The 72,089-nt window shown below is 43.1% G+C and overlaps 1 protein-coding gene and 1 non-coding gene across 2 annotated transcripts; one reads left to right on the top strand and one right to left on the bottom strand.

Annotated features, from left to right (window-relative positions):
• The first annotated feature begins 27,195 nt into the window (after positions 1 to 27,195).
• Positions 27,196 to 27,302, top strand: LOC120105659 (small nucleolar RNA R71). Its single transcript, XR_005508004.1, has one exon. It is a non-coding gene; the product is annotated as a small nucleolar RNA R71 (small nucleolar RNA).
• Positions 27,303 to 37,209: 9,907 nt separating this feature from the next.
• On the bottom strand, positions 37,210 to 70,258 carry LOC103697928 (UDP-D-apiose/UDP-D-xylose synthase 2-like). The gene is made up of 9 exons (XM_039118340.2): positions 69,719 to 70,258; positions 69,448 to 69,540; positions 69,248 to 69,355; positions 38,453 to 38,567; positions 38,234 to 38,367; positions 38,060 to 38,161; positions 37,891 to 37,983; positions 37,670 to 37,805; positions 37,210 to 37,540 (listed from the first exon to the last, which is right to left on the bottom strand). Exons 1-9 carry the CDS (start codon positions 70,004 to 70,006, stop codon positions 37,425 to 37,427), a joined length of 1,185 nt encoding a protein of 394 aa, XP_038974268.2. The 5' UTR covers positions 70,007 to 70,258; the 3' UTR covers positions 37,210 to 37,424.
• Between the last annotated feature and the right edge of the window lie 1,831 nt (positions 70,259 to 72,089).

The raw sequence follows: 72,089 nt of genomic DNA, 5'->3' as shown, positions 1-72,089 counted from the left end.
TTAATTTTTTGAACGATTCATGGACACATAATAATATGAATGAAAAGAATGCCCATCCTAATAAATTCATTATTAGGTTAAGTACAAATTTATGTCTCAGAACAAAATAATGCGTCAGCCAAATTGGCTTTTAGGGCATACTTCTAATAATCTCCCACTTACACTAAAGCCAATCAGCCATAAATCTAAGCCCCATCTTCTCAAGATGTGCTTCAATTTTCTGCTGACTTAGCTGCTTAGTGAATGGTTCTACCACGTTGACTGTGGACTCTACTCTCTGTACCTCTACTTATTTTTTTTAAGGTAGCCGCGTATCAGGTTAAACCATCGCTCTGTGTGCTTAGAGTTCTGGTGAGACCTTGGCTAGTGCTATGCTGTCATTGTTATCGCAGTATAGTATTATAGCATCTGATGATATTGCACCTAATTCTGCAATAAACTTCTTGATCCAGAAGGTTTCCACTGCACCCTTAGAGCGGCGATACATTCAGTTTCCAAGGTAGAATCTGTAATGATCGGTTGTTTGGAACTCTTCCAAATTGCCGAACACTATTGCACATATTATGATGTAGACTTTCTATCATCAATATGTGTGTATCCTTCTACTTTTAATTCTGATCTTCTCCTAAAGACCAAGAACATGTCTTCAGTTCTTCTCAAGTACTTAAGACTGTTCTTCACAGCTATTCAGTGCTCGTGGCCTGGATTTGACTGATATATGCTCGTGACACTCATAGCATGTGCTATATCAAGTCGTGTATATAGCATGGTATACATGAGACTCCCTATAGCCGAAGCATAAGAGATCTTGCTCATCCGCTGAATCTCTTCAAATGTGTTGGGGCACATCTTCTTGGAGAGATTTATCCCATGCTAAGGGGTAATAATCCTCTTTTAGAGATTTCCATGTCGAACCTCTTCAGCACTTCCTCTATGTACATATTCTGTGATAGGACAAGCATCCTCTTAGATCTAGCTCTATATACCTTAATTTTCAAAATATAGGATGCTTTTATAAGATCTTTCATGGAGAATTTCTTAGACAACCATACCTTGATCTTAGTTAGCATAGGAATATCATTCCCAACAAGAAGGATATCATCCACGTACAATACGAGAAATACAATAGCCCTCCCACTAACCTTCTTATAAACACATGGTTCCTCTTCATCCTTGATGAAATCAAACGATTTGATTACATCGTTGAAACGAGTTTTCCAACTCTGAGATGCTTGCTTTAGTCCATAGATGGACATTTGCGGTTCACAGACCTTGTGATCACCATCACAATATCATGATATGCTGCAACAGCAAGCAATATTCGAATGGACTTCAGCATGGCTACAGGTGAAAAAGTATCCTGATAGTCAATGCTTTCGCACTGACTACAATCTTTCGCCACTTGCCTTGCCTTATATGTACCTTGCCATCCGAACTTAATTTCTTCTTGTAGATCCATTTACACCTAATAGGTACTATACCTTGAGGTGGATCTACTAAGGTCCAGACTTGGTTAGAATGCATGTAGTCCATCTCTGACTTTATTGCTTCCAGCCATCTCTCGGAATCGATGTCTAACATTGCCTCGTTGTAGGTATTGAGATCCGTACCTTGATTCCTATCTTCCATGAGGAACATTTCCTCTACATCCTCTATAAGCATACCTAAGTACCTTTTAGGAGGACGGAAGATCATACTAGATCTACGAGGTGGAGGAGGTACTGCATGTACTAGCTCGATATGAATAGGTTCTATAGGCACAATGGCTCGTTGCTCTTCAGAGACTTTCTCTTCGAGCTCAATTATGCTCTCACTGCCTCTATCAAGGAAAAAACTATTTTTCATGAAGATAGCATGTCGGCCCACAAACACTTTGTGATTTTGTGGGACAAAAAATCGTATCCTAATGACTCTTAAGGATATCCATTAAAACGAGCACTAATTATCATATCCTCTAACTTGTCCGCCTATTGTCACTTAAGATAACCAAGATTCGAATTCTTACCATACCATATCTTTCATATAGTGTGGTAGGTACGGACTTCAGAGAAACTCTATTCAATAAGTAAATAGCTAAAAATAGGGTATCTCTCTAAAAAAATAAGGGTAAATCAGTGAAGCTTATCATTGACCTGACCATATCCAATAGGGTCCGATTTCTTCTCTCTGACACCCCATTGAGTTAAGATGTACCAGGAGGGGTCCATTATGAAACTATACCATTCTTCTTGAGATAACCACGGAACTCTCCATTAAGGTGTTTACCTCCTCGATCCGATCGAAGAACCTTAATGAGTTTTTCTATTTATTTTTCTACTTCATATCTAAACTTTTTGAACTTTTCAAAAGCTTCAGATTTGTGTCTCATACACATATCCATACCGTGAGTAATCATCGGTAAATGAAGTAAAAATTATGACCCCTAGCTTGCACATCGAATGGGCCACACACATCAGTGTGTACTAGGGTAAGTATTTCAGTGGATCTCTTCCCATGTCCTACAAAGGGTAATTTGGTCATCTTTCCTTGAAGGCAGGATTCACAAATCGGATATGACTCGGAAGTCAATGAGCCAGAAGCCCATGTTTCTCCAATTTGTTTATTCTGTCTTCTCCTATATGGCCAAGCCTGAGGTGCCATAAATACTTTAGATTTATCTCATCTCTAGATCTTTTGGATCCTATGATACTCACTATTTGCTCAAATAATTTTACAGATACATCCAAATGTAAGTGATAGAGACTGTCAACCATAAATCACGTGGAACCAATTTATTTCTCAAATAAATGGAACAGCAGTCTTATAAAAATCTTCTTGTGCTAAATAGGATACAGAAATCAAATTTTTGCTAGCAGTAGGTAACAATTCCTAAGTATCCTGAGCATATCTGACATACCTTCTTAAGGTATGTTACCCTTTCTTGCTTTTTATGCTTTCCATGTATGTAGGATAGTTCCTCTTCCAATGGCAGTCCATAATGCAATGGAAACATTTTCCCTTGTAATCGGCCTTTTTCTTGGAACTTTCTTACTTGGCCTTTTCTTGGTCTTCCACTTCGTCGCAGGCTTCTTCTTCTTCCAGGTAGACTCTCTCTTGGAAGTAGAAGCCAACTCGACAGCGAGGACTATGCTCCTTGAACTCTTCAAGGTCCCTAAGGTAGTTACCAATTTATTTAACAATTTTGTTTTAGTGCATACAGTCTTATTCATATGATAGTTTACTATAAACTGTTCATATGAAGCTGGAAGGGATTGCGGGATTAAATCTGTTACGGGGGAACTTAGCCACCATGCCCCACGTGACCGGCACGCGCGCCCAGGAAGACTACGGCTGCCCCTTGATCCAGCAATCCGACCTCGGGTCGGATATCTTCGGCTCCGCAGCCCGACCCCGAGTCGGCTGCCCCTTGGTCCAGCAATCCGACCCCGGGTCGGATATCTTCGGCTCCGCAGCCCGACCCCGGGTCGGCTGCCCCTTGATCCAGCAATCCGACCTCGGGTCGGATATCTTCGGCTCCGCAGCCCGACCCCGAGTCGGGTGCCCCTTGATCCAGCAATCCGACCTCGGGTCGGATATCTTCAACTCCGCAGCCCGACCCCGAGTCGGGTGCCCCTTGATCCAGCAATCCGACCCCAAGTCGGCAATCTCTTGACAACAACAGACTGTTCCCCTGAGGCACGCCGCGGCCCCCTGCTCCACTACTCCCTGCAACGGCCGTATCCGGCGCTGCCCCACGATCCCCTGTAACAGCCGTACAAAGCGGAGCTCCACTACGCCCTGCCATGGCCGTACCCAGCGCTGCCCCACGATGCCCTGTAACGACCATGTCAGTGGCAACCCCATCGTGCCACATGATGACCAATCCCCAAAAAAACCCCCCAGCCTGATATATATGCGGCTGGAGGGGAAGGGGAGGGTAAGCAAGATTTTTCAGAGTATTATCTTACCTGCTACCTCTTCTTCTCCTTCGATCTCCCCTAACTTGATCGTCGGAGGGCCCCCACTACCCCGGTGGTGGTGCGAGGCTTGCTTGCAGGTCTCCCGGCGGAAGGCGGAGCGCAACCGAAGTAATTCCAAGGGAACCCCATTCACACCGCTGTGCCAATCGTTCTCGGTTTGGACCCCCAGCAACAGTTGGCGCTAGAGGAAGGGCACCGGATCTCAGAGCGATCGTAATGGCACGGCGAGGTGGTCGTGGAGCTTCCAATGCTCCCGGTCGCGGGGCCTCTCGCGCCTCTGGCCGGGAGGCCGCTGCATCTCCAACACACTCTCAGCAACACTCCACCGCCCCACCGCCCATTCAGACGGTCGAAGCCGCCCAGTTCGACCAGCTAACCCAGCAGGTTCGCACCCTCGCGGAGGCGGTGCAGAATCTGCAGGGTGCGATGTCCCGGGCACCGCAGCGGGCTCAGGAGCCGCCGCTGCCTGAGCGTTCGCCTGTCCTCCTCAACCCGCGCTCCTTCCTCTCCCATGGGGAGGAGCGCCGGCGCGAGGAGGATTCTCGAGCACGCTCCATTCTGCCGGGACCTTCCCACCGGAGCTGTGCGGGGTACGAGAGGCGGGCCCGGGCGCGTTCCCAGACCCCCCAGTCCTCGAGGAACCCGCGCTCCAGTCGGTCCCCCTCTTGCCGCTCCTTGTCTCCCACCCACCGGTCGCGCTCCCTGGACCGGCGGGTGGACGATCTCCACCGACAACTCCAGGTCCTGAAGGGCCATTCCAAAGATCCCTTCGCCGACTTAGAGATCTCCTCCCAGCCGGCGCTTGCCTCGAGGATCCTGCGGACCCCGAATCCACCGGGGTTCAAAATGCCGGCGATCGAGCCCTATGACGGGGCGGCGGACCCGCGGGATCACGTCGAGAGTTTCAGGACCCTTATGCTCCTCCACGGAGCATCAGATCCCCTTCTCTGCAAGGCTTTCCCGGCAACCCTCCGTGGCCCGGCGAGGGCGTGGTTCGCCGGGCTGGAGGCTGACTCAATCCGGTCCTTCGACCAGTTCACCCGCCTCTTCATCACTCATTTCGCCGTCAGTAGCCGGCGGCGACTGGTCTCCGACTCCCTCTTTGATGTCCGGCAAAACGAGGGAGAAAGCCTGCGGGATTATCTTACCCGCTTCAACAGGGCTACGCTGGAGGTCCGGAACCTGAGTCAGGAGGTAGCTCTTTCAGCCCTGAAGCGTGGCTTCCGGAAGGGCCGACTCACCTTCTCCCTGGACAAACGCCTGCCGCGGAGCTTCCCAGAGCTGTTATCCCGGGCGAACCAGTATGCGGACGCCGAGGAGGCGGCCGCCCACCGGAGCAAGGAGGCCGTCGAGATCCCTCCAAAGCTTGGGAAGAAAAGGCGGAAAGAGGCACGCCAGAGGAGGAGCCCGACGCCCCAGCGTCGGCACAGAAGCCCGTCGCCGGCGAAGAACCACGGCGCCCCACGCCCTCGTTCTCCGCCCCGACGTTTCAACCGGTACACCCCTCTCCTGACTCTCCGGGCCTAGATCCTTATGGAGATCAAGGGGCGGGAGGACCTCCCGGCCCCGAGACAGATGCGGAGGATACCTGGGAAGAGGCCCTCCCGGGCGTACTGTGAGTACCACCGAGACCACGGCCACGACACAGAGGACTGCTTCCAGCTTCGGGACGAGATCGAGGCTCTCATCCGTCGGGGGCGTCTCGGTCGATATGTGAGCGACCGACGTCCCCCCGCAGACCCGCGTCCGGCCGACCCGGCTCCTCCGGAGCCTCGGGAGCAGAATCGACCCGTTGCGGGCGTGATCCACACTATCACTGGGGGCTGCCCCCGGCCCATGAGGAACGCAGGGGGCTCGACGGAGGCGTCAGGGGCGGCCGTCGCAAAGAGGCAGAGGGTCGGCAATGTAATCACCTTTTGTGATGAGGATGTAAAGGGGGTTCAGACCCCCCACGATGACGCCATGGTGATCTCCCTCACTATGGCAAACTATGATGTAAGGCGTGTTCTTGTGGATAGTGGAAGCTCAGCTGATATCTTGTTTTACGAGGCCTTCCAAAAGATGGGCTTGTCCAGACAATTGTTGCACAAAATATCCACCCCCCTCATAGGATTCACCGGTGACGCTGTCCCGGCGGAAGGTGTCGTTGAGCTGCCTGTGACTGCGGGCGTCGCACCCGCAGAAGCCACGGTGCGACTCGGGTTCTTGGTCGTCCGTGTTCCCTCGGCCTACAACGCTATCCTCGGACGACCCGGACTGAACGCCCTTCGCGCGGTGGTCTCTACGTACCACTTGCTCATGCGGTTCCCCACGGCGGTCGGGATCGGGGAGGTCCGAGGCGACCAACCGACCGCACGGCAATGTTTCCTAGCGACCCTCAAAGGAAAGAAGCCCGCAGAAGCCCTAAGCGTCGAGTCCCTTGATGCCAGAGACGAGGTGGCCTTGCGGCAGGGGGAGCCGGCCGAGGGTGTGGTCGAAGTTCCCCTCGAGGAAGGCCGCCGGGACCGGGTGGTCCGGGTCGGCGCCAATCTCGACCTGGGAGCTCGGGCCCGGTTGGTGGAATTCCTCCGAGCCAATGCCGATGTATTTGCCTGGTCGGCGGCCGATGTACCTGGGATCGACCCGGAGGTCATTTCTCACGCCCTCAACGTCGACCCGACCCACCGGCCAGTGAAGCAGAAGAAGAGACACTGTGCCCCGGATCGGATCCGGGTGGTCGACCAGGAGGTAGACAAACTCTTGGAGGCAGGATTCATAAGGGAGGTGAGTTACCCCGAGTGGCTGGCAAATGTTGTACTTGTCCGAAAGGCGAGCAGGAAGTGGAGGATGTGCGTCGACTATACCGACCTGAACAAGGCGTGCCCTAAGGATAGCTTCCCGCTTCCGCGGATAGACCAACTGGTCGACGCGACTTCCGGATATCAGCTGCTGTCTTTCATGGACGCCTTCTCCGGTTACAACCAGATAATGATGGCCCCACAGGACGAGGAGAAAACTGCCTTTATAACAGACCGGGGGCTGTACTGCTACAAGGTAATGCCCTTCGGTCTGAAGAACGCTGGCGCCACTTACCAGCGCCTTGTCAACAAAATCTTCAAAGAGCAAATCGGCCGGAACATGGAGGTGTACGTGGACGATATGCTGGTGAAGAGCCGCCAGGCAGACCAGCACATCGTGGATCTGGAGGAGACTTTCACCACCTTGCGGAAGTTTCGCATGAAGCTGAACCCAGCGAGGTGCGCCTTTGGCGCTTCGGCCGGGAGGTTCCTCGGTTTCATTGTCAACCAGCGGGGTATCGAAGCCAACCCGGACAAAATCAAGGCTATCCAAGGTATGTCCCCTCCGACCAAAGTGAAGAAGGTTCAGGAGCTCGCTGGAAGGGTCGCCGCGCTCGGACGATTTGTGGCAAAATCGGCCGAACGCTGCCAACCATTCTTCAAGGTGTTAAAACGCCCGAAAGACTTTCTCTGGACGGCCGAATGTCAAGCAGCGTTCGACCAGCTCAAGGAATACCTGGCGTCTCCTCTCCTGCTATCCAAGCCGCAGGAAGGGGAGATGCTCTACCTCTATCTGGCGGTCTCCCCAACCGCGGTCAGTGCGGTGCTGGTTCGGGAAGAGGCAAAGCTCCAGAAGCCTGTGTACTACATCAGCCGGGTCCTACGGGACGCCGAGACGCGGTATACGAAGGCTGAAAAGATCGCCTTCGCGCTGCTGACCGCGACCAGGAGGCTCCGCCCCTATTTCCATTCCCATTCTGTCACCCTCTTAACTGATCAACCGTTACGACAGATCCTCAGCAACCCCGAGAATGCGAGACGGCTGGTGAAGTGGGCAGTAGAACTCGGTGAGTTCGACATCCGCTACCGCCTCGACCCGCCATCAAGGCCCAGGTGCTCGCGGACTTCCTCGCTGAGTGCACGGTGCAGGAGGCGGAACCTAGACCGCCGGAAATGCCCAGCCTCGACCTCCCGACCTGGACGCTTCACATCGATGGGTCGTCGAACCCCGAGGGTGGAGGGGCCGGGCTGGTCCTTACCAGTCCTGATGGAGTGATAGCCGAGTATGCCTTGAGGTTTGGATTTCCAGTTACCAACAACGAGGCGGAGTACGAGGCCCTAGTCGCGGGACTCAAACTCACCGGGGAGCTCGGCATCCGGCATTTGAAGGTCTTCACCGACTCCCAGCTGGTGGTCGGGCAGGTCCGTGGGGAGTTCGAGGCCCGGAGCCCGACCATGCAGAACTACGTCCGGAAGGTGCAAGCACTCATTCCCGACCTCGGCAGTGTCGACATCCAGCAGGTCCCCAGAAGCGAAAATGCCAGGGCCGACAGGTTGTCCCGCTTGGTGGGCGCAGAGGCGCACAACTTGTCGAGGGCAATCTACCTGGAGACCCTGGATGCCCCGAGCATCGGCGAGGCTGGAGCGGTGATGGCGACTGATCCGGAGCCGTCTTGGATGGACCCGCTCGTCGCCTACCTCGCCGAAGGGATCCTCCCTGAAGACGAAGATCAAGCTCGGCGACTTGTCAAGAAGTCCGCCCACTACGTACTCTATGAAGGGAGGCTGTATCGGACCTCGTTTACCGCCCCCCTCTTAAGGTGCCTCCGCCCCTCGGAGGCGGCCTACGTCCTCGGCGAAGTCCACGAGGGCGTCTGCGGATCCCACTCGGGGGCTAGGTCCTTGGCGCACAAGATCATGAGGCAAGGCTATTATTGGCCTACCTTGTTGGAGGACTCAAAGGATTATGTACGGAAATGCGACGCCTGCCAGCGCCACGCCAACGTCCAGAGAGTCCCTTCTGTCCCCTTGGCACCAATCACCGCACCCTGGCCCTTCGCACAGTGGGGAATGGATATCCTCGGACCATTCTCCGTCGCTTCAGCCCAGCGGAAATTTTTGATTGTTGCAATCGACTACTTCACCAAGTGGGTGGAGGCAGAGCCGCTGGCCACTATCACGGAGGCGCAAGTCCGGAAGTTCATGAAGAAAAACATCATTGTCCGATTTGGGGTACCCCGGGTCCTCATCTCGGATAATGGTCGACAGTTCGACAACAAGCATTTCCGTGACTTCTACGAGGAGTTCGGGATCGAGCATCGGTTCACATCTGTGTCGCATCCCCAAACCAACGGTGAGGCCGAGGTGACAAACCGGACAATCCTCCAAGGAATTAAGGCGCGAATCGGTCGGACGGGGCAAGCTTGGGTCGAAGAACTCGAGAACGTCCTTTGGGCGTATCGGACCACGCATCGGACCCCTACCGGGGAGACGCCTTTCAGCCTAACCTATGGCACGGAAGCGGTTGTCCCCGTGGAGCTCGGACTCCCCTCGCCCCGGGTGGCTGCGCACCGACCCGAGGCCAATTCGGAGCAACTCCGAGGGAACCTGGACCTCTTGGAAGAAGCGAGGGAAATGGCGCAGGTCCGGATGGTGATGTATCAGCGGAGGGTGGCCCGATATTATAACTCCAAGGTCCGACCAAAACTTTTCAGAATCGGAGATCTGGTGCTAAGGCGAGCCAAAGCATCTCAACCCGCGGAAGGTGGGAAGCTGGCGCCAAATTGGGAAGGCCCGTATAGGGTTCGCTGGGTAAACCGACCTGGCTCCTACCAGTTGGAGGCCCTAGATGGTCGAGAAATTCCAAGGAGCTGGAATTCTGCTAACCTGCGGGTATATTGCCAGTAGAAAGACAAAGCCAGAAAGACAGTTCAAAAAATGTATAGTCCTTTTCATCTCAATAATTCCTGGTTACAATGGCGTGTTCGTGTGATTACAAAGAATTCCCGGAGGGGAATTGGGGAGTAAAGAAAGTAAGGAAGAGGTGGGGACTCCGTGGAGCTGAAGATCCAGGATCTCGAACCCTCCATCCGAAGCAGCTGCAATCCCACCGGACGTGGGTGCTTCCCCCCGGAGGCGCCATCGACGCCTCACGCAAAAGACGAAGAGCCGGCGCGGACGAAGAAGAAGTTCGCACTGCTTCTAGAGGAACGCCACATCCAAGGGATATTCCGGTCCTCCCCAGGAGAAGGGGAGGAAAGGAATACAAGGGAGAAGAGCGCGAGGAGGCATGATCCCGGATGAAGCGTCTAGCGCAGAGCTCAATCGGGAGGTGGGACTGAAAAGAGGGGGGATGTGATTCCGGATGAAACGCCTAGAGCGGAGTTCCACCGGAGAGAATCTCCCTGTTGATCCCAGATGAAACGACTAGTTGGCGAAAGTTGCGAGGGGCGCGCCTCCCGTTCCTCCGGCGGGGGTTTCCCAGCCACGCGCCGGAGAGGAGGTCCACGATCCATGGCAACCTGAACAGCTCCGGCTTGGCAGGCTTCACCGCACTTGCACTTATATTTATAGCCAAACTGTGGCCCCCTGGTCGTTCCGATGCGGGTGGCTCCAATAAATGCGGGCACATCGAATCAGGAGCCGTTCCGGCTCTCGAGGTTTATCCCCCCACGATCTCCTAAGCGTCGTTCTCCTTAATTGCATTCTTCGTGCAGGACACTCCGGGCGGCGTGTATCCCGCGGCCCACATATCTCCGCACGCGTCTAGGCCGCATCCGCCTCGAAGAACGCGCATATCGCGGCCGCTTAACTGGCACTCCTCGCAAGCAGCAACTAGCCGGTCCGATTTCCCAGGTAACGCCTCAATTAGCATTTAATGGCCTTCTGGTGTTCCCCAGGCAACGCTTCGAGAGGAGGAGAAACACGATCGCAGCTGGCCACGGAGAAACCCCGTCGAGCGGCAAGTGATAGGGGCGCGACCAACGAGCGGAATTCCCCGAGGCTTGGCCCTCGGATGCCAGGCTAACCCGATGATCATCCCAAGAGCAGACTAGCCTGAAGCCCCGACCGGTCGCCTCGGCTTGCGCCAGCCTTGGCCGACCAACGAGCGGAATTCTCCGAGGCTCAGTCCTCGGATGCCAGGCTAACCCGATGACCATCCCGGGAGCAGACTAGCCTGAAGCCCCGACCGGTCGCCTCGGCTTGCGCCAGCCTTGGCCGACCAACGAGCAGAATTCTCCGAGGCTCGGCCCTCGGATGCCAGGCTAACCCGATGACCATCCCGGGAGCAGACTAGCCTGAAGCCCCGACCGGTCGCCTCGGCTTGCGCCAGCCTTGGCCGACCAACGAGCGGAATTCCCCGAGGCTTGGTCCTCGGATGCCAGGCTAACCCGATGACCATCCCGGGAGCAGACTAGCCTGAAGCCCCGACCGGTCGCCTCGGCTTGCGCCAGCCTTGGCCGACCAACGAGCGGAATTCCCCGAGGCTCGGCCCTCGGATGCCAGGCTAACCCGATGATCATCCCGGGAGCAGACTAGCCTGAAGCCCCGACCGGTCGCCTCGGCTTGCGCCAGCCTTGGCCGACCAACGAGCAGAATTCCCCGAGGCTCGGCCCTCGGATGCCAGGCTAACCCGATGATCATCCCGGGAGCAGACTAGCCTGAAGCCCCGACCGGTCGCCTCGGCTTGCGCCAGCCTTGGCCGACCAACGAGCGGAATTCTCCGAGGCTTGGTCCTCGGATGCCAGGCTAACCCGATGACCATCCCGAGAGCAGACTAGCCTGAAGCCCCGACCGGTCGCCTCGGCTTGCGCCAACCTTGGCCGACCAACAAGCGGAATTCTCCGAGGCTCGGCCCTCGGATGCCAGGCTAACCCGATGATCATCCCAGGAGCAGACTAGCCTGAAGCCCCGACCGGTCGCCTCGGCTTGCGCCAGCCTTGGCCGACCAACGAGCGGAATTCCCCGAGGCTCGGTCCTCGGATGCCAGGCTAACCCGATGATCATCCCGGGAGCAGACTAGCCTGAAGCCCCGACCGGTCGCCTCGGCTTGCGCCAGCCTTGGCCGACCAACGAGCGGAATTTCCTGAGGCCTAACCCTCGGACGCCTGGCCTAGTGCCGGAAGAATTTCCTGAGGCCTAACCCTCGGATGCCTGGCCTAGCGCTGGAAGAATTTCCTGAGGCCTAACCCTCGGATGCCTGGCCTAGCGCCGGAAGAATTTTCTGAGGCCTAACCCTCGGATGCCCGGCCTAGCGCCGGAAGAATTTCCTGAGGCCTAACCCTCGGATGCCCGGCCTAGCGCCGGAAGAATTTCCTGAGGCCTAACCCTCGGATGCCTGGCCTAGCGCCGGAAGAATTTCCTGAGGCCTAACCCTCGGATGCCTGGCCTAGCACCGGAAGAATTTCCTGAGGCCTAACCCTCGGATGCCTGGCCTAGCGCCGGAAGAACTTCAAGAGTCAGGAGTCGGCGAGGCGCTACCAGGAGTTAAAAAGAGAAAGGACGAAAGTAAAATGAGGAAACACTTTGTTTGCATTAACTTTCGTTGCATCAGGGTCGAGACCCATACAACGTGGCAAAACGCCAACATACAAAGAAAAGAACAAAGAAAAGTACAGAGAGTCAGCTTGGAGGAACCCCTGGGTCGGAAACGGCGAGCGCATCCGCGAAGGGTAGGGAGACGGTTGGAGAATCGGCAGGCAATGGCATCGGAGGGGAGTCGAGGAGGGAGACCCCACTCAGGTCAATTCCGGGGTATTTAGCGGACACCCTTGCCAGGCCTTCATCGAAGCCTAAGGCAAAGGAGTCGGACCCCGCGTCCGACATGTCACGGATGAACTCGGCGGACTGACGATAGGCCTGTACCGCCTGACGCCCGATTTCCGCGCTCTTCTCGGCCAGCGCCGCCTCCGCTCGCTCCGTAATCTGAGCTTTCGCTTCCATGACCTTCGCCACAATCCGGTCGTCCGCCTCGGAGGAGACCCTCAGCAGATCGGCCCGAGCCTCCATGTGCTTCGCCTCGGCAGCGACGCGAGCAGCCTCAGCCTCCTCCAGGCGCGAATGAAGCTCCTGGTTGCTCGCACGAGTCCCCTCAAAGGCCGACTCCAATTCGGCCAGCTTGGCTTCAAGAGATCGGGTTCGGTTGCGGGCGTTGTCGGCCGACTGCTGGGCCTTCTCCCACCTCTCCCGGAAGTCGGCAGCCTTCCGGGACTGCTTTTTGGCCCGCTCCTCCGCCTTCCTGATCTCGCTTTCGAGACCCGAGGCAACCTTGAGTTGCTCCTGAGCCTCCAACAGTTGCCTCTCGAGGGCGGCGAAGCCGAGTGCCCGCTCTTCGGCCACCTGGAGCCTCGTCTCGAGGTCCCTGGTCGTCCTCCCCGCCGCAGCCCGGCCTCCCTCCTCTGCAGCTTTCAATCGGCTCTCGGCCCTCACCAGAAGCCTCGCCTGTTCCTCGTGGCTCTCCTCCAGGCGGATCATGTATTGGGCGAGCTAAGAGGTAGGAAAAATGAGAGCGTCAGACGGGGATCAATAGAGCCTATAAATGACGAAAGCGACCAAAAGAACACTCACCGACATGAGACAGACGCAGCTGGCAGCTCCAACTTCAGGGATACCCATCTGCCGGACCTGCCTACGGTCCCCCTCCAGCAGCACCGTCTCGACGAGGTTTCGAGCGCCGGCGAAAGTGAAGGCCGACCCCGACTTCGCCCCGGAGCCGGATGGTGGTTCTGCAGCCTTACCCTTACCCATCGCTTGGGGGAGAGTCATGCCGACCGTGCTCGGGGCGGGGGCCGCGCCAGAAATCGACAGGGTCCCGCTCGGCCGGGGCCTCGGCGCGCCCCTCCTTCCCGTATCATCCGAAGCCGACCGAGTCGAAGGCCGGGCTGGGGACCGACCGCGTCCGACCCGGCCGTCTCGGGCGCGCCCGGATGACACCTCCAGAAAAACGGTAGTCTCATCACCGGAGGGCTGATGCGGCGTCAACTGTCGGTCCGAGCCCGCGGCGTCCCCCTGATCGGTGGGCCCGGACCCGTCTGTCGGCGTCGGAGTCGCCTGCTGGCGGGGCTTCTTCGCCGGTGGGACCCCGCTCGGAGGAGTCCGTTTCTTCCTCCAGACCGCTTCCAGTAGGGACGCCCTACTAACAGCCATTGCCTTGTCCGACTGCATGACGTCGTCGATTTCTGCAAAAAGGACGAGATGGTTAGAAACCGAGAAACTGATGGAAAGAAGAAATGAAAGAGGAGAAAAGAGCTAAAAAGAAGAAGTGGTGGCGGGCTCACGGTCGGCGGGGACCGAGCTCAGACCGACGTTCACCAAGGCATCCTCGGAAATAAGGCGAGCCACCGGGGGGAGCCGGCCCTCGGCAACCAACCCCCTCAAGACGGCGACGCCATCGGACTCCTCCCTCGACAACCTCGATAGGCCGATCGGGGACTTCATCGGCGTCTCCCAGGTTGTCCCGATTCCCCAAGAGGGATCTACGTCGATGAAAAAGAAACGCTCCTTCCAGCCATGAATGGAGGAAGGAGCCTCCTTGACGAGGCCGCACCAGCACCACCACCCTCTGTCCCGGGGGTGGCCGTTTAGGCCGTAGCATTCCCAAAAGACGTTCAGGGTGGCGGGAACCTCGTGCATGCGGCAGAGAACCTGGAAGGCCGTCAGGGTACGCCATGAGTTCGGCACCAGTTGCGTCGGCGCCACTCTTAAACATCGAAGCACCTGCACGACTAAGTCTGAGAGGGGAAAGCGGAACCCAGCCCGAAGGATGTCCTCATTGATGGCGACCTTCCCTGGAGGAGGATGGGACATCCTCTCCTCAGGCCCCGGAAGCGTAACATTGCAGGCTTCGGAAAGGTGGTACCGGGCCACGAACCTATCTAGGTCTTCGGGGACCAGCTCCGACTGAATGCGGTCCGCTCTTACTTCGTCCATCCCTAACGGCTAGTGAATCTACGGTCAGGACGGGGTCAAGAGGGGAGAAGGGACCGGAACGACTGGGGTACACTAATACGAAAGGAGAAAGTACGGAGAGCCCTAAATTGAAGAGTGGGGCAACTCACCGGAAGGGAAGGAAGAACGGCTCCAAGAGCGTCAAAGGAGGAGCGAACGAACAGTCCGACGGCAACGGCAGCAGCACAAGGGAGAAACTCGAGGATGCCTGTGAAGAGAAAGGCGGACGGGGGAGGGCCCCCGGTTAAATAGGCAGAAAGGCGGGTGACGCCTCGGTGACGCCAGAGGACGCCTGGCTACCGAAGGATCGTTCGCGCCCCAAAGGCGAATCGACGCCATTAAGGAAGGATGTCCGCCGAAATCCGCAGACCGCCAGATCAGCGACAACCGCCATACGCCATAAAGAAGGCGGGGAGCTCGGAGCACACGCGCCTTTCCGAGGGATGGCGGCAATCTCGAAGCATCACTCCCTTCACCCGTTCCCCTCCTGGTTCCAGGCTCGAAAGTGGGGGGCTACTGTTACGGGGGAACTTAGCCACCATGCCCCACGTGACCGGCACGCGCGCCCAGGAAGACTACGGCTGCCCCTTGATCCAGCAATCCGACCTCGGGTCGGATATCTTCGGCTCCGCAGCCCGACCCCGAGTCGGCTGCCCCTTGGTCCAGCAATCCGACCCCGGGTCGGATATCTTCGGCTCCGCAGCCCGACCTCGGGTCGGCTGCCCCTTGATCCAGCAATCCGACCTCGGGTCGGATATCTTCGGCTCCGCAGCCCGACCCCGAGTCGGGTGCCCCTTGATCCAGCAATCCGACCTCGGGTCGGATATCTTCGGCTCCGCAGCCCGACCCCGAGTCGGGTGCCCCTTGATCCAGCAATCCGACCCCAAGTCGGCAATCTCTTGACAACAACAGACTGTTCCCCTGAGGCACGCCGCGGCCCCCTGCTCCACTACTCCCTGCAACGGCCGTATCCGGCGCTGCCCCACGATCCCCTGTAACAGCCGTACAAAGCGGAGCTCCACTACGCCCTGCCATGGCCGTACCCAGCGCTGCCCCACGACGCCCTGTAACGACCATGTCAGTGGCAACCCCATCGTGCCACACGATGACCAATCCCCAAAAAAACTCCCCAGCCTGATATATATGCGGCTGGGGGGGAAGGAGAGGGTAAGCAAGATTTTCCAGAGTATTATCTTACCTGCTACCTCTTCTTCTCCTTCGATCTCCCCTAACTTGATCGTCGGAGGGCCCCCACTACCCCGGTGGTGGTGCGAGGCTTGCTTGCAGGTCTCCCGGCGGAAGGCGGAGCGCAACCGAAGTAATTCCAAGGGAACCCCATTCACACCGCTGTGCCAATCGTTCTCGGTTTGGACCCGGCCACGCACAGACCTTCCCGTTGGGGGGGCTGTGTTGTGGGATGGGGTTCCCAGTTTAGTCCACATCGGCTAATCAGCGGAAAGGTCTATGCCTTAAATGGGGGGCTCAATAACCTCTCCTTACCGAGGGCCCTTTTGTAGGACAAAACCGTGAGGGTAGGGGTAGTACCTCCGCGGACCCCCGCGCCGTTAGGGCTCGGGACTGTCATTGGGCAAAGACCCTGGGCGACCTCCCGGAGATCCGAAGCGGCAATCCCAGAGCGGACAATACCTCGGGAGGGACGCAGATGCTTTCCCTGCTCGGCTGGTGTGTGGGCTGCTGCCGGGGTGAAACCCCGCAACAGTTGGCGCTAGAGGAAGGGCCCCGGCCACGCACAGACCTTCCCGCTGGGGGGGCTGTGTTGTGGGATGGGGTTCCCAGTTTAGTCCCACATCGGCTAATCAGCGGAAAGGTCTGTGCCTTAAATGGGGGGCTCAATAACCTCTCCTTACCGAGGGCCCTTTTGTAGGACAAAACCATGAGGGTAGGGGTAGTACCTCCGCGGACCCCCGCGCCGTTAGGGCTCGGGACTGTCATTGGGCAAAGACCCTGGGCGACCTCCCGGAGACCCGAAGCGGCAATCCCAGAGCGGACAATACCTCGGGAGGGACGCAGATGCTTTCCCTGCTCGGCTGGTGTGTGAGCTGCTGCCGGGGTGAAACCCCGCAACAAAATCCATTTGCAATTCCTTGCGCATGGTCATGCCGAGCTTCTCAAGCTCCTCTAAGTCCTTTATCATGGTCAAACCATGATCATGGATGGACTGCCCTTCGCGTATCTTGGCCTTGAAAAGCCTTTTGGACACTTCAAACCGTGCTGCGCAACTCTGTTCACCCTACAACTCTTGTAGGTGATTCAATATGTCTCTAGCAGTCTTCATGTTCTCATGCTAGCAATAAAGTTCATTGGACATTGATGCCTTTATGCAGCACCTAACTATATTGTCATCGTTCGTCCACTTAGAATGTGTCTTACGCCGATCAATGATCGAACGGACTGGTAACATGGAGATTTCATGGTCTAGCACATACCCTAATTTCTCACAATTCAAAACTATTTTAAAATTGCTAAGCCAGTCTTTATAATTGAGTTTGGTCAAACGGTTATTCTCTAGAATATGAGTTAAGAGTTTGGAAGCTGACTTTATAATCCTCAAAGAGTAAAGATTCTAATTAAAATTTTGTACTTGAACTTTATTTGTTTTAGGGCCTTTTAGAACAAACACCTTCCACTATTTCCTCGAATCTCTTACACTCCTTCTGTAGAGAAACGAAAATATGCGAATCTAGGTTTTAAGTGGGGTGCTATGGTCCCACCAATTTACATGTCACCTCACCTAACAGTTATTGGTGACAGATAAACAATGAGTGTAAACTCCTTGTACAATGCTTCTCAAACAAGTTGGAGCCAACTTGGTCTCCAAGTCATAAGGACCTCACCTAACAGTTATTAGCCCCATTCCTTGGTTAAGTCAGACCCACCATATATCTCGCAGAAGTAAAGTCGTCATTGGATCCTCACCTAATAGTTATTGGCGCCCAACCCCACCTTTACCCCTACTACATCTCATATTAATAGAGAGATCCAGTCCTCCGATGCAACTTGCCCACTATATCCAGCCGAGACAAATCAACGCCGGAAAAATCTTAGCAGCTTTACTATGATGAAAGACCTATAGACTTAATATTAGATAATCTAGTCTTAGTGATTTCAACTTTGAGCTCTTCATAGGTGGTAATCGATTAATTGGCCAGGTAAGCAGGTGAGAGGCTCTCCTTATGCTACGATTTTAATCTTGCTCTTTTAAAAAGGGAAATTAAACGTAGGATACGCCAAGTATAGGGTGTAGCAAAGTAATATTCTCGGTGAGTCCGAGATCGAATCCACAGGGATTTGACAGTGAACAAAAACTAAAGGCTAAATAATATTCAGATTGACAAAAATATAACTAAGGCATTAGGATTCAGCCTAGCACTTCATCATGCTTTTCTTAAAATCACCTATTAATCATAATAAAATAGATTTAGTCTTATGGGCAGCATTACAGTAATTCTATTTTAAACTACAGGGATTTCTAAGCATCTGTTATACTCGGGGGAAATAACAAATCAAAGAAAATATATAAGTTTGAAATAATTTCTTTAAATTTACTGCACCATAAATCAAATCAATAACATTAAAATCCCATTGATGATTAAATGAAATACATGAAGAAAATGCTAGGCTTTTCCTTAGCCTTAGCTAAAAGATATTTAGCTATCCATATGAGATGCAAGCAATTTTATAAAAGGGATTAGCATAAAATAAATAAAATAAACATAAACCCCTTTTTTTTCGATTAGGAAACAGAGTACTCTGTTTCCTTTCTTCTTCTCCCGTGGGCTCTCCTCTTCTCTTGCCCGGCTGAGAGGATTGATCGGAAGAGGAGATGCTCCACTGGTAGATCCTCCCTTGGCCTCTTCCTCCTTCGTCGCACGGCCGGCTGTCCTCTTCTCCTCTCTCCCGTCGGCTGCTAACCTCTTCTTCTTCCGATGGCTGGTTCTCCTCCACCCGATGGCGCACGGCCGGCTGTCCTCTTCTCCTCTCTCCCTCTCTCGCTCGGACTTGGATGGATCTGGCCTCTCCCCCTTTTCTTCTTCTTCCCGAATGGCCTCCTTTTATAGACACTTCACCGGATTGGAGAAGCTGGAACGCTGCTGGGAGCGGATGAGGCGTGGATTTGAATGCTTGGGACTCTTCGGATGAGAATTTGTTTGCTGGGAAGGAAATTTGAAGATGAAACGATCGGATGTTGAATGCGGCTTGGAATTGAAGAGCCGGTTTGCATGTGCTGGGAGGTCCACTGTCGGTTGGGAAGCTGAGATTGAAGCGTTGCTGTTCGTTGGAAGCCACTGGGAAGCTCCTCACGCGTGCTCTGTTCGTTGGTGAGTTGCTGAGGTGGGATGCAAGAAAGAGCCAGTTTGGGAGCGGATGAGACACGGGGTGGAGGTCGTGAGATGCCATGCGAACGGCTTGGGACGCTTCAAACGGATGGGGAATGAGATGGTTGGATTGATTCAAATGGCCGAAATTGGATGCTGGGATATTGAATGCAGATGATTTGGTAGCTGTTGGGAAATTTGTTGACCTCGAACTGCCGAACATTGGGTTCAAACCCAGCGTTATTGGGTCTTTTGAATTACTTGCACTCAGACACAAATAAAACATTAATTAATCAATTTTATTAATAAAGATTAGCTCTAATATTAATTATGATAGTATGAAAATTATACTTTTGTACTCTCATCACACCCCCCAACTAATTTATTGCTAGTCTCTAGCAATTTAGTGTGAAAATGATAAAATAAGGGTGCAAAAGTATTGTTTATTAATATATGCATGAATTAAAATAAATACTCATTTTCGTATAGCATTACGATTGCACTTAGCACGTGCAACAAGCCGTTAAACCCCTAGGTTACCCTAGTGGACGAGTGTTGTCTCGTGAGGGTTTGCAGTGATGTTACCCACAAACATCATTTTTTTTTTCAAATTAAAATACTTTAAAATATAGCAACCCTTAAGGCAAATGTAAATGTGACGTCTCAGAATACCTATACTTCCACCACAATTAGGTACCCCTTGAGTTCTAGGTGCATTACTCAAATTCACAAGTGTTAACTATCATTTGTTAGCTCCCGACCCACTAAATTTTCCGAATATCACATGTTATTTGTCCAGAATGGTTCGCATATAAAAATGAAGCTATCAATCCCAACTAGACATCCCAGGTACACAGAGTTCTAAAACAATGGAGTCAAACCAGTCATCCACATGTCACTTGGTTTAAGTTTAACTAACTCACTCATGTTTAAAATTTTTTTTTTTTTTTTTTTTTTTAAGATGTACATTGACTACAACAGTCCAACTCCATTAGGCTCTAGTAAGGTCTATATAACGAGCATTGGGTCAATGACTCTTGATCTAGTTGGCTCAAGGCATTAGGTGAAACACCCCTCAGACTTAATTACTCGAACCAGACTACGCCACGAGGCCAGACTAATCACTTATTTCAGTTATTTTCACCTTTTTACGCGAACACTCGCTGCTTTGTAGGCAAGAGACCCGGTTACTCAGTGAAGAAAAACTGTATTATTTCTTTTTTTTTTCTTTTTTTTTAATGTAACGTGACTGTATTGTGACTATAGGTCAACCAAGGTCAGAACATAAGGCACCTAGGTGATCTAGCCGGGAATTTCAAGCTCTATCATTATGTGAAAACCAAAACATAAACTTTAAGACAAGAACACTCGTACTTCTCTTGCGAATAAGGTCAACAAATAAATAGGTAACACAAGTGAACTCCTGAGGCTTTTCTATTGTCATTGAATACTTGTGTGGGGATCTAGTAATAGGTCTCTGATAAGTCATAATGCGCTCCTTGCCTTAATAGCTAGACATGTTTAATTCTTTGAAAAAAATTAAAGTGGTAATTAAATGAAACAAAATATATGTTTGTTATTATTATTACAATAATATATTATATATATATAATATATTATTATTATTATTATTATTATTTTGAAAGATATGACAATTGGTATGATATATAGAAAAATACAGTAATCTCTCCCCCCCAACTTAATTTCAACATTGTCCCCAATGTTGCAACATGAATGCATAAAATATGGCATTAATGATTGTATGAAGGATAATAAGGCTGAAGGTTAGAATTTACCTGATAGAATGACTGCACACTGTTGTTGCTCACCAATTGCCATATGAAAGAAAGAAAAATTATGTACAAACAGAGGATCTCTAGCAGATATAGAGATCAATCCTGATAAACAGGATCTCCCAGATTGGTCGATTCAACCTCCGGGGTAAAGTTGTCCAAAAATAACTTCAAACGTTGGCCATTTACTTTAAAAATATTACCGGTGTTTGGATTCTCTATCTCAACGGTTCCATACGGATAAACAGTTTTAACTATAAAAGGGCCGGTCCACCTAGATCTCAATTTTTCTGGAAATAAATGAAGTCTTGAATTATACAATAGAACTTTCTGGGAAGGCTCAAATGTTTTCCTTATAATATTTCTATCATGAAAGACTTTCATTTTGTTCTTATAAATTCGAGCATTCTCATATGCTTCATTTCTGATTTCTTCTAGTTCATTAAGTTGAAGTTTGCGTAGTGAACTAGCCTTATCCATATCAAAATTAAATCTTTTAATAGCCCAGTAGGCCCTATGCTCCAATTCCACAGGCAAGTGACACGGTTTGCCAAAAATAAGACGGTACGGAGACATACCAATTGGACTTTTAAAAGCAGTACGATAAGCCCAAAGTGCATCAGTTAGACGCAAAGACCAGTCTTTGCGATTTGGGTTAACCATTTTTTCCAAAAAATTCTTAATTGATCGATTGGAGACTTCAACTTGTCCACTTGTTTGTGGATGATAAGGGGTGGCGACTTTATGGGTGATCCCATATTTTCGCATTAAAGCCTCAAAAGGCTTATTACAGAAGTGTGAACCCCCATCACTGATGATGGCTCGAGGCGTTCCAAATCTGGAAAGAATGTTTTTCTTTAAAAATTTTAGAACAGTTTTGTGGTCATTATGTTTGCAAGGAAATGCCTCAATCCATTTGGAGACATAATCTACAGCTACTAAGATGTACAAATTTCCGAATGAAGGAAGAAATGGACCCATAAAATCTATTCCCCAACAATCAAATATTTCGATAATTAAAATTGGGTTGAGGGGCATCATATTCCTACGAGTTATCCCACCTAACTTTTGACAACGCTCACAAGCTTTGCAAAAGTTATGGGAATCTTTGAACAAGGTGGGCCAATAGAAACCGCACTGTAAAATTTTTGCAGCCGTTTTCTTAGCAGAGAAATGACCACCGCAAGCTTCAGAATGACAAAAGGAAATGACACTAATAAATTCGTCATTAGGTACACATCTCCTAATAATTTGGTCTGGGCAGTATTTGAAAAGATAAGGATCATCCCAGAAAAAATTTTTTATTTCAGTCAAAAATTTTCTTTTGTCTTGTTTATTCCAATGACTTGGTAGTTCACCTGTGACTAAAAAATTTGCAATGTCTGCAAACCAGGGTGAAGATGTGATCTCAAATAGTTGCTCATCAGGAAAAGTGTCTTTTATGGGTGAATTGTCTAAGGAATCTGAAAGAGTCAGACGGGACAAGTGATCAGCTACTACATTCTCTACCCCCTTTTTATCTCTTATTTCTAGAAAAAATTCTTGGAGCAGAAGGATCCACCTAAGCAAACGCGCCTTAGCATTCTTTTTTGAAAGAAGGTACTTAAGGGCAGCGTGGTCAGTGTAGATAATGATTTTGGATCCAATCAAGTAAGACCTAAATTTGTCTAGTGCAAATACTACGGCGAGTAGTTCCTTTTCCGTAGTGGTGTAATTCTTTTGTGCACTATTTAAAGTCTTACTTGCATAGTAAATAACATAAGGCTTTCTTTCTTTTCTTTGCCCTAGAACTACCCCAACTGCATATTCACTAGCATCACACATAATTTCAAAAGGAAGCGACCAGTCGGGTGGTTGCATAATGGGAGCAGAGGTCAGTAAGCTTTTAAGTTTATCAAAAGATTTTTGACATTCTTCAGACCACACAAATTGGGTTTCCTTTTGAAGGAGATTACATAAGGGTTTAGATATTGAGCTAAAATCTTTAATGAATCTCCTATAAAATCCTGCATGACCCAAAAATGAGCGTATATCTTTGATAGTTTTTGGGTTGGGTAAGTTAGCAATTAAGGCCCTGTTTGGGGGAGCTTTTGGAGGGCCAGAAAGCACTTTCTGACCCTCCAAAAGTACTTTTAGATGAAAAACTGTGTTTGGTAAATTTTTCAAAAAGCTGTTTCAGCTTTTGCGGGAAGCTGAAAACAGCTTTTGGGAGGAAGCTCCAATTTGGAGCTTTTGGGAGGAAGCTGTTTCAGCTTTTTCGGAAAGCTGTATTTTTGACAAAAATACCCATATTAAAATAACATAATTACATAGTTTGTCCCTTTATAAACCTAAAAATCTGCTGGAGCCAAGAACCCTAGCCGTCAGACTCCCTTCCATAAGAAAAGGTATTTTTCTTTTCAATTTTTGTATGCATCTCTTGAACCATATTTTAGAAGAAAAATATTTTAATCCTTTTCCATACCTTCCAAAATCAATCTATTGTTTTTTTTTTATCATCAACCTCGCGGCCTACACTGAGGTCCTCCTCGACCACGAAGAAGAGCACCTAGACCACGAAAAATTATTTTATGGAAAATTATTTTATACTAATAATTATAATATTTTATACCTTTATTTTTGTGTTATACTATAAATATAATATCATATTATATTATATCATAATACATTAATATGTTATGTTAAATAATTTAATATTATGTTATATTATGGAAAATTAATTTATACTAATAATTATAATATTTTATACCTTTATTTTTGTATTATACTATAAATATAATATCATATTATATTATATCATAATAGATTAATATGTTATGTAAATAATTTAATATTATGTTATATTATGAAAAATTAATTTATAATAATAATTATAATATTTTATACCTTTATTATTGTATTATACTATAAATATTGTATTATATTACATTACATTATAATACATTAATATATTATTTTAAATAATTTAATATTATATTATATTATGAGAAATTAATTTATAATAATAATTATAATATTTTATACCTTTATTATTGTATTATACTATAAATATTGTATTATATTACATTACATTATAATACATTAATATGTTATTTTAAATAATTTAATATTATGTTATATTATGAGAAATTAATTTATATTAATAATTATAATATTTTATACTTTTATTATTGTATTATACTATAAATATAATATATATTACATTATATCATAATACATCAATATGTTATGTTAAATAATTTAATATTATGTTATATTACCAAATATTAATTTACTCTAATAATTATATTACTATTATGCTATATCAACATAATATTATTTTATATTACAATAATATTATACTATATCGTATATTTATGTATTAATTTATGTTATGTTTTATTATGTTCTGTTGTATAATACTATGCAATGTCTTTTATGGTAATTTTGTCATACAAAAGTACCTTCTCAGTTTGTTTACCAAACACAAAACAAAGTAGCACAGCACTTTACGAATGTGGTTACCAAACAGCAAACGGCTTTTTATAACAGCTCTACTTCAGACAGCTCTACTTCCAACAGCTCTACTTCTAACAGCTCTACTGCCAACAGCTCTCCCAAACAGGGCCTAAGTCAATTTTAGCCTTATCTACTTCAATTCCTTCAGATGAAATGACATGCCCGAAAACAATTCCCCTAGTTACCATGAAATGACACTTCTCCCAGTTTAAGATTAGATTCTTCTCCTCACACCGAATTAAGACTAGTCTTAAATGGTCCACACAGTTTTCAAAAGAAGAGCCAAAAACCGAAAAATCATCCATGAAGACTTCCAAAAAGCGCTCAACCATGTCGGAGAAAATATTGAGCATGCATCTTTGGAAGGTTGCAGGAGCATTACATAATCCAAAAGGCATTCTCTTGTAAGCAAATGTGCCAAAAGGACATGTAAAAGTGGTCTTTTCCTGATCTTCAGGATCAATTACAATTTGGTTGTAACCTGAATAGCCATCTAGGAAGCAATAATATTTATGACCTGCCAACCTTTCTAAGATTTGATCAATAAAAGGTAGAGGAAAGTGATCCTTCCTTGTGATAGAATTAAGTTTTCTATAGTCAATGCATACACGCCAACTAGTGGGGACCCTAGTTGGAACTAATTCATTGTTGGTATTTTTGACTACAGTAACACCAGATTTTTTCGGGACCACTTGGGTTGGACTTACCCATTTACTATCTGAAATTGGGTAGATCATACCCGCATCCAGAAGTTTCAGAACTTCTGCTCTAACCACATCCTTCATGTTTGGGTTTAATCGACGTTGAGGTTGACAAGAAGGTTTGGCATCAGCTTCTAAATGAATTCTATGAGTGCAAATTGAGGGACTAATTCCCTTGATATCAGCAATTGTCCACCCTATTGCTCCCTTATGTTCCTTGAGAATTTCTAACAATTTTAATTCCTGATTTTGTTCGAGTTGGGATGATATGATCATAGAAAAAGTCTCTTCTTGACCAAGGTATGCGTACTTGAGCTCAGATGGCAAAGGTTTTAGCTCAAGTTTAGGTGCTTGAACACTAGATGGTAGAGGACTATTGTTGCGTGTGGGCAATTCTTCAAAACGAGATTTCCACCTATCTGTATCCAACAAAGGAGCTGAATCTAATATAGCACTGATTTCTCTAAAGTTTTGGTTGATATCTGTATTTCCGAAATGAGTTAGGCATGTTTCTAAAGGATCAGAAGAAAGAGATGGGACAAAAGCATCCTCTATAATGGAGTCGATCAGATTAACTCCATGAATTTCATCATTTTCGTTATCATTATCGGGTTGTTTACAAATGTTAAATATATTAAAATCTATAGTCATATTCCCGAATGACATTTTCATTATTCCATTTCGATAGTTAATCAAAGCATTGGAAGTAGCTAGAAATGGGCGTCCCAAGATGACAGGTATTGGAGTGGTACAATTCATGACAGGCTGGGTATCTAATACTATGAAGTCGACTGGAAAATAGAATTTATCAATTTGGATAAGTACATCCTTGACTACTCCTCTTGGTATCTTTATAGATCGATCAGCAAGTTAGAGAGTAACCTTGGTGGGTTTTAGTTCACCAAGTCCTAATTGTTCACAAACTGAATAGGGCAGTAAGTTAACACTAGCACCTAAATCCAGGAGGGCTCGTTGTATCCTAAAGTTTCCTATGATGCAAGATATGGTAGGACAACCAGGATCTTTATATTTAGGTGGGGTGTTGTGTTTGAGAATAGCACTCACCTGTTCAGTTAAAAGCTTTCTTTTGTACGTAAAGCTTTCGCTTTATGGTACAAAGATCTTTTAAAAATTTGGCATAAGATGGGATCTGCTTAATGGCATCTAATAGAGGAATGTTAATCTTTACTTGTTTAAAGATATCCAAAATTTCTTGATCAGGTACTCCTTTTTTAGCTGCAAGCAAGCGCTGAGGGAATGGAGCAACTATTTTATGATGAGGTATTGGATCATCTTGTTCAGTATTATTTTCATCCCTTTTCTCAATGGATTTTTTAGGTCTGTCATCCTTCATTGGAATTTCTTTGTTAATTATTTTTCCGCTCCGAAGAGTTGTGACAGACTTAACTTGTTCAAATTTAGGTTGGGATGAACTTGCTTCATGGACTTCATGTTGACCCTTTGGGTTAGATTGAGGTTGGGCTGGAAATGTCCCTTTTTCCCTAACATTGAGTTGAGCCTCAATTCTACCTACAGAATTTTTAAGTTCTTGAAGTAACTGCATGGTATTCTGATTTATCTGGGTCTGCCCTTGCATGAATGCCTGCAAAGTATCCTCAAGAGATCTCTTATGGGGTGGCACATAGGGTATGGAATTCCCTTGAGATTCATTGGCAGTGGGTCCATGTCTCCAACTAAAGTTAGGATGGTTTCGCCAGTTAGGATTATATGTTTCAGGAAATGGTCTCTTATAAGCATTTGTGAAATTCGCTTGATCATGCAACACTTCTTGGAAGGCGGGGATTGTAGGACAATCCTTGGTTAAGTGTGCATTACTCTCACAGATTTCACATATACTTTCATCTATAGTAGGTGCCTTTCCTGTATGGGCTCTGCTTAATTCAATGGCTTCAACCTTCCTAGTTAGATTAGCAATCTTTAAATTTACATCATTTTCTTCTTTAACATGATACATTCCTCCTTTAGTATTAGTCGATTTTTGAGGTTTCTCGTTCTTATCTATTGTATCCCAAGCCTGTGCATTTTCTGCCAACAGATCAAAATAGTCCCAGGCTTCCTCTGGTTCCTTATTCATAAATTCACCATTACACATCATTTCCACGAATTGTCTCATATTGGAGGACAAACCATCATAAAAGAAACTAATGACCCTCCAAATTTCATATCCATGATGTGGGCAAGCAAGCAGAAGGTCCTTAAATCTTTCCCAACACTGAAAAAATGTTTCTTCATCTTTTTGTGCGAAGTTCATGATATTTCTTCTAAGTGTGTTTGTTTTATGTGTTGGAAAGAATTTCCTTAAAAATTCCCTTGTCATCTCTTGCCAGGTAGCTATGGTCCTAGGTCTTAAAGAATGTAACCATGACTTAGCTTTTTCCCTTAAAGAAAAAGAAAATAACTTAAGCTTCACTACCTCTTCATTGATATTATTAAATTGAAGTGTTGAACACACTTCATCAAATTCTTTTAGGTGCAAGTAGGGACTTTCGGAGTCAAGTCCATGAAACTTTGGGAGTAATTGGATTATTCCTGGTTTCATGTCAAAAGCTCCCGCAGCAGTAGGAATGACCATACAGGATGGGGTACTGATCCTAGTGGGTTGTAGATAATCACGAAGCGTTCTAATAGGTAAGTCATCTTGAAATTCATTATCTCCCTGATTACTACCATTATCTTCCATTTGATTATTTGAACTTTTATCCCTTGATTCAACTCGGAATAATCTTTTCGTTTTATCCCTTTGCCACAACCGCATATACTGACCAATTAACCAGCCAACTTTTTTTTTTAATTATTATTATTATTAATTAATTATTTATTTTGTATATATATATTTTTTTAGAGTTTTGGATGAGTATGAATATTACCTAAAGCTATGAATATTGACACCCTGCTACTAAAATTATTCACAATCAAACAGTATCAAAGCATAGCACCCTTATTTCTAATGTTTTTCTAAAAATTTCTAGACAGCTCCTAACTGGTTTGAAGAGTACACTTAAGCCTCCAATCCGGTCTAATAACCTAGTCGACCAGGTAAGCTCCCAGGTAAGTGGAGGGGTCACGATGCATGTAGCAAAGGTCCCACTTAAAACCCACTTTCCTCGAACAGAAACTGTCTCCCTTTAATCACTTAAAGGGACAAAGCTTGCCTAGACATCGACCGGGGTCATAGAGCGAAATTAGTGCAACTTTCAGTGGTCTTCGTCCTATTGAGCTCGAATATCCTTAGGGGCCAACGTCTAGTTGATTTTAATTAGGATTAGGATTTTTATGCACTAAGATGATTTTTGGGCTAAGGACGAGTGATGAAATTCCGACCTTATCTTTTTAATGGGTTCAGCCCTTAGATTATTTTATGCAAATGCTTTATACTATATGCAACAATCAAGAAGATTTTTAACATTTTATGTCATGACATTAAATTGCATTTGAAAAGTTGATCAAGCAAACTAACTAAATTTTTTTTCTTTTTATTTATTTATTTTTTATTATTTCATTATTTTAATTAATAAATTTTTTTTTTAATAATTTTTTTTTAAACAAGAGTAAAATTCTAATCTAGAAAAAATAGGACTAGTATGAACAAAATAAAAAAATTAATTTAAATACTCACGGCCGGAGTTCGTTCACTCCGGGAATCCAAAAATTTGATCTTGATCTTCCTCGTTACTAGTCCTGCTTTGTGTCGTCCTTGAATCTATAAAGATTTGAAATTTCAGCTGTGTTAAAAATAAAGAAAAATTGAAGAAACAGAAATTAAAAATTGAAATGTGCAGCCTTGTTCTCGTTCGCACGTTGCAAATCCCCGGCAACGGCGCCAAAAACTTGCTACGATTTTAATCTTGCTCTTTTAAAAAGGGAAATTAAACGTAGGATACCCCAAGTATAGGGTGTAGCAAAGTAATATTCTCGGTGAGTCCGAGATCGAATCCACAGGGATTTGACAGTGAACAAAAACTAAAGGCTAAATAATATTCAGATTGACAAAAATATAACTAAGGCATTAGGATTCAGCCTAGCACTTCATCATGCTTTTCTTAAAATCACCTATTAATTATAATAAAATAGATTTAGTCTTATGGGCAGCATTACAGTAATTCTATTTTAAACTACAGGGATTTCTAAGCATCTGTTATACCCGGGGGAAATAACAAATCAAAGAAAATATATAAGTTTGAAATAATTTCTTTAAATTTACTGCACCATAAATCAAATCAATAACATTAAAATCCCATTGATGATTAAATGAAATACATGAAGAAAATGCTAGGCTTTTTCTTAGCCTTAGCTAAAAGATATTTAGCTATCCATATGAGATGCAAGCAATTTTATAAAAGGGATTAGCATAAAATAAATAAAATAAACATAAACCCCCTTTTTTTTCGATTAGGAAACAGAGTACTCTGTTTCCTTTCTTCTTCTCCCGTGGGCTCTCCTCTTCTCTTGCCCGGCTGAGAGGATTGATCGGAAGAGGAGATGCTCGCTGGTAGATCCTCCCTTGGCCTCTTCCTCCTTCGTCGCACGGCTGGCTGTCCTCTTCTCCTCTCTCCCGTCGGCTGCTAACCTCTTCTTCTTCCGATGGCTGGTTCTCCTCCACCCGATGGCGCACGGCCGGCTGTCCTCTTCTCCTCTCTCCCTCTCTCGCTCGGACTTGGATGGATCTGGCCTCTCCCCCTTTTCTTCTTCTTCCCGAATGGCCTCCTTTTATAGACACTTCACCGGATTGGAGAAGCTGGAACGCTGCTGGGAGCGGATGAGGCGTGGATTTGAATGCTTGGGACTCTTCGGATGAGAATTTGTTTGCTGGGAAGGAAATTTGAAGATGAAACGATCGGATGTTGAATGCGGCTTGGAATTGAAGAGCCGGTTTGCATGTGCTGGGAGGTCCACTGTCGGTTGGGAAGCTGAGATTGAAGCGTTGCTGTTCGTTGGAAGCTACTGGGAAGCTCCTCACGCGTGCTCTGTTCGTTGGGGAGTTGCTGAGGTGGGATGCAAGAAAGAGCCAGTTTGGGAGCGGATGAGACACGGGGTGGAGGTCGTGAGATGCCATGCGAACGGCTTGGGACGCTTCAAACGGATGGGGAATGAGATGGTTGGATTGATTCAGATGGTCGAAATTGGATGCTGGGATATTGAATGCGGATGATTTGGTAGCTGTTGGGAAATTTGTTGACCTCGAACTGCCGAACATTGGGTTCAAACCCAGCGTTATTGGGTCTTTTGAATTACTTGCACTCAGACACAAATAAAACATTAATTAATCAATTTTATTAATAAAGATTAGCTCTAATATTAATTATGATAGTATGAAAATTATACTTTTGTACTCTCATCACCTTACTCAGAGAGTAAGGTCCTAATTAAGTAACCACCTTTAATGCTTTCCTAGACACCAATTAGATCAATTAATCAAATATGGCTAGCTCAATGTTTCATTCACTCTCGATTGATTGAGGAGGTTTTAATCGATTTAGGTTTCGATTAGGGTTTACATCTTATGTAAATATGAAACTCCTTTCATATGTTATGCATTTGCATCTTATATAAATGACATATTTGTTTAGGTTTACATCCTATGTGAATATGAAACCCTTTCATATGTTATGTGTTTATAACTTATGTAAATGACATATTAGTTTAGGTTTACATCTTATGTAAAATGACCTAACTTATTTGGGTTTTTATTTACATCCCATGTAAAGATTGCTTAACATATATATATATATATATATATATATATATATATATATATATATATATATATATATATATATATATATATATATATATATCATGCATATAGAATTTTCTTTTAAGCATTGGCCTAAATAATATTATCCTTTAATTATCATGAATCCATGATTTGATCATATCTTATTCATCTCATGCATATATAATTTTCCTTTTAAGCATGGGCATAAACAGAAAAATATATTTTTATGATCATGAATCAATGATTGATTCTTATCACATGCATCTCATGCATACAATTTCAGATCCGATAATTTTAATTTTAATCATGCTACCAACTAAATCTCTGATCATACAAGACATGATTTTTAATTGTTTCAATCTCATTGTAATTTAAAAGCAACATGCAAGATCATAAGAATAAAAATCAGCATGCTAAAATTTCTAAAATCTGAAATTTCAGCACGCAGAAAATTTCAGCAAGCATGAATATTAAAATTCAGATCTAATAAAATCCTAATCAAGCCTATTAATGTTAATCTTAATCCCAAAAATGCGGCTCTAATACCACTGTCGGGTTACCTCCGCACGCGTTGCGACGATCGCAACGGAAAGACGCGTGCGGGGTCGTTCATCTCATGAACGTCCCGAGGAACGTAGATTTAAAAAAAAATTCTGAGTTCTCTAACTCAGAAGATCATGAAATCTAAAGGAAAGGATTAAAATTAATTGCTTGATTATTTTTCAGATCTACAAAACTTGTAAAGATCAAATCTTCACCTTGTGCGGGTAGATTAACGCCGCAAACTGATGATCGTGGATTTGTTGGTAGGTTCATTTGAAGCCGCACACGCGTTCAGCTTCTACGGGTATCCACACAAAGATTTTGCTCGATCAAGGTCGTGATCTCACCGGGGTGCTAGCTCCCTTGCAGAGATCCCTCTTTGATGGTTGGAACTCCTCCAAGCAATCAACTCTTGATTGCTTTCAAGAGGAGAAAGAAGGAGAAGGAAGAAACACTTTCTTCCTTTTCTTTTCATGGAAGAAGGAGGGAAGAGAGGAGCACCTTCCTCTCTATGTTTTCTTCCATGCGGCTAATGAAGAGGAGAAAGAAGGAGAACCATGCTTGCTGCCCCCTTTCTTTGGCCCTTGCGGATGGAAGAAGGAAGAAGGAGAGAGGTCGCCATCATGAAAAGAAGAGTCTCAATCCCAAGGGGGGCTGCCCCCCTTTTTATTTCTTTTCATCTAGATGCCCTAGGCGTGGCCTCCTCCTTAAAATTAGGAGGAGCCACGCCCCAACGGGGGGCTCGCGTCCCGGACACCCGGGACGTGGATCCTGGGAGCACGCCCCACTTGATTAAATCAAATGGGGTGTGGGGCCTCCTTTGATTAGATGCTGAAATCCTCCTCTAAGGAGGATTAGGTGAATCCAATCCTTATCCATATTAGTCCTAATTTAATTAGGATCCAATTGGATCATGACTCAATTGAACTCTTCAATCCTAATCTAATTAGAAGTCATCTTCATCTATTAGACCAATAATTAATTAGGACTCTAGGAGTCCTAATCTAATTAGGACTTATATAATTTTAGTCCTAATCCAATTAGAACTTTAGGAATCCTACCCTAAGTAGGACTCTAATAATTTGAAGTCCTAATCCAATTAGAACTCTAAGTGTCCTACTCCAAGTAAGACTCTTGAACCTTATCATATAAAATCGAGCCTAATTAATTAAGTCCAATTGATTCAATCAAATTGCAATTAATTTCTTCTTCAACTTACTAACTCTTAGTGGGTTAAATTAATTATCAATCAAATTGACAATTACAAACTATTATATTCCAAATATCCAACCATTAGATCAATCAGATCCTCTATTGTGTGTGACCCCATAGGTTCTATTTTGTTTGGTGGTGAGATATATTGTGATCCCTATCACAATATCATTGAAACTCCTTTCAACGGGTTGAACCAATTCCAACTCTTCTCATTCGGGTTCACTGATCACCAAGTGAATGTCTTTGAGTCTCACCATCCACCAGTGATACCTAGCAGCATGTAGTGGCAACCCAGCAGAATGGAATGATGAACCTCTAGATGGTACTGTTAGTGGTAGACTAATAGAAACCCATGTAATTTTTAGATTATGGATAATGGATTGAATTCTCAAGGAGGTTTCCATGGGGAGAGGATATAGGAGCTGGATTTGGCTCCGAACATCTATAACTATAATCCTGCGTGTGCTTCCTATGCGACTGATTTCTTTCTCTCTTTCCTTCTGCTTTCATTAGTTTTATTATATTTGATTTGATAATTAGTTAACTTGTTTGTGCTTATTATCAGTTACTCATCACTTTTCTCACAGCACAAAGTCTCACTTTTCTCACAGCACAAACTTTCACTCTTCACCGCCAACTGATCAGCATCGTGGCCTAGGTATTCCCCCTGAACAACCAAAGATTTGGCCTCGATGACAAAGCACATCTCCCCCCTCCCCTCACCACTCCCTTCCTCCTGTTTGGAAAGCTATTTGCTCATTCACCCTTGCCTTACTTTCCAATCTTACATGACCATAGGAGATAGGGAACTCTATCAATGTCTTTGATGATCTATGGATCCCTCTCCCACCACTTAATCACCTTCCTACATGCACCCTGCAAAACTTTCTTCTAAAAAACTTGTTTGTAGGAGAGAGGAGGTGGAATGATAACTTTGTCCATCAAACTATTGGGGTGTGCCCTGATGCTCGAGTAGACACAAAGGACTTCTACAGGATAGTGACATCCTTGACCAGAGAGGTTGCTCGGGTCGATACTTACGCAAGACAAGGCACTTTTCATATGGAAAGTAGTTTCGAATCGCCTGCATTACTGAAGTGTGCTTCATTGATGTGGATTTCATGTTTCTCCTCACTGTGACTATTAACTAGGCATGGAGGAAATCATCATCCGTATTCTGTGGATGCCTGAGGGCTGCAAGCGTGTGGAAGAATGCACCTCTAAGGATCAGAGTACATCCAGACGAAGGCCACCAAGAGATCCACAGAGACCACCAGCAGACCCTTGATAGGTAGGGAATCTGGGGTTCTTTCATCAGCAATCTTTTCAACCTCCCATGTGACTTTTTTTTCACTTAGAAGCCCCACCTCCTGCTAAGGAAACTTTAATGGTAGTGCGACCAACAACAGCTTTTGCCTAGGGGTGCAAACCGTGTCGGGTCGACCCGACTCGGTTTTTTATTCGGGTTCTAGTTTTGGACTTAGATCCGATCCCATTGAAAATCGGATCGGGTAGGATCGGATCCAGAGCTACAATTTTTGACCTAACGGGTCATTCGAATCGGGTCGAGTCTATATCTAACCCGGACTCTCAGGTCTAGTCCGGGTTGGGTTCAGATCATGCATACCAATAATGTAGCATTAAAGTACCAGATCATTCATTACAAACACCAAATCTATTGAGAGTCAAAGCTAAAGTAGACCAAAAGAACAGCAAACAATATAGATCTACGTGGTGGAAGTAGCAAATCTACAGAATCTCTAAGAGACCCAATCCCAGATGTATGCATCCTTCCAAAAGGGACTATATAGCAGATAACTGCAGTGACCTCAAAACAAAAGCTATGCCTATTAGCTGATTTCATTTTGGTATACCATTCTTGCATCTCTATTCTCTGGTACTAGAACACCTAAGCCGAACCCTTGAGGCCTACCAAGGCCAAGACCATGGATTAATCCCCCTTCCAAAAGTTTGGGTCTCTTTTTTTTTTGTCTGTAGCACTCCATGGAGACAGGCAGCATTACGGTCTAGGACCTTGAAGGGCCACAGAGAGCAGAGACGCGGGAGCCCCAGAGAGACTTAGGATTGCATCATTTGGCCATGATTCCTCCACATACAAACCTCACAGCCCTTTCCTTAATCCCAAACAGTGCCAACCCACCCCACCAACATCCCTCATAAAGGGAGCATCCATCCCAAAAGCATCTCCCGCTGTCACTGTAGCTTAGAATGACAACAGGGGCGGGGACAGCTGATAGGACTGGAGGGGCTGACCCATTGAACAAGGAAAAAGTGCTCCAAAAGTGAGCTTAAGGTTTTAGATCTAACCACAAAGAACCACAAAAGACGAATAAGGAGATGTGATTCAAACAACGCTGTGAGAAAAAACCAACCAAAATCTCCAAATAACCACATATACAAAGTATGTAGACCAAGAGAGGCATTGTCCATCACAAAACCCAAACCGGAAAAGCCGCCGAGCTGCAGAGATCTACGGATCTGACCTAGCACCGGCGGAGATTTTAATGCCAGAAAGATCGGAGAAGCGATGGACGAGGCGATGATAGCAATGGCGAGAGAAGCGACAGAACCAGCAGCGGAGGTGGGGCACAGGGCGGGAGCGTCCGCCACAGTCGCTCCACCAGCGAGAAAGACGACAGCGAGCACGGCCATTAGGAGAGCAACGACAATCTTGGATCCGATGACTGCCATTGTCTCTCGGAGTCGAGAATTCGAGAGATATCTGGAGATAGTTTAGGGTTTGGTGAAGGAGAGAGTACAACAGTACTCAGGAGAGGCGACGGATGAGGCGGACCGACGGGGGCGGAGGGGTATTTAAAGCGGCCTATGGGCCTGCAAGTCTAAACGGATAATTCGGATTTGGGTCAAGTCGGATCGGATCTTTCGATAAACAATCCAAAATTGGCCCCCAAAAAAAAAAGATCGAGTCGGATCCAGGTCGGGTCGAGATTGGGCTGACCCAGATCCGACCCGAAAAATAAAACGGGTCCAAATTTAAGGCCTAACCCAACCCCACAGGTCATAAAATTCATGGACGCAGGCGGATCACATTTGTATGATATCACAATTCTGATGGCAAAATTGCGAGAAGCCTTGGAAGGCCTTAACCATTGTTCTTCAGGCAACTCACATTACATAGGTGGGTAATTCAAAAACTATGATTAACAGCATTATGAAGTTAGATGCTCAAATAAATGGTGCGCACCTGTTACCTATGGACATTTAGAGGATTGCATCTTCTCTGAGTGTTTATTTGAGGCAGCCCACAACTATAGAAATCCAACAATGCTGCAGACTGAGTCACCCCGCATATTGTGTACCATATAGGTACTACCTGTGCTCTCCATTCTATTTTATCTGTCTTATGATTCTAATGGATGTATAGATACTAGAGTTGTATGAAATATCAAGAAACAAAACAATGGCTATGATTTGGTGAAGACCATGAAAAGGATCATTATTCTCCAAATTACCATTAGCGTCAAGTTTTCAAGAATAATTACAAGATGCAAGAGATACTGTATGTGGGATCAGCAGAAGAGTTTTAAATTGGACGATTTAGTGTAAACCAAATCCAACGTTCAAGAAGCTCGCCCAAGAGACCTTACTCCTCCATTGAATTGTTTAAATTAATTTAAAATATTGTTTATTGCCACCATATTTTAATTTGATCTTCTTTTATTGCTATAATCATGGGATTAAGGATTTTAAGTTTTAATCAATAATGATGAAAATTCACTTCCTCGTGATTGTTAATATATTTAATAATCATATTATAAAATATTATATTATTACATTAATATTACTATTATAATACAATAATATCATAAAATTTTATTATACTTTTAATTAATATAGAAATTGATTAATCATTATATTATTTAGATTATAATAACTAAATAAATAATTTATAAATTAAAAATACTTCATACTATTTGTTGTTGATAGTACAATAAATTGTTCGTCCTTTATTACCATTTATGATACTTGACACTTTTTCAGTTTAGTTACCATACAGATGTTAAAATCCTACAATACTTAAAATCTTATGACCTTTCGGAAATGTAATTACCAAAAGCTTTTCATTAAAAGTTTTACTAGCAAAAGCTTTACAAATAAAAGCTCTACTAATTACAGCAATATGAAATAGAACCTAAATCAGATTTGCCCAAAAAAAATATTAATATAATAAGAAAACAGTCAGCAAGAAATTTGCACACATGGAAAGAACATCCAAAGAGCACAAACTTGAAAAGACAATTGCTGACATGTATGCATGGACATAGCATCTTTTCACAGGTACCAACATATATATCCAAAAAAGTGTAGGTATCAGGACGTATCCAAAGCAATGGGCCCAACTTCAACATGGAATGGTGATTTAATTATTGGATAATGCATTTCCAAAAATCTGAGTCTGGATAATTAATTTATTATTACTGATGGATCTTAAGAATGACAAAAGCTCCAAACTGCTGTAAGCCTAAACATCTTCTGAAAAGATTTATCTGCAAAACTATTAATACTAAATCTCCTCTAGGGTATTATTCCTCAATGAAAGCAGGAGAAATTCATCGATGATGTCTATGATTTTTTTGGTATACTACCTGAAAAATAAACCATGGGATGACTCAAATAAGGCCGTTAGCTGCATGGGTAGGAAGAAGGGTCAGATAAAAGCTGGCACCAACACAAAAAACATCCCTATCATCCTATCCTTGCAGCGTGCATACAAATAATGAATTTTAGGGTTGCAATACTTTGCCATCACTTACTAACATCAAAAAAAAATTGCCAAAGAAAGTTAAATGCATATGGTTACTTTTAAAGAATATCAGAAACCCAAGTGATGACTAGTGGTAACCAACTTGCTGATCCGATCCAAGTGTCCTGACCTTAACTGGATGCAACAGTTTTTGCAAGTGCCCTCTTGATGGATTCTGCATATGTCCGGTGCTGGTAAGTCAATGTTGTCTCAAGCAGATCCCAGAGTGGAGTCTTTGGGTGCCAACCTGCAAGCAGAATGGTCATTCATGTTATTGTATTTCTCTACTTATGTAAACGTTTTTTCTGTTTTTTTGACAATATAAACTAGCACAATCATAGGGCTTGTAGATGTGAGCAGTTAGGGCCTGACTTACCTAGTTGCCTGTTGATTATAGTCATATCTGGAATCCGCTTATCACTGTCATCATATCCATCACCGTAGAACTGCTTGGAGCTTATATCAATTGTTGGCTGCTCAAGTGGTTGCTCTCCTGAAACTTTTGAATAAACCTGCAAGAGCAACAATAAATTAAGATGAAGGGCAACACAATATCCTCCACAATGTTAGCAATCATCATGAACTTCCCATAAGTACCTGTGTCATCATTTCAGCAAGTTGCTTTATTGTAACCTCATTATTAGGATTTCCCACATTAAAGATCTGACCATTTGCTCGGTTAGGATTTTCCTGAAAGACAGCCAGTTATTCAGCTCACTTCAGGATATAAATATGAGGCAGAGAAGAGGGGAAGAAAATAGCATACAATCATTAAGAGAACAGCTTCTACGGCATCCTTGATGTACACGAAAGTTCTTTGGGACTGGCCACCATCAACAAGCTTAAGAGGCTCACCACGTAAAAGGTTCTGCATAATTTATTAAGATAAGCATACTTGATAACAGAACTAGCAAAACTGAATTTCAGATGTGGTACATACATTACTAAAGCATGCTAAAACCCTAGGAACACCCTCATTTGGACCATCAATTCCCGGTATAAAATCCATCCTTGGTCCAATCCAGTTGAAAGGCCTTACAATGGTAAACTCGAGTCCATTTTCTGCACCCTCAGCTGAAGAGTTCCAATGTAACAAGAAACAGTCAGAAAAATAATAATCATATGCATATCTGCAATACAGTGCATGAAACATGCATACCATATATTAGCCTCTCAACGAGTTGTTTTGCACATGCATATGACCATCTCTGTTTCTCAATAGGACCAAAAATGCATGGTGAGGCATCTTCTTTGAGAACATAAAACATTGGATCCTATACCAGCAAGATTTGACATTGTTAGAAAGTAACCAAAATGAATCAAGCAGCACTAAAATTGATAGGTGTTCATCTTATTCAACCACAATTGGCATCAATAAGCTAAACACAGTGTATTGAGAATAACAGATTATATAGAAAGAATCAACACAAAAGACCAAGTCATAGCTAACATATACTAGAATATCTGGATTGCATTTACACCAGAGCATTTCTTTTCTTAAATCTAAACAGCAGATACCATTCAGTTAGTATGGATTTGTAAAAGTTTGTTCTCAAAGATACATTATTTTTGTTTTAGTTATATTGGTGATCTTCCATAAAAACCAATGAAAGAAACTTGATAAATTTGAAAAGGTAAATATGGAAGAGTAAACTTGTAAGTATAATAAAGAACATGGGTTAAGAAGTCAGGACTCGGGATCAGATCAATAATGCCAAAAAAAAAAAAGAAATTTTGACTTGGTTAGTCAACCAGGAAACATGGCTAAGTTATGATCTATTTTGACCGGAACATCTAGGTAAAGGGAAAAAATAATAGAATCATTAGCATTCACCATATAATCAAATGAATATATTTAACTCCTAGTATTGATCATAGAGTTCATTGAACTTTTCTATGCTGAAGTTCATAATGTCCATAAGAAAATAAAGACAAATGCAAACTTTATCAACAATTGTTCTTCACCTTCCAGATCTGGAATTTTGGAAGGATGTGAAATTGTAAATAGAACATATGACTATATCAGGAGATGCATCCATCGAAAAGTATATACAATTAAGAAAAAATTGAATAGCTATACTCGAAAAACAAGAAATCCAGCATTGGCAGCCCACCACACATTCTTGCAGCGGGCAGGCATGGGGTTTGCCCTATCAGGCACTGGTATTAGAAGTATGCCCTAGAAGCCAACGTGGCTGACGCATATTTGTAATCTGGGACATAAATTTGTAATTTGACACTTATTAATAAATAAGATTGGGCAATTTATTTTTCATTCATGTTTGTATGTGTCCATGAATCGTCCAAGAAATTAATAGATGATGACACATAATTTCAAGGAGTTGAGAATTTGAGGCATGTGTCATTAGGGATTAATTTCTAAATGCTCCTGATCGATGGATCCATCACGAGAGACGGTGATCGATCCGCTGAGATTAGTGCACAGATCACTTAGTCAGATGGACGAGTCTCAAGTCCACGGTGTAGAGACACTGAAGTGATTATGCAAGTACTTGTTAGAGAACAAGGTACTGAGCGTGACCAAAGATAGTAGTCACATGGATGTCTATCCACTCATCAGTGACTACTTATGCTGCAGTTGTATGACTGATCCTTTGACCTGTGATGCCTCAGCTATTCACTGTGAGGTTGCTGTAGTTTGACGAGCATGTGAACTTGGGCCCTAGTCATTCGGGTCCTTATAGTGCGAATTGGCTGCAGTAGGTTCATTTTGGAATAGGGTTGCATCTAGATGGGATCTATCGACCTTGATAGATTAGGAGTGATCCTATGTGATTTATGAGACTGAGTTCGATAAATTTCTGGCCAGGTATTTTGGAAAAAGAATTTTCCATATCTCGAACTGGAAGTCGTATAAATTTAACATATGACAGACGATAGGGTTTGACGAGATATCCATAACCTCCATCACGTCGGGATCCATGATAGAGAGACTATATCATACGCTAACTGCATCAAGAGGTTCAGATATTCCATTCTACTGGGTTGCCACCACATACTGCTAGGTATCACTAGTGGATTGTGAGACTCGAAGGCATTCACTTGGTGATCAGTGAACCCTAAGAATAGAACTGAAATCGTTTCAGTGATATTGAGATGGAGATCTCAATATTTCTCACTACCAGTCAGAATAGAACCTACGGGATCACACACATAGAGGATTTAATTAGTCAGACTATCATAATTGTGATTTGGAATCATAATAGAAATCGATCATCAATATGATTGGTGATTGAATTAACCCACTAAGTATTAGTGAGTTAATGGAAGAAGAATTAAGTTGAATTGATTGCAATTAGATTGCAATTGGGCTGATTTAATGAGCCAAATCAAATTGGGTTCGACCCAAATTGATTTGGGTTCATGATTAGGTCAATTTGATTAAACCAAGATTTGTGCGCATTTTAAAGACCACATGTCGTCGTAGGATGAATATGACTTAAGTCATGTTCACATTATGCGGACTTTAAAGTCCACATGGCATCGTAGGATGCATGCTCCCAAATCAATTAATTCTCCTAATGAGATTAGAAATCCTAATGTGATTAGAAAATTAATCAATTGATTAAATAGACACATGTCATGCATCTATGAGCACAAGGATTGGACACTTGGCATTAATCCAAGGGTGGGTTATAGTCCCATACTCCTAATAAGATTAGGAGGAGCCCTAAACCCAATCTATAAAAGGATAGTAAGGGAGAAGTTATGAATTAATTCTCTCCTCTTCCTTTCCATGCCTCCTCTTCTTTCTTCCTCCACGGCAGCAAAGGGTCTTCATCCTCCTCTTCTTCCACGGTAGCAAGGCAAGGAAGATCCATGTGCAAGGTTCCTCCTTCCTCTTCCTCCATCGCAAGCAAGGTTGAAGAAGAAAGGATTCTTCTTTAAGGAGGTATATTGCAGATTTTTATCTTCTAATCTATATGATAGTCATGAAAGGTCTTTGCAAGGAGCTAGCACTCCGGTAAGACCCTATCTCAGATGATTAGATCCTCGTGTGGATACCTATAGAGGCCGGATAATTGTGTGGCTCAAACAGGAACCTAGATAGATCATCAGGCTGCGGTGTTCTTCACCTGCAAAATTTTTGAAGATGAGATCTTCAAATTAATTTCTTCTGATTTTAGTTTCAGTTTTATGAATCTTAATCAACCTTCCTCAGATCCTAATCTCTCCTCCCTAATGAATTCAAAGATCTTCTGGATTTGGATCCAGAAAAATTTTTGAATTCTATGATCCGAGGCGCGTTCATGCGATGAACGACGTCCCGTTCGAATTCCGCTACAAACGTCGCATCGAACGGGGCGTAACTCAGCAGTGGTATCAGAGCCATGGTTCTAGAGAGCATGATTAGGACCTAAGGATTGATTACCATATTTTTAATCTAATTTTTAAAAGAATTATGCTTGCTGGATTTTCTGCGTACTGAAATTTCAGGTTGCTAAAATTTTCAGCATGCAGATTTTTATTTGCTATGATTTTGCAAATTATTTTAGAATTGCAATTAGATTACAATGTTTTAAATCAAGTAATGCATGATCTGAAATCCAGAGAATAGCATAATAGGTTTAAAATTTCAGATCTGAAAATATATATAAGATGCATATGGTAATCATAATGTTCATACTTGTTTAAGGTTATGTTTAAAATAATATATGCATAAGATGTATGTATTAGTTAAACAAAAATTTATTTGCAGATGTAAATAAAACTCTTAAACAATAGGACATTTACATAAGATGTAAACTGAAACAATTATGTCATTTACATAAGATATAATCACATAATATATGAATGGGTTTCATAATTACATAGGATGTAAACCTGAACCAATGTGACATTTACATAAGATGTAAATCGAATGACATATGTTATGGGGTAGATGGTTACATTAGATGTAAATCCCAAGAGACCTAAAACCTTTCTAAATCAATCGAGAGTGAACGATACATTGAGCTAGCCATATTTGATTAATTGATCTAATTGGTGTCTAGGCAAGCTCAAAGGTGGTTACTTAATTAGGACCTTACTCTCTGAGTAAGGGGAGCCTCCCACCTGCTTACCTGGCCAATTGATCGATTACCTCCTATGGAAAGCTCAAAGTTGGAATCACTAAGATCTGATTACCCAATATTAAGTCGATTGGTCTTCCACCGTAGTAGAGTTGCTAAGATCTTTCCGGCGTTGATTAGTCTCGGCTGGATACAGTGGACTAGTTGCAATGGAAAATTGGACCTCTCTATTAACATGAGATGTTGTGGGGTAAAGGTGGGGTTGGGCTCCAATAACTGTTAGGTGAGGACCCAATCACAGCTTTATTTTCGCGGGATATATGGTGGGTCTGACTTAACCAAGGAATGGGTCCAATAACTGTTAGGTGAGGTCCTTATGAGTTGGAGACCATGTTAGCTCAATATGCTTACGAAGCATTGTACAAGAGTTGTACACTCATCGTCTATGTGTCTCCAATAACTGTTAGGTGAGGTGACATATAGATTGGTGGGACCGCAGCACCCCACTCGAAATCCTAAGTCGCAAGTTTCCGTATCTTTACCAAGGAAGTGTGAGAGATCCGAAAAATAGTGGGAGGATCTAATCCAATTTTGTTTTAAAAGTTCCTAAAACAAATTAATGTCAAATACAAATTTCTAATTAGAATCTTTACTCTCTGCAGATGTCAATGGCTTCCAACCCGATAGTTCGAATTCTAGATAACAATAGGTTGACCGGACCAAACTATAAAGATTGGCTCCGCAACTTAAAGATTGTCTTGAGTTGCGAAAAGATAGCTTATGTTCTTGACCATGAACTCCCGGTGTTACCAACCCGTGCAACCAATGAGCAGCGTGAGAGGCATGCAAAATGGTTGGATGACGACAATAAGGTTAGGTGCTACATTTTGGCATCCATGTCCAACGAATTGCAATGCCAGCATTTGAAGACTGCTAAGGACATACTTGATCACCTACAAGAGTTGTATGGTGAACAGAGTCGTGCAGCAAGGTTTGAAGTATCCAAGCGGCTCTTCAAAGCCAAGATGCGTGATGGGCAGTCCGTCCATGAACATGGTTTGACCATGATCAAGGATCTTGAGGAGCTTGAGAAGCTTGGCATGACCATGCACAAGGATTTGCAAACGGATTTGATCCTACAATCGTTGCCATCTTCATATGGGCAGTTTATTGTAAACTACCATATGAATAAAATTGAATGCACCAAACTTGAATTGTTGAATATGTTGGTGACAACTGAGGGAGCCTTGAAAGGTTCAAGGGGCACAGTTCTCGCTGCTGAGCTAGCTTCTACTTCCAAGAGAAAGTCTACTGGGAAGAAGAAGAAGCCTGCGAAGAAGTAGAAGACCGAGAAAAAGCCGAAGAAGGAAGTTCCTAAAAAGAAAGCCGAACCCAAAGAAAAATGTTTCCATTGCAATGAAGACGGCCATTGGAAGAGGAACTGTCCTATCTACATGGAAAACATAAAGAGCAAGAAGGGTGACACGCCTTCTGAAGGTATGTCTAATATGCTCATTATTGAAACTAATCTAACGGTTTCTTCTATTTCCAATTGGGTTATAGACTCTGGTTCTAGTGTTCACTTGTGCACTACCATGCAGGGTCTAAAGGAAAGTAGAAGGCTTACGGAAGGTGCGGTAACCCTAAAGGTTGGCAATAGAGCAAGAGTTGCTGCTATTGCTATGGGCACATTCCCTTTGCATTTACCGTCTGGATTTAGTTTGATACTTAGAGATTGTTATTTTGTACCTAGTGCTAGCAGAAATCTGATTTCTGTATCTTGTCTAGCACAGGAACATTATGAATTCAATTTCAATAAAGACTACGTTTCTATTTATTCGCGAAATAAACTGTTTGAACGTGGTTTTATGATTGACGGTCTCTATCACTTACATATGGATGTATCTGTGAACGTATCTGAGCATACAGTAAGTACCATAGGATCAAAAAGATCTAGAGATGAGATAAATCAAAAGTATTTATGGCACCTTAGACTTGGTCATATAGAAGAAGACAGAATTAACAAATTGGAGAAACATGGGCTTTCGAGTTCATTGACTTCTGAGTCATATCCGATTTGTGAATCTTGCCTTCAAGAAAAAATGGCCAAATTACCCTTTGTAGGATATGGGGAGAGGTCCACTGAAATACTTGCCTTAGTACACACTGATGTGTGTGGCCTATTCGATGTGCAGGCTAAAGGTCAATTTTTCTACTTTATTACTTTTACCGATGATTTCTCACGGTATGGTTATGTCTATCTTATGAGACATAAATCTGAAGCATTTGAAAGGTTCAAAGAATTCAGATTTGAAGTAGAAAAACAGACAGGAAAACTCATTAAGGTTCTTCGATCAGATCGAGAAGGAGAATACCTTAGTAGAGTGTTTCGCGATTATCTCAAACAAAATGGTATAGTTTCACAATGGACACCTCCTGAAACACCTCAACTCAACAGAGTGTCAAAAAAGAGGAATTAGACCCTATTGGATATGGTCTGGTCCATGATGAGCTTCACTGACTTACCCTTATTCTTGTGGGGAGATACCCTACTTACCACTATCTATATATTGAATAGAGTTCCCTCTAAGTCCGTTCCTACCACACCGTATGAGATATGGCATGGTAAGAAACCAAGTCTTGGTTATCTCAAGATTTGGGGATGTCCAGCCCAAGTCAAGCGACAACAGGCGGACAAGTTAAGAGTTTAGGACAATTGGTGCTCGTTTCATTGGATATCCTAAAGAGTCGTTAGGATACAATTTTTACATCCCAGAAGATCACAAAGTGTTTGTGAGCCGACATGCCATCTTCTTGGAAAAACAGTTTATCCTTCATAGAGGCAGTGGGAGAAAAATTGAGCTCGAAGAGAAAGTCTCTGAAGAGCAACGAGCAATTGAGCCTAGTGAACCTATTCACATTGAGCCAATACATGAAGAACCTCGTCCACTTTGTAGATCTAGTAGGATCTCCCATCCTCCTGAAAGATACTTAGGTATGCTTACAGAGGAAATAAAGAAAGAGTTCCTCATGGGAGAAAGAGATTATAATTAATGATCCCAAGACCTACAACGAAGCGATGTTAGACATCGACTCCGAAAAATGGATGGATGCGATGAAGTCAAAAATAGACTCCATGCATTCCAAGTATAGACCTTAGTAGATCCGCCTGAAAGTATAGTACCTATTGGGTGTAAATGGATCTACAAAAGAAAAATGGGTTCGGATGGCAAGGTAGAGACCTATAAGGCAAGGTTGGTGGCAAAAGGTTATAGTCAGCGCGAAGGCATTGACTATCAAGATACTTTTTCACCGGTAGCCATGCTGAAGTCCATTCGAACGTTGCTTGTCATTGCAGCTTATCATGATTATGAGATATGACAGATGGATGTGAAAACTGCTTTTCTTAATGGATATCTTAAGGAAGATATCTATATGGAACAGCCTCAGGGTTTCACTTCCAATGATGGTGATCACAAGGTCTGCAAGCTGCAAAGATCCATTTATGGACTAAAGCAAGCATTTCGGAGTTGGAACACTCGTTTCGATGATATGATCAAATCGTTTGATTTCATCAAGAACGAAGAGGAACCATGTGTGTACAAAAAGGTCAGTAGGAGGGCTACAGTATTCCTCGTATTGTACGTGGATGATATACTCCTAATTGGGAATGATATTCCCATGCTCACATCAGTCAAGTTATGGCTGTCTAAGAAGTTCTCCATGAAAGATCTAGGTGAAGCATCTTATATTTTGGGGATTAAGGTTTATAGAGATAGATCTAAGAGGATGCTTGGCCTATCACAGAAAATGTACATAGAGGAAGTGCTGAAGAGGTTCAGCATGGAAAACTCTAAGAGGGGATTGTTACCCCTAAGGCATGGGATAAATCTCTCCAAAAAGATGTGCCCCAAAACATCTGAAGAGATTCAGCGCATTAGTAGGATCCCTTATGCATCGGCAATAGGGAGCCTCATGTATGCCATGCTATGTACTCGACCTGATATAGCACATGCTGTGAGTGTCACGAGCAGATATCAGTCAAATCCAGGCGAGGAGCACTGGATAGCTGTGAAAAATATCCTTAAGTACTTGAGAAGGACTAAGGATCTGTTTTTGGTCTTTGGGGGAGGCACAGAGTTAAAGTAGAAGGATATACTAATTCAGACTTCATGACTGACCCTGATGATAGAAAGTCTACATCAGGATATGTATTCTTATGCAATGGAGGATCGGTAAATTGGAAGAGTTCCAAGTAACCGATTATTGCAGATTCTACCATGGAAGCAGAGTACATTGCTGCATTGGATGCTACGAAAGAAGCGTTCTGGTACAAGAAGTTTGTCGAAGAGCTAGGAGTCATGTCATCAGATGCCATACCCCTTTTCTGCGACAACAACGACGCCATAGCACTGGCTAAGGAGCCGAGGTCTTACCAGAAGTCCAAGCACATAGAGCGGCGATTTCATCTAATTCGCGACTACCTCGAAAAGAAATAGAGGTGCAGAGAGTACTGATAACGTGGCGGATCCATTCACTAAGCAGCTGAGTCAGAAGAAATTAGAAGTCCATCTTGAAAAAATGGGACTTAAATATATGTCTAATTGGCTTTAGTGCAAGTGGGAGATTGTTAGAAATATGCCCTAGAAGCCAACATGGCTGACGCATATTTGTAATCTGGGGCATAAATTTGTAATTTGACACTTATTAATAAATAAGATTGTGCAATTTATTTTTCATTCATGTTTGTATGTGTCCATGAATCGTCCAAGAGATTAATAGATGACACATAATTTCAAGGAGTTGAGAATTTGAGGCATGTGTCATTAGGGATTAATTTCTAAATGCTCCTGATCGATGGATCCATCACGAGGAACGGTGATCGATCCGCTGAGATTAGTGCACAGATCACTTAATCAGATGGACGAGTCTCGAGTCCACGGTGTAGAGACACTAGAGTGATTATGCAAGTACTTGTTAGAGAACAAGATACTGAGCGTGACCAAAGATAGTAGTCACATGGATGTCTATCCACTCGTCAGTGACTACTTATGCTGCAGTTGTATGACTGGTCCTTTGACCTGCGATGCCTCAGCTATTCACTATGAGGTTGCTGTAGTTTGACGAGCATGTGAACTTGGGCCCTAGTCATTCGGATTCTTGTAGTGCGAATTGGCTGCAGTAGGTTCATTTTGGAATAGGATTGCATCTAGATGGGATCTATCGATCTTGATAGATTAGAAGTGATTCTATGTGATTTATGAGACTGAGTTCGATAAATTCCTGGCCAGGTATTTTGGAAAAAGAGTTTTCCATATCTCGATCTGGAAGTCGTATAAATTTGACATATGACAGATGATGGGGTTTGACGAGATATCCATAACCTCCGTCACGTCGGAATCCATGATAGAGGGACTGTATCATACGCTAACTGCACCAAGAGGTTTAGATATTCCATTCTGCTGGGTTGCCACCATATACTGCTAGGTGTCACTAGTGGATTGTGAGACTCGAAAGCATTCACTTGGTGATCAGTGAACCCTAAGAATAGAACTGAAATCGTTTCAGTCCACTGAAAGGAGTTTCAGTGATATTGAGATGGAGATCTCAATATTTCTCACTACCAGTCAGAATAGAACCTACGGGGTCACACACATAGAGGATTTAATTAGTCAGACTATCATAATTGTGATTTAGAATCATAATAGAAATCAATCATCAATATGATTGGTGATTGAATTAACCCACAAAGTGTTAGTGCGTTAATGGAAGAAAAATTAAGTGGAATTGATTGCAATTAGATTGCAATTGGATTGCAATTGGGCTGATTTAATGAGCCAAATCAAATTGGGTTCGACCAAAATTGATTTGGGTTCATGATTGGGTCAATTTGATTAAACCAAGGTTTGTGCGGATTTTAAAGACCACATGTCGTCGTAGGATAAATATGACTTAAGTCATGTTCACACTATGCGAACTTTAAAGTCCACATGGCATCGTAGGATGCAAGCTCCCAAATCAATTAATTCTCCTAATGAGATTAAGAATCCTAATGTGATTAGAAAATTAATCAATTAATTAAATAGACACATGTGATGCATCTATGAGCACAAGGATTGGACACTTGGCATTAATCCAAAGGTGGGTTATAGTCCCATACTCCTAATAAGATTAGGAGCCCTAAACCCAATCTATAAAAGGGTAGTAAGGGAGAAGTTATGAATTAATTCTCTCCTCTTCCTCTCCACGCCTCCTCTTCTTTCTTCCTCCTTCTCCACGGCAGCAAGGGGTCTTCATCCTCCTCTTCTTCCACGGTAGCAAGGCAAGGAAGATCCACGTGCAAGGTTCCTCCTTCCTCTTCCTCCATCGCGAGCAAGGTTGAAGAAGAAAGGGTTCTTCTTTAAGGAAGTATGTTGCAGATTTTTATCTTCTAATCTATATGATAGTCATGAGAGATTTTTGCAAGGAGCTAGCACTCTGGTAAGACCCTATCTCAGATGATTAGATCCTCGTGTGAATACCTGTAGAGGCCGGACAATTGTGTGGCTCAAACAGAAACCTAGATAGATCATCAAGCTGCGGTGTTCTTCATCTACAGAATTTTTAAAGATGAGATCTTCAAATTAATTTCTTCTGATTTTAGTTTCAGTTTTATGAATCTTAATCAACCTTCCTCAGATCCTAATCTTCCCTCCCTAATGAATTCAAAGATCTTCTGGATTTGGATCCAGAAAAATTTTTGAATTCTATGATTCGAGACGCGTTCATGCGATGAACGACGTCCCGTTCGAATTCCGCTGCGAACGTCGCATCGAACGGGGCGTAACTCAGCAACTGGCACATCTAAAAGTTTGATGGGTTACTGATGCCAAAAATAGATGAAAAAATGTCCAATAATTAGCATGAAGCATAGCCCATTCCTATTGGAAAACCTTATTTGTGTCATGTCATGGTACTTACCATAAGCAACAAAGGTTTTAGGAGGCATAATAATAAAAATATTGATAGAATATATAGAATTATGATCATGTGATGTAAATTATAAGCACAAATATTAAGGTAAAGCTCATCCAGATACAAAAACGTTTGGCCCTTAGCTTCCAAAATCATAAGCAGATGCAATTGCAACGGTAAGGAAGAAAATATGCTAAAAGCACTAGAAGTAAGAAGGCACATAGGAAGTGATTGCTTGTTTGGCTGATCCAATAAGGCCTAGACAAGTTTAAACTCGGACTGGCAAATTCTAATACCATGTCAAAGAAAGCTGATGAGTTGGACTTCAAAGGATAGAGCAACAGAGTTTGATACATGTGATGAAAGCTAGAAGGGGCTGGGACGGTGCATATGGCAGGGTTATAGAATTAGAAAGGGGGGTCATCTAACACAAGAATCTCTCAGGTTTATGGAAAGGAAGAGAGCTTTGCTCTCTATTACATGTTGGGTTAAAGTGGGTCCAAAACTCCTAGATTGCGAGAAACAAGAGGTTCTGACCCTTCTATCCAGGCCTTGACAATTGTTTTGGATGCTAGGACCAGGCTTAAACAACATAGTACAGCCCATTTGCATCTAAACTTGTCTAAACCATAATTGACTCAGACCTAAACCACATTGTGGACCATCCCATGTCACACTCGAGAACTAAGTCTACTTTTATCAAAATTCACTTTGTTGGGGTTCCAACCCAGAACCCCATGCCTTGAAGACAAATCTGCAACCAATAAGCCATATAGAAAACAACTTAAACACCTTAGATTCAAACACTGGTGACGAAAATGCCCTCAAGAAACTATCTCCACCTCTGAAATAAGTCTTTTGGGAAAGTTTAGTGCATAAATGAAGATATTCAGAAGAATTTGAATCAGCACAACTAGGTGCCCCCTAAACTGATAACAATGAACAAAGCCCTGATTTGTAGTTCTCCTATGTCAAGATTGTAAAATTACAGCTTCTTATAAGGCCATGTACGGCTTTCTGAATTACGTTAACACTAGAGAGGATGCCTACAATGCCCATTGGATATGACCTATTTTCACACTCCTATAGGTGATATTATTCAATGTGAAATATCTGAACTGGACCAAAATAAACCATGAAGAATATTTCGTAACCATTATTAGCAATTTTCTTAAGGGTTGAACCATCTTTGAGAAAGCACCATAATAATAGCCATGCCAAAATGGAGTCAAAAGACAAGTTCTATGTCAGTGAATGCCGTCAGATATTCAGCTAAAGGGGATAGTTTTCTTTTTGTTTTTGTGGCATTAACTGGAGCCTCATTGTGTCAATGTTTTATGAAGCTAAGGGCTTAATTTTGATTGGGCAATGAATCATATGTATAGATATTTGTTTTGAGCAAGTTTCGAGCACAAACAACTGGTTAACTTTATAGACACCTGCCGAGCTTTTTTTATATAATGAATGCTGGGTAAAATAAACAGTAAAGTTTGTTCTCTTATATTTCCCTTGAATTCATAGTTTTAAAAAAATGCCATCTGGCATCATGTTTGGGTATGTTAAAAAACATTTTTTTGTAAATTAGTGCAAGATGTTACCAAGCGAAATAGCCATCGCCATCTACCTATCTTATTTTTTGACCAATCTTAAGCTCTTATATTATATTTATCTTTTTAGGTTTCTCCTTTTATTTATTATTTATTTTTAGTTTATTATTTTTGACCACCTTGACCTTTGTACCCATATAGGTACCCCATGCATAGGCACCCATCTAGCACCTAGGTGCTAGGCAGCCCCTTGACCACCTCTTTGCATCTCACTAATGTGAACACCCGGTTCTGTACCACGTACAAAAATTATTAAAAGCATATCACAGAAACAAATTGATTTGATATCATATATTCATTTCTATACAGGTTTGCAATATGCAGCATTACCAGTTTAGTAAGGCCTTGAATTTGTCTATAACTTGACAATTGACTGAAAACTAAAAATGACAGAGCAATGTATGTTTGCAGATTGTTAACACTTCATGTAAAGGAATTCAAAACTGGCCACGGATATATCAAACAAGGATTGGTTATTATCAGTATTCTTAACTCTGCCTATATTTTGAACATAGCCAGTCCCAAGCCTGGATAAACAAAGAGGGTTGCAGTAGATTCATGGCCAGCATAAAACTATAATCACATCCTATGAACATGAACCTGCTTGCATCTAACAGTCCCTTAAAACAATGCTTCATTTCAGATGTGGACCAAGCCAGAGAACTTTTGGAGTGAGTTGAGGCTTCCATCTCTGTCTCATCTCCACCTAGCAGCTTTCTCATATAAATAATTTCTGGCCATCCTATAAACAGCTCTTATGCAGGCAAACACCTGCAGCCAATTAGCAAACAGACAGCCACCATAATCTGCCATTGTTTTGCTGATCTTAACCACCTTTCTTTGAGATCTTTCAAAATCTACCAGCCAAGACCGCATACCTTTTTTCATGGTTAACTGCAACCTTCAAACCTATCTCAAATCAGTCCCAAAATCTTTCCTGAGCTTGAAATCTAACTGCACCATCCCCTTTTTCACTAACCTGAAATAAAGTTGCTGTTTAGCCCTCTGTAGGCCCCTTTCCAGTGACCACTCAAGACAGAATGAAAGTGCCACTATATGGCTGTTTCTGATGACATGCATCAATAATTATTGCAAAGGTGGAGACTACCCCTAGGACCCATTAGAGATTGTTTTAGTGCTCAAACTTAGAGGACTGATTTATTTCTTTAAACACTTTGCCTAGCATCATTGGGGAGTGCATAAAGGTGATCCTGTAGATTTGCCCTGCATTTTGTGTTTTCTAAGCAGGAGCAGCAGCCACAGCAGCAGATATGTAACATTTGAAGTAACCTGATTACACTGATCTTATAATGTAAGGAACTGGAGGATTAGCTGAGAACCTAAAAATATGTAAATTCACTTGAAATCGAGGCCTATGCCTGATTAATAAACTTACTCTAGGCAAATGACATGACGAGATGCTTACCAAGCAACCTAATGTCCAACAGTTTCCCAGTGAAGGCACATAACTAGACATGTAATGCTTGGGAACTCCTCTTGTACAAAGCACAGATACTCTAAAACAAGTGCCAAGCAAGTATTGAATACATATTGGATATGGATACTCTGATACAGGCCCAAAACGCATTCAATACAGGAAATAAGTATCCTCATTATTTTATTATTTTTTGGAACCCGGATACTTTTTGATATACTTGGATACTTCCGGTGTACTCCTAGGATACTTTTAGGGATATGGATACTTCCTAGATACTCCTAGATATTTAAGGGAAACTTTTAGTGTCAGTAGAGTTATCAAGCTTAAGACAACTAAATTCTGAACCAAGATTTCTATCTAGGTTCAATAATCTTAAAGAAACAATGATCTGAATTTAGTTAGTTCATGTTTTAACTACTAATTTTTTGCTGAATTCTTATTTTTTTTCTTCCTATATTCTCATTATTTTTTCCCTAGGATGCATTTGTCTTCTAATTATGTTGCTAGTTTGCTGGCTACTGCATGTACTTCTAGTATAACAGATTTAGAATGTTATTTGTATTATATTATATATGTCTATTGCCTACTTATGTTTTTGATTAATAGTCAACATTTTAGTGATGGACATTGTTGCTGCCGATCTCCAAATTCGCTTACGTGTGCTACTTCCATCGATCTGCAAGACAACCAAAGGGGGTCATCAAAAGGCTTGTTGGATTGGCTCTGGCTAAGCCCTTCAATGCTTAAGTTAGAAGGAAATAGTGGAAGAAACGTGTGGAGTGATTGATTATAATCCTATTTGATTTTGATGAGCTCAAAGCATTTGAGTATATCTTTTGTTTACTAATGAATTCAATCAAGTGTTTCAGTGAAAATCTTGTCTAAGTGTTTCTAGATTTGGTTCAAGATATTTTGGATAAGTTAAGAAGTCAGTTTGAACCAAAGTCTGAGACTCAAGTCGACTCCGGGATATTACGAGTCGACTCCAAGCGTATCAGAAGCACTGGCACAGGCTCGAGTCGACTCCGGAACATTACGAGTCGACTCCGACTGAGAACAGACAGATGAACAGAAAGACACAATTTATAACCTGTCAGCGAGTCGACTCCTGAAGTGCGCGAGTCGACTCCAATGCTTACCGAGTCGACTCCGGAGTAGTTTGAGTCGACTCCAGGGAGTTACAGACAAAAAGTCAGACAGCAAGTTTCGACCCTGAGAGCCGAGTCGACTCCTGAGGAACGCGAGTCGACTCCGATGGTTGGCAGGTCGACTCCAAAGAAAGCGAGAGTCGACTCTCAGTTGTATTCAAGGCAAAAGTCAGAGAGCAGTTTTCGGACACTGAGATCCGAGTCGACTCCCGCAATGCGCGAGTCGACTCCGAGACAACGCGACCCCAAAAAGACAGTAGACCAAATTGTTGTCTCTGAGAGCCGAGTCGACTCCAAGACAGCTCGAGTCGCCTCCAAGGCAGCGCTACACCAAAAAGGCAGAAGACTGAGTTTCGGAAACTGAGAGCCGAGTCGACTCCGGAACAGTTCGAGTCGACTCCAAGACTGGACGAGCCAAAAGACAGAAGATAGGGAGTTCGGGCTCTGAGCGCCGAGTCGACTCCTAGGACTGTCGAGTCGACTCGAGTGGGCCAAGTTGAAAAATAGCTCCATGAATTCCATGGGATGAGCCGACTCCAAGAATGCCAAGTCAGCTCCAGTTTTTGGCGAGTCGACTCCGGGTTAAGTCGAGTCGACTCCCAGTCGAGGAGGTCACTTTAATTCAAATTCGGAACAGTTGCCGAGCCGACTCCAGAAAAGCATGAGTCGACTCCTGTTACAGCCGAGTCGACTCCAGATCGCGCGAGTCGACTCCGACCCCAACGGACACATTGTCAGGATGTGCAGAGTGTGCAGAACGGGCAGAAAAATGTGTCTAACGGCTAGTTTCCGTGGGGGATGGCTTAAATAGCCATAGAGGACTGTAGCAAGGCAGAAATATACCATTCCACTCAAAGAAATCAAGCATCCTTTCTCCGCAAACTGATTTCAACGGAAAAGAAGGAAGAGGGCCATTAACTCCATTCAACCGACTCTTTCCAGCATTAAAAGAAGTCTCCTCCTGCCTTCAAGTCTTCCAGATTTTCAAGAGGAGACCCAAAGTTCAAGAAGCCCTTCTCTTCTCCAACTCAAACGTGTTTGAGGGCTCTTAACTTTACTCTTATTAATATCGCTGTATATCTGCTTTTTAGAAGCTCTGTTTTTTTCTATTTGTCTTTGTTCTTTCCATCTTGTCCTTACTTGATTCAATCAGGGGATTGAATCAAGGGTATATAGGTTTGTTGGTGAGCCTAGGTTGAAACCAACGGTGTAAGGGTTCGATTGTGATCCCGGGAAAACAATCGGGGTGGTTCTAGTCGGTGAGCCTGGAAAAACCGACCGAGTTCGTTGTGACCTCGTAAAACAACAAGTTTGGTTGTGAGCTTGGAAAACAACCGGCTGTAATCCGAGGAGTTATAGTGAATTCCCAAGTGAGACTTGGGGAGTGGACGTAGGAGCAAGAGTTAGCTCCGAACCACTATAAAAACATTGTGTTTGTGATTGCTTGTGTCTCTCTCTCTTACTCTCATTTCACTCACAGCATATAGCAACTAATTAATCATCTTGCAACAGTATTAATTAGTCATCCACAAACGTTTTAATTGCAAAATTATTTTAAAACCCAATTCACCCCCCCCTCTTGGGTTGTCTATCTGGGCAACAAGTGGTATCAGAGCCTAAACTCTTCTACCCTAAGAGTAAAAGATCAAAATGACAACCCCATTTGGATCTTCCCACATTGAGGGTCAGTCCACCCAAAGACCCCCATTCTTTAATGGATCCGACTACTCATATTGGAAGGCTAGGATGAAAATATTTATCCAAGCCCAAGACTATGAGATGTGGACCATTATATTAAATGGACCATACATCCCATCCATCTATGTAGAGGGTGTCACTGTACCCAAACTTGAAAAGGATTGGGATGACCATGACATGAGAAAGGCACAACTCAATGCCAAAGCAATGAATGTGCTTTACTGTGCATTAGATAGGAATGAATTCAATAGGGTCTCTACTTGCAATTCTGCAAAAGAGATTTGGGAGAGACTCGAAGTGACCCATGAGGGCACGAATCAAGTCAAAGAATCCAAAATAAATATATTGGTTCATAAGTATGAACCATTTAAGATGGATTCTAATGAAACAATCACTTGCATGTTCACTAGATTTACTGACATTGTCAATGGCCTAAAAAGCCTTGGCAAAAACTATACTAACAGTGATCTTGTCAGGAAGATTCTTCGCTGTCTACCAAGGTCATGGGAAGCCAAAGTGACGGCAATCCAAGAAGCCAAGGACTTGAACAAGCTACCACTTGAGGAGCTTCTTGGATCCCTAATGACGCACGAGCTAACAATGAAGCAACACAGCGAAGAAGAGTCCTCCCATAAGAAAAAGGTAATAGCTCTCAAATCTACATCATCTAACAAAGACTTGTCTTGCAGTAGCAGCAGTGAAGAAGAAGATCATGAGGGAGATGATGATGAGGCTCTTCTCGTGCGTAAGTTCAGAAGATTCATCAACGGGAAGAAATCCTCACATCAAAGGAGAGGCCCCTCAAATTCCTATCACAAGGATAAAGGTAAGGAAAGGAAAAATGAGGGGATCGGTTGTTATGAGTGCAAGAAGCCGGGGCACTTCAGAGCTGAGTGTCCCTTGCTGAAAAAGGGGAGCAAGTACAAGAAGAAGAAAGTCCTCGTCTCCACCCTATCGGACTCCGACACCTCATCATCATCATCGGATGAAGAACAAGAAGAAAAGGCAAATCTGTGTTTTATGGCCAACGACAATGAGGTAACATCCGCACCACATTTAGATTTTACTTTCGATGAATTATATGATGCTTTCAATGAATTAATGGATGAATACAAAACAATAAACGTTAAAAACAAAGAACTAAAAGTAACTAACCAAACTCATCTCCGTAAGTATGATTCATTAGTTAAGGATAAAGATGTTCTTATCAAAGAAAATGTAGAACTTAAAACAAGCAACCAAATCTTGATACAAAAGAATAATACCTTAACTAAAGAAAATGAAAGGCTGAACAAAGAAACATTAGAACCCAAAAACAATAAACATATAAATGAGAGTCTCACAAAAGAACTAAATGATCTAAAAACAGAAAAACAAAAATTGACACTAGAACTTGAAAAATACAAGCCCATTGTAGAAAAATTTACATATAGCTCAAAAAAATTAGAGATGATACTTAATAGTCAACGAGCTGTATTCAATAGAGCGGGTTTAGGGTATAAACCTAAAAATAAGCAAAAACTCCTTAGTAACTTCTTTGTTAAAGCAGGGAAAAGTAAAACTAAAAAAATAACCTGTTTTTGTTGTGGAATTTTAGGACATAAAGCAAATATATGTGATTATAGGAAAGGAAAAACTAAAAGAAAAATTAAAAGAATTTGGGTTCCAAAAGGAACCAACACTACTAACCATGAAGGACCCAAGAAAACTTGGGTACCTAAAACTATATGATTTGCTTGTGTAGGAGTGTCTTGCAGCCAAAGTCGACAAAAATTGTTGGTACTTGGACAGTGGCTGCTCAAGACACATGACGGGTGACAAGGATCAATTCTTCACCCTTGAAGCTAAGAAGGGAGGTGCTGTGACTTTTGGAGACAATAACCAAGGTCACATCATTGGTATAGGTAAAGTACAAATTACCCCTTCAACTTTTATTGATAATGTTCGATATGTTGATGGTCTTAAGCATAATCTACTAAGCATTAGTCAATTGTGTGATAGAGGTTATGATGTTATGTTTAAACCATCACTATGCATCATAACAAACCCAAATGACAATAGTTTAGTTTTTAAAGAAATAAGACGTGGAAATGTGTATGTTGTAGACCTTGAGGATCTTGCCAAACATAACCCATGTTTAGTTGTTAATGAAACTAAGGAAAATTATGCTAGTTGGTTATGGCACCGTAAGTTAGGTCATGCAAGCATGGACACCATATCAAAACTAGTTAAAAGAGATTCCGTGATAGGTTTGCCAAAACTAAAGTTTGAAAAGAATAAAATATGTGAAGCATGTCAATTTGGCAAACAATCAAGGAACTCCTTTAAATCTATAAATTGTGTCTCTACCTCTAGACCTCTAGAACTACTACACATGGACCTATTCGGACCAACTAGAACCACAAGTCTAGGTGGAAATAAATATGGTCTAGTTATCGTAGATGATTATTCTAGATACACTTGGGTCATGTTCTTAGGTCATAAGGATCAAGCATTTTCAATTTTCAAGAAATTTCATAAAGAAGTAACAAATGCTAGAGACACTTCAGTCATAGCTATTAGAAGTGACCATGGAACCGAATTTGAAAATCATTTATTTGATGAGTTTTGTAGTAAAAAGGGGATAACTCATAATTTTTCTGCACCTAGGACACCACAACAAAATGGAGTTGTGGAAAGAAAAAGTAGAACTCTAGAGGAAATGGCTAGAACCATGTTATGTGAAAGTAATCTCCCTAAGTACTTTTGGGGAGAAGCCATAAATACCTCATGTCATATATTAAATAGAGTTTTATTAAGACCCATTATAAAGAAAACACCTTATGAACTTTGGAAAAACAGAAAACCAAAAGTGAACTATTTTCATATCTTTGGATGTAGGTGTTTTGTTCATAATAATGGGAAAGATAATCTAGGAAAATTTGACTCTAAATCGGATGAGGGTATATTCTTGGGGTACTCTACAACTAGTAAAGCCTATAGAGTCTTTAATAAAAGAACCCTAGTTATAGAAGAATCCATACATGTCGTTTTTGATGATTCTAGTGATATCTCTTCTAGTAAGAGAGTTAATCTTGATGATGATGCTGAAATTCTTGAAGAAAAGATAGATGAGATGACATTACAAGATGATAATCAAAAATTAATTGGAAATGCATCATCAAGCCAAGAGGCTATTATGGATCATGGGCTAACTAAGGCTTGGAGGTTTGCTCACGGGCATCCTAAGAAATTAATTCTAGATGATCCATCTCAACCTGTTAGGACTAGAGCACTCTTAGGAACTTAAACAATCATCTAGCTTTCGTTTCACATTTTGAGCCCAAACACATAGAAGAAGCTGAAAAAGATGTAAATTGGATAAATGCAATGCAAGAAGAATTAAACCAATTTACTAGAAACAATGTATGGAATCTAGTTGAAAGACCTCCTAAATATTCAATCATAGGTACCAAATGGATATATAAAAACAAACTTGATGAAAATGGAATTGTAATAAGGAATAAGGCTAGACTAGTAGCAAAGGGGTATAATCAAGAAGAAGGTATAGATTTTGATGAAACCTTTGCTCCTGTAGCTAGACTCGAGGCAATTAGATTATTATTAGCATTTGCACGTTCTAAGGATTTCAAGTTATTTCAAATGGATGTAAAAAGTGCATTTCTAAATGGGTATATTAATGAGGAGGTGTATGTAGAACAACCTCCTGGGTTTGAGAATCATCAATACCCTAATCACGTGTATAAACTTAACAAAGCACTTTATGGTTTGAAACAAGCACCTAGAGCATGGTATGAGAGGCTTAGCAAATTCCTATTAGAACATGAGTTTTCTAGGGGAAATGTAGATACAACATTGTTTCTAAAGAAGAAAAATAAAGATATGTTGTTAGTGCAGATTTATGTTGATGATATTATTTTCGGTGCTACTAACAATCGCCTCTGCGAAGAATTTGCTGACTTGATGCAGAGTGAATTTGAGATGAGCATGATAGGAAAGCTGAACTATTTCCTCGGGCTTCAAATCAAACAATCTGAAGAAGGCATCTTCATCAATCAAGCCAAATACATCAAGGAGATGCTTAAGAAGTTTGATATGGAGGGAAACAAATCAATCAACACCCCCATGAGCTCATCATGCAAATTAGACCAAGATGAATCAGGTAAATCTGTAGATCAGAAGTTATATAGAGGGATGATAGGATCTTTATTGTATCTTACTGCAAGTAGACCTGATATCATGTTTAGTGTTTGTATGTGTGCTAGATATCAGTCTAATCCTAAGGAATCTCATCTAATTGCAGTCAAGAGAATCTTTAAATACCTAATAGAAACAAAGAACATAGGATTATGGTATTCTAAAGAATCTAGCCTGAACTTAATAGGATACATAGATTCAGACTTTGCTGGATGTAAACTTGATAGAAAAAGCACCAGCGGGTCATGTCAATTCCTAGGAGAAAACTTAATCTCATGGTTTAGCAAGAAACAAAATTCGGTTGCATTATCTACTGCTGAAGCTGAATATGTTGCAGCCGGGAGTTGTTGTGCTCAAATCATGTGGATCAAACAATAATTGGAAGATTACGGCATTAAACAGGATAAAATTTCCATTAATTGTGATAATACTAGTGCCATTAATCTAACTAAAAATCCAATTCAGCATTCAAGAACTAAACATATTGAGATAAGACATCACTTCATAAGAGATCATGTAATGAATGGTGATGTGACACTTCAATTTGTTTGCATTAATGATCAATTAGCTGATATCTTCACAAAACTCTTGAGTGAAGAGAGATTTAGTGTACTTAGAAGAGGATTAGGAGTGATTGATCCATCCTAGTGATATTCTCTTCTAGTTCATTGATTTTGATGATTAGATTGTGGTTAATATAGAGTTTCTTTTCAATGATCATCAAATCAGACCATAACTTAGTGATTTTCCCTCATTCGGCACGAACATAGCATGATTTTTAGGTGCGTGCCAGAGTTCGAGACGACTCGAGTAAGTTTCAGAGTCGGCTCGTAAGGGGGAGTCGACTCGCATATTTACGGGAGTCGACTCGAGATCGATGGCAGCAGAGGGGGAGTCGACTCGCATACAGTCGGGAGTCGACTCTAGGTCAATAAGCGCATAAGGAGAGTCGACTCGCGCATATTTTGGAGTCGACTCGAGGTCGAGTCGACTCAAGACTTACAGGAGTCGACTCGCAGTCGGGATCCGACTTTTTTAACCCTAATTCAAGCGTTTACTCAACACTTCTATTCACCGCCGCCACTATTCACAAACCCTAGAGTCGTCTCCTACGTCGTCTCCGGCCACCCTTAGTTTTTTTTCCCGTCGACCTTCCTCCATCCATTAGCGTTTTACCCCATTTTAGGTCGACCATGCCTCGTAAAGTCGTTGTCCCAAGCCGGAAGAGACCCCAACCCGCGACCGGTGCCGAGAGACGTTCCAAGGCTCGGAACGATCCCGTGAGGCCACAACCTCCGGTTCGTTCCCCGCCGAGGGAGGTTCCCTCGAGGCCGTGCGCCGGGAAGGCGGTCTCCACCGGGAGATACGTCGATTTTGACTATCTCTCCCGGGAGGGCTTTACCATAGGAGAGAGATTGCGGGCCCAGGGTTTAGAGTATTTTTGTTCCTTAGATCTCCCCACATACCCTGGCCTAGTTAAAGAGTTTTATGGTACTGTCCATAGGGGCAATGGGGGAATAGAGGGAACTGTAGCCGGTGTCCCATTGTTTATTTCCGAGGATTTCATAGCCCAAATCCTCCACCTTCCACAAGTAGGGGTAGCTCCAACACACCCCGAGGATAGGACTGAGGCCCTTACGGCCATTCTAGGATATCCACCCCAGTCCCCCTTAGATGAGGTGTCCGCTAGCTCACTTTCTGTTGAGATGCGGCTCCTCCTTAGCATCATCTCTAGGACCCTCTTTCCGAAGACTGGCCGCTTCGATTTTGTTTCTGAGAGGGACCTAGCCCTTATGTTCTACATCCTCTAGGACACCCCAATCAACTTTCCGAAACTCATTTATAGATATCTATGTGAGCCACTAGATAGACCTAGGCTCACCCTCCCCTATGGCATGCTATACACACTTATCTTTAGGGAGGCCGAGATTCCTATTCCTGAGGGGGAACCCTCTCGCGCATTGCGATGGACAGATCGCATGCGTCCGGAAACCCTACACAGGATGGGGTTTCGTAAGGTAGAGGGAACCTGGGTTAGAAAATCATCTAACTCCACACATACTTCCAGACACTCCCCCAGTCCTAACCCTGATTCTGACTTCCCTACCTTTTCCTCCACCTCAGCTCCCACCACTTCAGCCGGACCCTCCTCCTCAGCTCCACCTACTCAGCCCATGGAGGTTCGCATTTCTCCTGAGCAGCTCCGGGAGTTGCGGCAGGAGATAGTGAGGGATCTTCGGGACGACCTGCTGAGGGAACTCCGAGGTCCAGCGACTGCTCCCTCCCCTGCACCCTCTTCTGCATTGGTTCCTTCCCTGTCAGCCGTGACCGAGATGACGGCCCATGTGCGGGAAGAAATCTACAATGTCAGGAGCCTGGTACAAGCCCAGTTCTCTAGCATGAGCGATGTCACGAGCACCACTCGGAAGATGCGCGATGACATCCGACATGACATGGGCACCACTACTCAGGGGGCCGAGCGCTTGGCGAATGTGCTCATCGCCAAGCTGGACACACTTCAGCAGACTGTGACCGAGCTCGACACGACACACAGCAGGGCCACCTCGGCCATTATCAGACAGTTAGAGCACGTCACCAATGCGGTCACCCTACTCGCGGAACGAATGCCCCGGGGAGCCGCATCCTCCTCGAGGAAGCCTTAGCTTTTTTTTTGTATTTTGACTTGTATTTACAGCTTTACTTATTGTATTCACAACTACATATACATCAATACAATGAGTAGACAATTTTCTTCAATATTGTGCACATTTATCTCTACTTGCTTGTGTGTTCTGCTTACCTCCTTTTTGATACGATGACAAAAAGGGAGAGAAATATTTAATAGATATGTAAAAGGAATCAAAACAAAGTTGAATGCATATGTTGAGGGGGAGAATCTGAATTTTTTTTAAGAAAGCCAAATCATTATATCTATATAAGCCAAATAATTGAGTGCATGACATGAAGGCTTATATAATTCCAAATGAAAGGGGGAGCTTTAACTCCAAAATTTATTGTTTCACACCTTTCAAGTTTGGATAAATTAAAAAACCAGACACTTGAATTCATTTATAGATTTCATTTCCTTGTTTATTGAGCAATTCACTTTACATATACTCAATGTTTTGTCATCATCAAAAAGGGGGAGATTGTGGAGTGATTGATTATAACCCTATTTGATTTTGATGAGCTCAAAGCATTTGAGTATATCTTTTGTTTACTAATGAATTCAATCAAGTGTTTCAGTGAAAATCTTGTCTAAGTGTTTCTAGATTTGGTTCAAGATATTTTGGATAAGTTAAGAAGTCAGTTTGAACCAAAGTCTGAGACTCGAGTCGACTCCGGGATATTACGAGTCGACTCCAAGCGTATCAGAAGCACTGGCACGGGCTCGAGTCGACTCCGGAACATTACGAGTCGACTCCGACTGAGAACAGACAGATGAACAGAAAGACACAATTTATAACCTGTCAGCGAGTCGACTCCTGAAGTGCGCGAGTCGACTCCAATGCTTACCGAGTCGACTCCGGAGTAGTTTGAGTCGACTCCAGGGAATTACAGACAAAAAGTCAGAGAGCAAGTTTCGACCCTGAGAGCCGAGTCGACTCCTGAGGAACGCGAGTCGACTCCGATGGTTGGCAGGTCGACTCCAAAGAAAGCGAGAGTCGACTCTCAGTTGTATTCAAGGCAAAAGTCAGAGAGCAGTTTTCGGACACTGAGATCCGAGTCGACTCCCGCAATGCGCGAGTCGACTCCGAGACAACGCGACCCCAAAAAGACAGTAGACCAAAATTGTTGTCTCTGAGAGCCGAGTCGACTCCAAGACAGCTCGAGTCGCCTCCAAGGCAGCGCTACACCAAAAAGGCAGAGACTGAGTTTCGAAAACTGAGAGCCGAGTCGACTCCGGAATAGTTCGAGTCGACTCCAAGACTGGACGAGCCAAAAGACAGAAGATAGGGAGTTCGGGCTCTGAGCGCCGAGTCGACTCCCAGGACTGTCGAGTCGACTCGAGTGGGCCAAGTTGAAAAATAGCTCCATGAATTCCATGGGATGAGCCGACTCCAAGAATGCCAAGTCAGCTCCAGTTTTTGGCGAGTCGACTCCGGGTTAAGTCGAGTCGACTCCCAGTCGAGGAGGTCACTTTAATTCAAATTCGGAACAGTTGCCGAGCCGACTCCAGAAAAGCATGAGTCGACTCCTGTTACAGCCGAGTCGACTCCAGATCGCGCGAGTCGACTCCGACCCCAACGGACACATTGTCAGGATGTGCAGAGTGTGCAGAACGGGCAGAAAAATGTGTCTAACGGCTAGTTTCCGTGGGGGATGGCTTAAATAGCCACAGAGGACTGTAGCAAGGCAGAAATATACCATTCCACTCAAAGAAATCAAGCATCCTTTCTCCGCAAACTGATTTCAACGGAAAAGAAGGAAGAGGGCCATTAACTCCATTCAACCGACTCTTCCCAGCATTAAAAGAAGTCTCCTCCTGCCTTCAAGTCTTCCAGATTTTCAAGAGGAGACCCAAAGTTCAAGAAGCCCTTCTCTTCTCCAACTCAAACGTGTTTGAGGGCTCTTAACTTTACTCTTATTAATATCGCTGTATATCTGCTTTTTAGAAGCTCTGTTTTTTTCTATTTGTCTTTGTTCTTTCCATCTTGTCCTTACTTGATTCAATCAGGGGATTGAATCAAGGGTATATAGGTTTGTTGGTGAGCCTAGGTTGAAACCAACGGTGTAAGGGTTCGATTGTGATCCCGGGAAAACAATCGGGGTGGTTCTAGTCGGTGAGCCTGGGAAAACCGACCGAGTTCGTTGTGACCTCGTAAAACAACAAGTTTGGTTGTGAGCTTGGAAAACAACCGGCTGTAATCCGAGGGGTTATAGTGAATTCCCAAGTGAGACTTAGGGAGTGGACGTAGGAGCAAGGGTTAGCTCCGAACCACTATAAAAACATTGTGTTTGTGATTGCTTGTGTCTCTCTCTCTTACTCTCATTTCACTCACAGCACATAGCAACTAATTAATCATCTTGCAACAGTATTAATTAGTCATCCACAAACGTTTTAATTGCAAAATTATTTTAAAACCCAATTCACCCCCCCCTCTTGGGTTGTCTATCTGGGCAACAAAACGAATGGAAAGAGATACTAATAGTATGTTGTCGTTATTGTGTTTACCAGTGTCGTACCTTTAATTCGAGAATTTTGGGTCCATATAGATGGAGGGCTAGAAAGTTTTTGAAGGCCCTACTATAACATATCAAAATCATGCTATAATCGTTGGAATTGCAGTATAATCGCCTAAAGATTTGGCATAACCATAGAAGGTTATTATAGTAATCTTCATCCCCGGCTTGATGGAAGGAATGCCCTTCCACATAGGGTGGGCAAACCGTCACCCAAGGTGAGAAGATTCAGGTCGATCTGGAATAGACGCCGAGCTGAAAGAATGTTCACTCAAGTTGCGGGGCTTCATGTCGGGTGACATGTGACCTCGCAGGTCTTCTGGTATGCTCATCCCGTTTCTCAAATCCATCGATGTAGACTTAGTTTGGCCATGCGGAATGCCATATCAATTCTAAGTTGAACCAATCTGGTCATGCCATATCATCAGGCTCATTTTCCACCACAGCAGCCATGATGGTACATCTTGTGGACCATGCTAGTATATGCTAGTAGAGCATTATATGGAGCATAAACCATGTCTTTATGAAGTATCTTATAATTTGAGATGTTGAATATTGTTATATGGTGTTATATGCTAAACTAATCATGCTTGTTGGATGGCTATTTAATACATATGTAGGGAGAGAAGATTTTTTGAGCATACAAGAAAAACAAATGCATTTACTTATTGTTGTACATTTGACATATCATATCCTATTTTTTCAAGAATTGTTTGTATTCGCATATCCATATCCATGCTTCCTAGCTCCTCATATACTCTTTATATTTACGATCTATTTCACAACTTGCAGTGTTACCAACACAAAAGCATACGTAAACTTTATTTGCACATATTGCTCGTATCATATAAAATGCAAGTCATGAGACAAGAAAAAAGTTAGAAGAGTAAATGCACCATAATTACATTTATAACAAAGTGCACAATTAAGGTAAATAGCAAGAAAAATGTGAAGTGTTGAGGGCTAAAGATCAGTTTTTGCATAGCAAAGGAGACACAAGGAGAGAGAATTGTCCCTAAGACTTTAAAGATGGCCACTATGATCCATGAAACATTTAGAAGAGAAGAAAAAGCCACATAGTTGTTGTCTGGACTAAAATCAAGTTACTTTACATAGCACAGGGACAGGTCCAGCATTTTTAGCTCATACCTGGGGGCCATGGAGAGGTTTAGCTTTGCTCATAGTTATTTGGTTTATCCGAAATCTACAGCAATTTAGTCAACAAAAGAGTTCTAAAGGAGATTTTAGGAAAAGACTCGAAGGCATCTGAGTAACCATCTATCCTTCCATATTACTAAGCCAAGGTTTCCAAAAGAACAATGTTATGGGTGTCAATTAAGAGACATTATGTTCTTCACAATAAATGTTCGAACCTACTTTCAATCTCTCTTTAGTTCATTTTTCTTTTACACTTTCCCTCCTTTGCATCAGACAACCCTTGGTGTGCATCTATTCTTCCTTTACTTGTTCTCTTATATGGAATATAGAGGACAATAGAAAGCCACGTAGTAGTTGTTTTAACCAGCATCAAGTTTCTTTACACATCCTGGGGACAGGTCCAGCATCTTGCTCTCATATCTAGGGGCCATGGAGAAGTGTTTGTAATGGCTCATAGATTTTGGTTAGTCTGAATATACAAAAATTTAGTGAGAAATAGTCCTAAAGGACATTTTACGAAGTAGTTTGGAGGCATCCTAATAACCATATATCCTTCCAAAGCATTATGCCAAGATTTCAAAAAGAATAATGTAATGGTTATCCAATAAGAGATTTTGTCCTTCAAAATACCCATGTTCCACCCCACTTTTCTATAATCTCTCTCTATCTCTAATTCCTTCTTTTCCACTTTCCCTCTTCTGCATCAGATAGGCACTTGGTGTGTATCTTTTGTTAGTTGACTTCTTATTTTCTTATATGGAATATAGCAAAGTAGATTGAACCAGCTTGAACCGCCTAGGTCAACCCGTACCGAGCCGACTCAGTCAGAGACTAGATCAGTTTGCTTATTAAAATCGGGACTGACCCCAAATCGGCCGGAACGAGCTGCAATTTGCAAGCCAAAATAAGGCGTGCTTCTTCTCCCCAATTTTATTCCTTCTATGTTTTTTGGCGACAAAAATAGCATGAAATTTACAAAATAAGAAAATATGCCAAAATTTTTGATTTGGGCTTAATTTTATGATATGTTGTAGATCTATAGATGATCTACACGATGACATAAAAAATTTTAATTTTTAAATTATATATAATTTTAAAAAATTAAAATTATATTTATAGATTAAAAATAAAAAAAATATAAAGAGAAACAAACTGTAAAATCAGAATCATAGTTAGGGGCATGCAAGCTACTCTCCATCAAAATTTGATATCCATTTATTCAAGTTTTGATGTGATCATGGGCATAGTAGCCTAGGCCTAAATTTGGAATAAATTAAAAAATAAATAGCTTTTAATACATGCCCAGAGACCTAGAAAAATATATGTAGCATTTATTATTGGGTTCAACATGGATCTGAGCTAAAATTAATTTTTTAAAATATTTATATTTAAAAATTATTTTTAAATTTTAAAAATAATTAAAAATAATACAATTAATATCAAAAATTATGAAAAGTTAGTAGTGCATATTACATAATTCAGAAGTATTTTCTAAAGTAAAAAATATATTTTTCTGAATTTATGATATTTGAAAATATTTTTTAAAATTTAAAAATTATTAAAAATATATAAATAAATAAACAAATATATATATATATATAATTAGTATTTAGATAAATCAGATGTATTTTGTGAAGTAAAAAAAATATATTCATCATAACAAAATTTTACTATTTTTAAATAATTAATAAACTGACATATTTGATAAACCTACAAAAACGGAACCATAAAAGAACAAGGAGCTAGAGTGTGACATTTATTGGAATCATAGATAAATGCTCTCAAGTCGGCACTATTAGAAGTGCAACTAGTACAACACAGAGTTCAAAGGATGTCTATGCGCCGAAAATGCCCACAGGATGTTCGGTATTTAATGAAGAAGCATTTCGCTGATTTCAGAGCAGCGAAAGAGAAGATTTCGAAGAAAGCGGAGGTGAGTCGCCGAGCGACAGAACCACCTTTCTATCTCTAGAAAGTTAGAAGAGGCGTCCGCTCCAGATGACGAGGAATAGATCTAGACTGTAATGCAGCCGAGTCTGAATGATCAGTGATAGCAAGATGAGATGGCCAGGCATATAGCTCGATTTGGGCCCTGATACTACAAGTTGGGCTTCGATTCTGCAAGCTGCAGAATAGATCCAGAGTTTAGGAGGACCTCTCCAATCAGAAAGGCCGTTAGCAAAGACAGTGGCCATATTGCATCTATGCTAGGAGCTTGTGATAGAAAAAAAGTCATCCAGAAAAATTCCATCATGAGTCACCATTTATGATTTAGATCCACGTGCATTCTCCAACAAAGATTTAAAGTAGTAGAGGGTTGACACAATGCTGAAGAAGGATACAAAGAAGGATATATGATGAGCTATTGAATTTTGGTTATACTTTAGCCACATCCCAGCGAATGTAGCAAACAATACGTACTATAAGCCTGTTATTTCTTCCATACAAGCTGCTGGTACCGATGTAGATCCTCCAGGACTGAAAGACATCTATGGTGAGCTTCTTAATAATAATGAGAAGCTAGAGAAGTGGTCCACATATGGACTAATAGTAATTTGTGATGGTTGGACCGGTCCCACCAGCCAGAGTATTATCAACTTCTTGACATATTGTGATATGAAGATTTTCTTCCACAAGTCGGTTGATGCTTCCAATCAGGTGCACGATAATGGATCACAAAATAATGGCCTACATCCTCAGATTGATAGAGGTGATTGATCAGGTAGGAGAGGAGAATATTGTGCAGATCATCACTAATAATAGGCCACAAAATAAAGTTGTCGGAGAGATCTTGATGGAGCGACGGCCATTACAGTGATTGTAACTTTTGTAACCATTATAGCTAACCTCTCAAATTATGCCCCCTGACATATAAGCCAATGAAAAAATATTTTCAAAAATTAGGATCATTTTCAGTTAAAAGGAAGGAAGGAAAGAATATTGATTCATGGTACCCACCAGAACGTAGTTTTTGAGCAAGCATGATTGATGACACAAAAATTACAGTAAACTAGATCCATGGAAACACATGCAGATAGCTTGCACTGTGCAATCATCATAAGCTTATGCTGCAACAAGTCATGTATACACAACAAGATGCATTAAGTCATGTATATAAGACAAACAATTATCGATAAGGTCAAGGAATCATACATCATAATGCTCAACATTTACCGGATCAATAAGCATTTAAATGCAGATGGTTTGGTTGGATGAAACAAAGCAATTTACAAAAGAATTTCATACGGAATCAATAATTCTTGGCAAGAAAAAGCATTAATTTCATACTTAACAATTGAATTACTGCATTTTTCCCATTATAAGATAAAGGGAAGGATATCGAATGCACTTAATTATAAAGAGAAAATCATATGCATAGACTAATGATTCCTTATATACAAGCTCAAGAGACAACAGGCGCTACAACTATAGGACACACAAAAGAGATTGGTGCCACGTCACAAAAAGAACTATTTCTTCAAAGATCAAGATGAAAGCGAAAGATAACGACACCAAAATCCAAAAAAAAAAAAACACCTGTCGCAGCGGATGATCCTTTGAGAGGAAGGACCCAATCGTCTTCCCATACACCTCACAAGTCGAGAAGTGAATGAGACGTTTGCCATTCTCCGAGCAATACTTGACCTGAACCATATCCATTGCCAGATCCACATCAAGAAGCACATTCGAAACAAATAGAATTGATAGAACATGAAGCTACGAACAGCAAAACTTACCACTGGAAGGGCGTCGATGAAATTGCTGTATATAGTGTCGAGAGGACGGGTGTTGTAGTCCGCCGGCGTGCAGATTGCCGCCAGATTGATAGTCTGCACAGCAAGAACTGATATATACTTTAAATACAGATCCACTTCAAACAAGATCTTGGAATGGGTAAGTTCCTGACCAAAAATACAAGGAAACAGATCTAGAAATCCAGATCCTCCAGCATTTGTGTGGAGAAGGAGAACGAGATCTGGAGAGGAGGGAAGGGGAAAGGGGGCGAACCAGATCAGACATCTTGATAAGGCCTTCGAGGCGGGAGTCATTCTTGATGTTGAGGCGGTGGAACTGGATCCGGCCGTCCCAGGGGTGGCGGCCGCCCTGCTGCTCCGGCGGTGGGGGGTCTAGGAGGTGCTTGATCTTGTCGTTGTAGACGTCGACGGCGAGAACGGTGTGAGGGGTCTCGGCCATCAGTTTCTCGCAGAGGTGGGAGCCGATGAAACCCCCGGCCCCAATCATGCAGATCGTCATCGGTTTGATGAGATTCCCGTCCAGATCCACCCTCGTTGCCATTGCTTCTTTTTTTTCCTTTCTTTTCTATCCAAATCTCTAATTCAAATCCCTTCTCCTCTACTGCTACTTCGTTCGTTCGGTGGTTCGACGGATCGAATGCTAGAGCTATATAGTGCCCACCACAACGGCGAGAGAGGGCGGGTCGTGGAAGCGAGCCGAGACAAGGAATATGAGCGGCGAGGCGATGGGCAGATTGGGCACGTGCGGAGATGCCGAGTTAGCACGGAGTGCTGTTCTGCTGCCCGGGCCCGGGGAGGGAGGCCTCCAACCTTGTGGCCAAGCTGTGGTTGCCCCAACTGGCGGGACCGGTGACACGTGGGAATTGCGGATCCAGGTGAACAGTGTATCAGCTATGAACCGCCAAGATCGTTGCCACTACCATTTAATGAGGCATCATACATCAACAACCTCTACTAGGAAAAACCAGCATTTTGGCCTCATCTTGTAGATGATTGTAGATGTTGTGCTTAAGAATATATGCCTTTGATACAACTGAGATTCGTCACCCTTTGAAATCTCGCCTACCAGCTCAGTCCATTGATCAAATAATGATATGTGTCACAAGAAATGGGCAGCTGATCAAATCTTCAAACGATCAGTACAATAATAGCGAGATTGGTTATAATTCAGCACGATCTCGATGCATCCGAAAAGGAATGGCATAATTCACAAAGCAACGAATAAGAAAATAGCTAGGCTACTCGTTTGTAAATAGCATGATTTTGACCGTGAAGATCAGCACGCTCTCCCCTATAAAATATCAAGCTTGGGGACTCCCTCAATATGAGAAATCTTCAAGCCATGCTTTTATTACCATCTCTCGCTCATCTCTCCTATTTTCTCTCGAAACTCTGTCTAACTTAAGCATTGAAGGATCCTAGCCGAACATATTTCCACGATCCCTCGATCGTTTTCTCTAATTGCAAATCTAACCTAGCATGGTGCTATGCTTCTCCAACCCAACCAAATAGAGCAAAGTCATTCATCAGCTCCTAAACCCATCAAGTCGACTTTTGAGCGGCAACAGCATTTGCCAGGGAATGCAAGTTGTTGCAGCCACCCAGTCGGCCGTTCCGTTGGCCTCTCTAAAGACATGCTTGGCCTGAAAGGCCACCCCATACCTAGTCATCACCTCAATATCTTCGTAACCTTTTCTCGAGAGCTATTCAGACCTATAAATGGAGTCCAAAATTTTTAGAATTGCATCCTAACAAACTCGGAGTTGTGCTACAACTGCTGACAAGTTGTAACAACCCTAGAGACATGCCGCAACAACCCAGCACGTGGCAGAACCAAGCACGTCTTTGAGGCGATAGAAGTCGAGCTGCTTCTTCTACAATAAAGCTTTACTCAATACGGGTTCAAAGGTTGTGGAGTCGAGCTGAGAGGAGATCATCGTTAGGGGTTGAATGCTTCTGCTCTCTACACCCAACTGAGGAGACCGGGTTGAGATCCCACAGAGGAATCTCAAACGCTCAGGGACAACCGCATAGGCCATATGCTGGACGAATCCTTATATGCCACATTACACCGGTTATTAATTGCCATAACACTGGCCCCTACACTTTCGAGTCTAAAGCGTCGCCTTATTTCTGATCAAGAAAGTAACTAATATTGAGTTTTGTACCACTCCAAAAAAGACGTGTGTTTACGGACAATGACTTTTTCTTCTGGATTATTGAATTCCATCCTCCGGTCTTCTTAAAGGATGTCGGTTGTGAGATGCAAAGAGGGCATGACACGTCCTCTGATTTGCTTGCATGGATCAATCTATACCGTTCAATCACCTATAAGAAGAGGGGAAATGGCTTCTCTAAGCACTATGTTGCATTAGAGAATGGAGGGAGAAGATTAAAGATGGATCGAACCCAAGAGGAAGAAAGACGATGTATTGGCAAGAATGTTAGACCATAAAGAAGCTATCAAATCTCATTTAAGTTGGGCCAGCTTCTTTATCGGGTTCTATACCTTGGGCCTTTATGTTCATAACGACGTCATGCTCGCTTTTGGTACTCCGGAAAAATAAATCTTGATCGAACCCATATTTGCCCAATGGATACAATCTGCTCATGGTAAGACTTCA

This window comes from Phoenix dactylifera, chromosome 11 (assembly GCF_051530095.1).
Source record: "Phoenix dactylifera cultivar Ajwa chromosome 11, Ajwa_hap1_PhDact_Kaust_v1.1, whole genome shotgun sequence".
NCBI lineage: Eukaryota > Viridiplantae > Streptophyta > Magnoliopsida > Arecales > Arecaceae > Phoenix > Phoenix dactylifera.
This window is presented reverse-complemented; position numbering and strand designations above follow the sequence as displayed.

Excerpts from the sequence above, each read along its gene's own strand:
- LOC103697928 (XM_039118340.2), bottom strand. The coding sequence starts at position 70,006 with ATGGCAACGAGGGTGGATCTGGACGGGAATCTCATCAAACCGATGACG. Across the intron at positions 69,356-69,447 it reads TCATCGACGCCCTTCCAGTG|GTCAAGTATTGCTCGGAGAA; the intron begins GTAAGTTTTGCT and ends GATATGGTTCAG. Across the intron at positions 38,162-38,233 it reads TTTTAGCATGCTTTAGTAAT|AACCTTTTACGTGGTGAGCC; the intron begins GTATGTACCACA and ends TAAATTATGCAG.